General features: G+C 34.8%; 6 protein-coding genes across 13 annotated transcripts; 3 read left to right on the plus strand and 3 right to left on the minus strand.

Annotated features, from left to right (window-relative positions):
• Positions 1–2,703: 2,703 nt before the first annotated feature.
• LOC121263320 lies at positions 2,704–5,394 on the minus strand (the record flags this gene model as incomplete). The annotated part of the gene is made up of 3 exons (XM_041166149.1): positions 2,704–3,124; positions 3,896–4,063; positions 5,008–5,394. Coding segments are annotated over 3 exons (762 nt in total), but the record flags the coding sequence as incomplete, so codon positions are not given.
• A 1,976-nt stretch (positions 5,395–7,370) lies between these two features.
• LOC121263319 (peptidyl-prolyl cis-trans isomerase A1) lies at positions 7,371–10,037 on the plus strand. 2 transcript variants are annotated; one of them, XM_041166148.1, is made up of 7 exons: positions 7,371–7,616; positions 7,997–8,161; positions 8,325–8,466; positions 8,575–8,663; positions 8,752–8,806; positions 8,924–9,009; positions 9,634–10,037. In XM_041166148.1, exons 1-7 carry the CDS (start codon positions 7,554–7,556, stop codon positions 9,787–9,789), a joined length of 756 nt encoding a protein of 251 aa, XP_041022082.1. In that variant the 5' UTR covers positions 7,371–7,553; the 3' UTR covers positions 9,790–10,037. The 2 variants fall into 2 exon arrangements, with proteins under 2 accessions (XP_041022082.1, XP_041022081.1); XM_041166147.1 differs by having other exon boundaries at positions 7,372–7,616; positions 7,946–8,161.
• On the minus strand, positions 10,029–12,679 carry LOC121263318 (uncharacterized protein C24B11.05). 3 transcript variants are annotated; one of them, XM_041166143.1, is made up of 9 exons: positions 12,489–12,679; positions 12,293–12,397; positions 12,100–12,168; positions 11,747–11,812; positions 11,567–11,664; positions 11,300–11,428; positions 10,899–11,204; positions 10,740–10,805; positions 10,029–10,312 (listed from the first exon to the last, which is right to left on the minus strand). In XM_041166143.1, the coding sequence occupies exons 2-9, from the start codon at positions 12,303–12,305 to the stop codon at positions 10,163–10,165; spliced, it is 897 nt and encodes a 298-aa protein (XP_041022077.1). In that variant the 5' UTR covers positions 12,306–12,397; positions 12,489–12,679; the 3' UTR covers positions 10,029–10,162. The 3 variants fall into 3 exon arrangements, with proteins under 3 accessions (XP_041022077.1, XP_041022078.1, XP_041022079.1); XM_041166144.1 differs by lacking the exon at positions 12,293–12,397 and having other exon boundaries at positions 12,489–12,678; XM_041166145.1 differs by lacking the exons at positions 12,293–12,397; positions 12,489–12,679 and having other exon boundaries at positions 12,013–12,100.
• Positions 12,680–17,790: 5,111 nt separating this feature from the next.
• Positions 17,791–24,748, plus strand: LOC121263321 (meiosis-specific protein ASY3). Of its 4 annotated transcripts, none has more exons than XM_041166153.1 (11): positions 17,793–18,052; positions 18,766–18,844; positions 19,309–20,862; positions 20,968–21,115; positions 22,139–22,279; positions 22,387–22,450; positions 22,571–22,720; positions 22,836–22,894; positions 22,965–23,099; positions 23,777–23,868; positions 24,445–24,748. In XM_041166153.1, exons 2-11 carry the CDS (start codon positions 18,812–18,814, stop codon positions 24,514–24,516), a joined length of 2,448 nt encoding a protein of 815 aa, XP_041022087.1. In that variant the 5' UTR covers positions 17,793–18,052; positions 18,766–18,811; the 3' UTR covers positions 24,517–24,748. The 4 variants fall into 4 exon arrangements, with proteins under 4 accessions (XP_041022086.1, XP_041022084.1, XP_041022087.1 ...); XM_041166151.1 differs by having other exon boundaries at positions 17,832–17,901; positions 17,981–18,052; positions 19,309–21,115; XM_041166150.1 differs by having other exon boundaries at positions 17,792–18,052; positions 19,309–21,115.
• A 12,448-nt stretch (positions 24,749–37,196) lies between these two features.
• LOC121263322 (transcription factor PIF3-like) lies at positions 37,197–40,050 on the plus strand. The gene is made up of 7 exons (XM_041166154.1): positions 37,197–37,464; positions 37,701–37,770; positions 37,871–39,119; positions 39,218–39,283; positions 39,375–39,440; positions 39,554–39,564; positions 39,631–40,050. Coding segments are annotated over exons 2-7 (1,683 nt in total). The 5' UTR covers positions 37,197–37,464; positions 37,701–37,768; the 3' UTR covers positions 39,920–40,050.
• Positions 40,051–53,700: 13,650 nt separating this feature from the next.
• LOC121263323 (charged multivesicular body protein 7) lies at positions 53,701–56,623 on the minus strand. 2 transcript variants are annotated; one of them, XM_041166157.1, is made up of 8 exons: positions 56,525–56,623; positions 56,037–56,341; positions 55,734–55,916; positions 55,473–55,655; positions 55,154–55,284; positions 54,560–54,728; positions 54,237–54,366; positions 53,701–54,151 (listed from the first exon to the last, which is right to left on the minus strand). In XM_041166157.1, exons 2-8 carry the CDS (start codon positions 56,289–56,291, stop codon positions 53,874–53,876), a joined length of 1,329 nt encoding a protein of 442 aa, XP_041022091.1. In that variant the 5' UTR covers positions 56,292–56,341; positions 56,525–56,623; the 3' UTR covers positions 53,701–53,873. The 2 variants fall into 2 exon arrangements, with proteins under 2 accessions (XP_041022091.1, XP_041022090.1); XM_041166156.1 differs by lacking the exon at positions 56,525–56,623 and having other exon boundaries at positions 56,037–56,510.
• Positions 56,624–71,602: the final 14,979 nt, after the last annotated feature.

Raw genomic sequence — 71,602 nt, forward strand, 5'->3', positions numbered from 1 at the left:
GATAATTTATTGTATTATTACAACAAGATGACCTGGCAGGTATTCCAAAGAAGGGAATAAGTATTCCACTTCTAAATAAGTGTTGATTACATGCATAAAATCATGATTTCGGATATATATATATATAATATATATATATATAAAGTAACGATAAATACAAGTTCTAAATAGATAAGTCTCGTATAAATTTTTTGTATAAATATAGGTCTCACTATAAATGAAAATATTTTTTTATACCATTTCACGATGGGATCTATTTTTTTAAAAGAAAAAAGCTACGGAGAAGTGATCTATTTAAAACTTATAAGAATCATTTCTTAATGGTCATGGATTACGTCTCGGTTAATAAAGAGAAGAAAAAAAAAGAATATTATAATGATGCTGCCCGAATATGCAAGACAAAACTCCACAGGCACATTGACGTTGTTGACCAAACCCACTTGGATAAAGACGACAAAGAAGCAAAACCCCTTTGGTCCCCCATCTCTACTCTTTTCAACGCTATTTATTTAGAATAGATCTTGCCGATCCCAAATTATTATTATATTTTCATATATTAATGTTTTTAATATAATAATAATAATAATAATAATAGTAATAATAATATCATAAATTTGTGAAGATTGATGAGAGTTAGCTGAAATGGGCATCTCCAACCAAAATTTAAGCCCACAAAATTATTTTAATTTATTTGGGATTTGGAGGGTACAGTTCATATCCATCAAGATTCAAGCCATTTAAATGAAACAAAAACTGCAAGTAAAAAATTGACATTTAGGATAAATAAATACAAATAAGAAAAGATTGAAAAAAAAGGGGTAACTATTAAAATAGAAAAATATTAAACATATTCAAGAAAAATTTACTTCTTCACATGTTAGTTATTAATAAGTTAAAAATCATGAAATTTAAAATTTAAAATTTGAATTTCAAATGAAAGCTAACAAAATAAGTCTTGTAAGTAAAAATATAAGTATATGTAGTATTATTCTTAAAAATAATACTAGATACCGTTTTAGGGTGTGCAAGCACCGCTCACTTTGAAAAAAAATAGGGACCACCATAAAAAAAAAAAATCATCTAGGTTCTAAATTTTTGTACTTTTTTGGAGTGTTCGAGACTTACAAATCCCAAGATTGTAAATATTATCTTTTATTAAAAAAAAAAAGGTGATTAAGCCTCAAAAAATTAAGAGAAAAAAGATAATTATTTTTAAAGGTTTTATTTTCTTTCAGGTTTACATCAACTTTTTATGGGTTGGATTAAATTGATATCAAAGAGGGCCATTTATTTGATTTTCTTTTTAAATAATAATAATAATTTGATTGGAGTCGTTCCAAAATGAGTTATCAAGCCTTCTTCTACAGGGAAGAAAAGGAAAGGAAAAGAGCCGATATCTATCTGGACTGGAGAGAGATGAGTGGTCCAGAATGGAGAAGAGGTAGGGATGAGAAATGCAGATGAGCCCTTTTTGTCACAGATCAATTGGTAGATATTTAGTTGATTTTTAATCGCCAAAAAGTAGATAGGTTATGACTAATATGTGCTACGATATCATGATGATTACCTCCAATTTGGTCTAAAACCATCATCATCATAACAAACAAAGGTTTCTGACCCAAGGCCACAAACCACATCTGCATTTACATGGTAGTGTGAGACCAGGGTCTACTGCTTATAAGTTTGTATGAAAGATACATTCATCACAAAATTCAGAGGGATTAGCTCAAGTGGTGAAGATCTTGATCTTAGGATATTACTCTCTTCAAGATCTAAAATTCAACATCTTATGAGTACAAACAATCCTTTGAAGCCACATCTCCAGTAAAAAGTCAGCGATTTAACCAATTCCGTGTATAGAAACTTTCAAAGGCATGATGCATGGGACCGGGATTTACTCTGTGCATGGATGGGTTCGAAAGAGCCCTTCTTTGGAGAGGTTTTCTAACATAAAAAAAGAAAAAAAATTTCTTCACAAAATCTTTAATAGAAAAGAATTTGATTTACATTTTCTTGTAAATCTTATTGTGTCAGAGGTGTGGACACTGGTAAAAATACGACATTTTTTTAAGAGAAAAAGATTGTCCATATGGATTATCTGGTGAAACTCATGCTCAAGATAGCTGGACATACATCAATTGAAAGACCATAGACCATGACTCAAGCTCATCTCTAATGAGAAAGCGCATGACTTGAGTCTATGTACATGACATGGTGCCTAAAAATATTTGTACAAGTCCAAGACATTCATATAAGCCTTGTGCAACATCTTTAATAGGAGTAAAACTCACATGAAAAAAATTTACTTGTATATAGCATCACTCCTAAACTATATATTATAATCACTTGTCTCAAGCTGCACTTCTTTTATGTTGGTCATGTGAATAATAACTTCACATGAATTTCAATTTTCTTTGCTCTTTTTGCTTCTTAGTTATTTATTTGTTTACTTTTTATTTATCCTATGTTACATATAATGATATGTGCTCAACGATCTTATATGAGGAACCCATATTTTCTAATTCTCAGTTATGTTAGGTCAAACAATTTAATGAAACACTAATGATTATAAACCCCATGACTCATATAAAGACTCACCCAAATTACAATGTAAAGCATTTTAAAAGAGATATTGAACACTTTCTAAATAAGGAAAATCAATGAATTCTATAGACACTAAGAATCATCATTACGTATAACATCGAGCAAAACACTTGCATTCAAGATACACTTATAAAATGTGTATCAAAATGCTTAAAAAAATAAAACATCTCGTAAACTTATTGTACATTGTAATATTCTAACTCTGGTTTTTTTTTTTTTTTTTGAGTAATATTCTAACCATGCTAGCAATTAACATATAACGTACTTGAAGAGGACATACTTACAGGAAACAAATCCAAACAAATTGCTAATGTTAACGAACATGCAGAGTGTTGCGAACTGCCTTCTGTGCTTCTTCACGGATGCTCATAAGGTTCAGTTTAATCTCCTTGCAGAGTCTACCTTCAACGAGCCGAACAGGCAACCATAGCTTTGGCTTTACATCAACTAAGTATGAAAGAGTTGTATAGAATTGTTGGAGTACCAAGGAATCACTATCTTCATCTCTTCCACTATTGGACTACATCACCCATTGTTGTTGAAACTGTAAGTTTTCAATATGCTACACTAATTCTGCTTGATTTAATCAACTGTGAACACATTAAAGAATTGCAATGCAAGTTCGATATCTATGGCTTCATGTTCATTATAATTTTTCCAATTATTATTTGAAAGCCCAGAATCCAGATCAATGATGGGAGTGCTATATGTCAGTCCAATCAACCATGAACTATAAAATATTTTCTAATCTTGAAAAAACCCAGAAAATGGTATAAACACAGTAATACTTCATGAGTAAATAAAAAGATACATGCAGCTTGACCGTGTTTTTTTTTTTTTTTTTCCTGATGATCATAGTTCCTAGACATAGATTATCTTGGTTCGAGTTCTATGCTAGGATGTAACATTCACCTGCTAAAGGCCAGCTATGAGCTCTGATGAACGTTGCCAGAATGTAGAAACAATAAAACAAAATATTTTACTGGACATTGCTGGGATGTAGAAATAAAACATCAACAAAATATGTATGCAGCTTAGCTGGTGAAGTTTGTTGGAGCAAGTTTCCAAGTTAGGATGCAATCTTTGCCTGCTATCAATGCGTGTGTATTTTTAATTTTTTAAGTATATATATTTTTAACTTAAAAGCACTTCTTTCCTAAGCATGTTGTGTGATTGATTCTATATAGCATTGGAAATATATACTAGCTTTAAGAAATAATTGAGAGAATTTAGATAGAGAGTCAACAAAATTTACACAGTAGGTGCCCAAAGACATTATATCAACATGTACCTGTTCAATAGACCATTTTCCTTCAAAGAGTTGGAAGTCTCCTTCGACCATTTTAAACTCAATATCACGCTTTTGACCAGAAGGAAGGCTCTCAAGTTCTTTCTCATAACAATCTACAATTCCTTTCGCATTAAACTTCAGCCCAAATGCCAGGTTTTGCTGTCCAATCTGTTTAAAGGTTGCAACAATTTGACGTAGGATTAAAAAGAAAAGTAGACTTGATGGGAAAACGTATTTGAATATGAGTTCTTCAGTCTAGGTTGCATAACAATATCAGAGTGTGCTAAAGAAAGTATTTGAAGATTGATTCAAGAAAAAAATTAAATTAAATTAACACAATCACGCACATCAAATAACCTATGCAATCAATGAGAGGTGGGGTACACTCAAGTTTCACTTGCAAGGACCTTAGTCGTTCAATTGTCAAATTATCGGAGCTAAAGCAATAACAGTCCTCAAAAAATATCATTCATCATTATCTACATGCGTCCTCACTCAAAAGAATCATCCTGCATAACATTTTTGCATTGATTACATAAACTTGTCAAAAACCAGTATACGGAAGGTACACCTAGACAAGGAAGTCCACTATAAGAGGCAAGAGGGACGCTACTTCAGAATCGATATTTAGAGGTGAAAGCAAGGTCAATCCCGCAAGGACTTTCATACCTGCTGACAGCCTTATGGCTAGATTGCTCCCTCGAACATTTGACAGTTCGTAAAGAACCCAGAACGTTCGTTATTCCATTTCAAACCGGTGCAGATTCTTAATTAACCTAAAAACCTCTGTCTAGGTAATGCAGAGATTCTTGAACGGTGTCGTTAAGACTCCCCTCCCAATTATCGTTTCAATTAAAGTTCATATCGGTATTTATAAGTGAAGATGGAGATTTTTATATTTTTTTGCTTTTGACAATCTTATGACGGGTTTTCTATTATCCACAAAATCATCAACAGCAATTTCAAACTGAGTACTCAGAAGTACAAATTACCAAATAACTCAGCGAATTTTGAAAAATATAACCACGGGTGTACATTTTTTCAAATGAAGTATTAAGATCAAACAAAACAAACAATAAAGAACAGAAGAAATGCGAAGGTGAGATGATGACCTGAAAAAGTCGAGCGTAATTGTGAGTCTTTTGGAGCAACTGGCTGAGGGCGAGACCGGGAATGAAATCAGACAATCTCTCGTAATCAGTGAGAATATTCCAAATGGTGTGAAGGGGTGCGTCAATGGCAATTCTGGATCGAATTCTGCGAGTATTCTTGCCGAGCTTCTCTATCTCAATGCACAAACCATCCCTAGGTTCCGATTTCTCCTCCTCCTCCTCCTCCTCCCCTTCCCCCGCCTCCTTCTCCTCTAGCGAAGAAGAATAGTCGCCAACATCAGAATCATCGCTACCCAAGTCGACGTTTGAACTCGAAGAGCAATATAAATGAAGTACGAACTTTGGGGAGAGAGACTTTTCCTTGGAGCAGCAAGAATAAGGGAGGTTTTACTTAGTGAGGCAGAAGCAGCAGCAGTACAGAAGATGAGCGGCGGGGAAGGCAACGACTCAAACAATGAGACCATCGGAAAGGCCCGCATATTGCTTCCTCCCGGCCACAGCCACCTGCCACACAGCACAGCTACAACCATAGCCAACCCAACCCAAAATCTCTGTATTCTTATCCCTCTCTCTATTTATCGGGTTCGTTTGGAACCGAAACTTATTTCTAACTCATCCTAATTCAACATTTCAATATTTTTAAATTTCAACACAAAATATAATAAATAATTTAATTTTTTTAAATTTTAAAATAATAATAATATTAAAAAATAATATTCTAACAATATTTTATCATCTCAACCCAATCTAACTCAATTCAGTCCAATATCCAAACCTAACCTAACGGATTTTATTTTAAAATTTTCCTTTTCTTAATATTTTTGGAATTGAAAATTTCTATTTACAAGTATGACACGTAATAAAGTGTTTTTATGATTTAATTTGATTTTGAGTTAGTGATGTGCAGTATATTCATAGATGGAGTCACTGTTCGGAACACGTTTTCCACGTTATTTACCGATGCACTCTACCTACAATAGAGAAAGTTGGCGGCCTAGAATACTTGAAATATCTTCGATGCTTAGGTCAATAATACATAAAAAATGTGTCATAAAAGCTCCGAATACCCAATTACCTGAAGTATTACCTTTGTATCAATATATATGGGTAGAGGAAATAGTTGATAAGTACCAACTATAAGCTTGATCCTCTCATTGTTCTTATTGGCTCAACTCGATAATCATAAGAAGAGGGTGGGTTTATCCTAACGTACTTGCCTTATCATCTTGTCTAATCCCGTACGGCGGTTATCTCATGTGTTCGTATTGGTCTCTAAGATTCGAGCAATTAATCCCTTCTCGTTTAGGGCTCACATCCAACGGACTTTCTGATTAGGCCTGTCCTTTTCGGGGGCTATAAGGGTTCCTCTACATTGAATTTTATCTATTTATTCGCGCATGATTAAGGTTTCGTTTGGTTACTCAAGTCATCTCAACTCATTATTACAACTTTTTCAAATTTCAATACAAAATATAATAAACAATTCAATTTTTTCAAATCTCAAAATAATGATAATATTAAAAAATAATATTCTAATAATATTTTATCATCTCAACTTAACTTAACTTAACTCAGTTCAATATCCAAACACAATCTAAAATTAAAAAGTAAACTTCATTGTCTTGAAGTTTGGTGACTAGAAGCCTACCATTTTTATAAACACCAATTACCCTACCTCTATGCTTAACCCTAAATAATAAAAGAGAGATGGTATGTTTACATTTAAAAAAATATAAAGAAAATATAAGATGTCTTTTGATTTTTTGCTTGTGTTTGTGTTTTTAAAACTACCCATTGTTGTAATGTTTGAAAAGATAATTATTTTGATAATTGCGTTTGTTAAAATAATACAGACAACTTGAGTAGAAAAAGATTTTGTAAAAGAAAAATATTTGGTTCAAAAAAAGATTTCATAAAATTGAAGTTCAATGACTTTTAGTATATCATATTCTAAATATATTTTTACTTTCAAATATATCTAAAATATCATATTTAGTCACGTCAGTTTATAAATTTTATTTTTATTAATTTTTTTATTTATAAATCTAGCACTTTAAAATGTTTTTAAAATTAATTTTAACATTTTATAGTTTTATAGAAGTTATTGATCCACCAATAATCAGATCAAAATTAGATGATCAACGAACAAGAAGAATCCTTGCTCGAGGACTATTTACGATTCAAGAACGATATTCCCTAGGCTTATAGTGTGGGCTGGGGGCCTATTGCGAAGAATTTGAAGACCCCGTCTGAAGAATCGATGTGCCGTTGGGCCCCGTGCAAATCCACCCGTGCGCACAACTGCAAAACGTGGATGTTAACGACAAACACGACAAAGGCCTCTAAAACCCCCAATCTCCCACGTCTCAACTCACACATAGGAAGGGGTAGGGTGTCTGTGCCGCTCTTCTTTTCTACCCTCCTTTCTCTTTTATCTATCCTATCCAAAGGTTTACTTCTGCTGTAGCCGAGAGAGCTGAGAGACCATCAGAACTCTATTCTGTTTGAGGCATTTCCTGCTGTAGCTAAACCCAACAGTCAGCCTTATGGCCTCTGCTGTCCCAATGCAAAGGGTGCCTTGCCAGAGCACTCCGCCTTCTCTTTTCCAGGTTCTTTTTATTTCCATTTTCTCCTCAAATCCCAATCCTTTCACCCTTATTTACTAATCAGATCCGGTCGACTCAAACCCGAGTGCGCTTTAGATTTGCAGTCAAAGTTATAGACTTATTTGTGCTACCCTTTGCTTGTTCTTTGCGCTCTCAACCATTTTTCTTTTATTTGAGTGCTTCGTAGGAAGAAATAGATTAATCTCGGCATTATGTTGCAGAGATTGTTTGCTTTGATACACGTACATGAAATGCACTTCTAACTTTGAACTGGGTTGTTTTTTAGCCGTTGTTCTCCCTGTGACTAATCCGAGCATTGTTTGTCTTTTCAGGGTAGTTATAACCAAAGTATGTTTAATGTGCGCATGCCACATGTTATACAGGGTTCTACGCATTTGCAATCAGGCTACTCCCAAGTTCCTACTTTGAGCTGCCCGGCAAGAGCATTGGCATCTAGGTCTTGCTATGCCTCAAGTTTTCCCGTCATTCGACTTTCTAGAGCACTTTCAATTAAGTCCCGAAGAATGGTTTGCAACTCAATGGCAGCTGTAAGAGCTTTATCTAGTCACTGTGCTTTTGGTACTAGTTAATGTTATGATATTCCAGCATTTTATGTTGTCATGTCAAGAAATAGTTCCTGTAATCTTTGTATCTATTCTTGTATAATTGGTAATCTGGTCTTGCTATCTTATATTTGCCATGTTATTTTAGGATCTAGAACTGCAGGCCAAAGTGACAACCAAGTGCTTCTTCGATGTAGAAATAGGGCTTGAACCTGTAGGTAGAATTGTAATTGGCCTCTTTGGAGAAGTTGTTCCCAAAACTGCTGAGAATTTCCGAGCCTTATGCACAGGCAAGCTTTGTTCACATTTGTCCAAGTTTGCGTTATTAATGTTGTTGGTGGTGTTATTATTGCTGTTATGGCGCGCTTTAAGATGAAATTTTAAAAATCTACATACAGGAGAGAAAGGTTATGGTTTCAAAGGATGCTCCTTTCACCGTATTATTAAAGACTTCATGATCCAGGGAGGGGACTTCACCGAAGGAGATGTAGTTTCCTCTCTTTCTCTCTCTCTCTGAAATAGAAAGGTAGGTGCTTTGACACTAAGCCAAAAATTGTGGTGCATACTGGCTGCAGGGAACAGGAGGAATCAGCATCTATGGATCTAAATTTGAAGATGAGAGCTTTGCCTGTATGTGCTTATCATCTTTATCTTTCTTCATAAAAGAAGAGATCGAGTTAGAGATTTTGGGTAGCTCTGTGAATGGACTTCAATTTCTGTACTGATTAGTATCACACTTAATTGCAGTGAAGCATGTCGGGCCTGGTGTTTTGAGCATGGCAAATGCGGGTCCTGATACCAATGGGAGCCAATTTTTCATTTGCACAGTAAAGGTGAGCTGCTGCTGCCCCTCTCAATCTGTTTGATGCATTTGTAATTTCATTATTTTTACTTTTAAGAGCCAGATTGCCATCTTAGTTCACAGCAGTTTTAGACATTACTGCAGTAATGTTTGATCAGAATGTGTTATGGCAACCTGAAAATATGTTTTACCCCCTGATTGACATTCTTATGGCAGTAAGGCTGAACATTAGTATTTTATCCTTGAGAGTTTTGAAGCCTCCCCTCAAGGCAAGGCTGGAGGCATAATCTTTACTCGCTGGTCAAAATACCAAAAGGCAGAGACCTTGAATGGATGGCCTCAACTCAAATAACGTTACACCTGAATAAGACAGGAGAATTATTTCTTGAGTTTTATTTATTATCCTGTAACTGTGTTCTGATCAGGTTGAAAGATATTAGCTTTTAACTGGGCCCCTATCCTTCTTATAAGCAGATGTGTACAGTACTGATTGCGTCTTTCCCATTTACTTGCATGTTTGCTAATCTCATGGCATCATACAATCCCTTTGTTTCACTGGCAATCTAAATGGTTATACTGAATTCTGCGTTGGGTTAAGTTTGTTCCCTATGGCTTTTACTCCTAATAGATGACATTCTGAATTTGCTTAATGTAGACTCCATGGTTGGACAATCGCCATGTTGTGTTTGGGCATGTTATTGATGGAATGGATGTTGTGAGGAAACTGGAATCCCAGGAGACAAGCAGGGCAGATACTCCTCGGGTGCCATGCAGAATTGTCAATTGTGGAGAGCTGCCTAAAGACGGCTAATTCATCTGTTGAGTCATTGTGCCCCTTGGTTTCTTTGTTTCTTTTTTCCTAATTAGTGTTGACCGTGCAAATCAGTAAGCAAGCAATCCTGTACCCCTGATATTATTAGTGTTGGATGAGGAAAATTCAGATGATTTTCGATTAGCAAGCAGTTGAGGAGCATGTATTATTATTATTATTATTATTATTATTATCATCATCATCAGGATGACAGGATGGATCCAAATAAGAAAGAACACTTTGGAGAATATGATCTTTGTATCCTTTACCCTTTTGGTGAGATTGTAAGAAGCTTTTAACATAGGGAATTCTGCAGTCACTTTACTTACAATGTTGTATGGGAAGTTTACATAATTGTGTGGCTAAGGGGAAACTATGCAAGGATAACGGTTGCAACAGCACTGGGCTGAATAACCTGCACAATCTGTCCTCCTCCTTCCCATATTTCAGGTAGTGCTTCTTTGATATTGTGGATACTTCTCAAGGCATGGTCTGCACCGGGCACCAGTGTTGAGCTCCCCACCTGCCATCAATATTCTCGCTTTGATTAAATGGAAACAGCACTTACTCTATTTACTCATATCCAAATGCAGTAGAGATCGAATCCATTAAATCTTATTTCCTCCTAAAGCCCCATCTATTATTGTAGCATAGCAGGTCTAGTTGCTGAACAACACGTAAATCTTCGTTCTAAATCTTGTCATCTTTTGTCACACTTACCAATGGGACATTTTAAGTGGTTTCTTACTGATAACATGCCAACATGTTGCCATATGAGAAATCATATTTTGAGGAAGTCTTCATATTTAATTTCGTTTATACATATAATTCTCCAATTTCAATATATGTATAACGATAAGATGAGAATGGTTGTGAAAACAAACGAAACCTAAGTTCCGTTGTTTTGCAAACTTGCAGGCCTTCACAATATAGAGTAACTCAGGACTTACGATAACAGTATGGAGTCCGGCTGCTTTCCCACTAGCAATATTTCGAACACTGTCATCAAAGAAAATCTGAGAAAGCAAAAGAAATCTTTATTTCTTAATCCGACAATGTTTAAACCAGCCACTAATAGTTTTCAATCTGAGATGTGCTTTGAATATTACTGTTTTATTCGGGTCAATGTTTGCTGTTCGAATGGCAGCTTCAATGGCTTCCACAGATGGTTTGCAGAGGACTCGGGACTTGGAGCTGAAACTTCTACCATCAGTTAAACTTAAACCAGTGGCATTGGCCTCAGAGGCTCCTCCGGTGAGGGCTGCATCACCATGATCTAGTACATTATTGCAATCAGCAACTGGTTCAAGGGGAGGGTTAAGCGTTTCAAAGCAAATGATGCCTTCAAAACAATCTTCCAAACCCAACCTGCTGAGAACTTGAGCTGTATGTGCTTTATCAGCATTAGTGAAGATCTGAAGAACCAGCAGAAACAAGCTTAGAATTTACCCTTTTTTGCAGTCCTTTTTCATGAATTCTTTGTGAAAGAGCAAAAAAGTTTTGGACATACAATTTTACGCTTTTGTGGCAGAGAAAGTAGAAGGTTCCTTAAAGCTGGATCGGGCTTAAGAACCTCGTAGGGTAGTCTTCCATGGACATAAGCATGAAACTCATCGTTGTCAAATTCATAACCAAGAGCCTGGAAGGAAAGACCCAAATTTGTCAGCTTTCGACCATATCAATAAGGAACAAAGTAGCATTAGTTAAAAAAAATCTTAAGATATTGACAGGAAAAAAAAAAAGAGAGTAGTTTTTGGAGAAACCCATCTCTGTTTACCTTCAGGCCGGCCATTGTTGTCCCGTATTCCTTGTACAATTCCAAGCACAACCTTGGTACGTCAGCTTCTTCCATATGCAAATGTTGTAACATGAACCCTACATTTCAAGAAAGCTCCATTTTACTGTCACCTTAATTGTATTATAATTTATCCAACATAAATGTAATTAACAGTCATACCTTCGATGTTCTTGCGGCAAGCCAAGTTGAGACCTGTGCTCATGGGGTACAGAGTATCATCCATATCTGCAGAACATGTTTCGTACCCAAAATATATTAACATATACATAAACAGCTTATCATCTTGAAGAGGATTCGTTTTATCATGAAAAATGCACTTTTATGTTAAAACTTTCAATCTCTTATCTAACAGCTGGTTGATCGAAACACGAAATTTGCTCAGTTTATCCTTTTTTTTTTTTTTTTTTTTTGAGAAAAGGTTGGACCTTTCCTTTCAGTATTTCTGTTTTGAGCTAGTGGGAAACAACCATCAAAGCAATGCAACTTTTTTCTTCGTAGAACAGTACACTAACCAAAGAGCAAGCACTCGTATTTGGCTCCATGAATGGTTTTCCCAACAGAATCCATCTTCAAGAATATATCTGCAAAATAAGACTGTGATTATAATAATCTGTTTACAAAATCCTATTCCTTAAAGCTGCCTTCCCCTATCAAAGCAACGAGGCCGAAAATTTGGGGTTATTTATAGAGAGGAAGAACACATACAGTCCCTTATCATGCAAATATCCAGAAGATCCTGCAGTGATGAACATGTGGCCCCATCTAGAAATTACCCATTGCTTTTCCAATTTTGAGAATCATTAACCACAGCTAGTACAATAAAACTCATTAATTAAAAAGCATACAACTATGGCAAGAAAAGGAGAAGATGGAAGAGTGTGATGAATAAGAAGTAAAAAACCTTTGAGAAAGCACTTCCTAAATTTAATGAGAAGAAAGAGAAATGCCCGATGAACTCATGTCAAGAAGTGCAACGAAAGAGCATAAAAAAGGTTAAAGGCTCAAAGCTTCCAACTTAATACAATTGACAACCGAATCTTCCCACAGTTGGAAGCAGAGCTGGCCCAAAAGGTTGGCTAGGCGGCTTCAGGCAATTGCCTAGTTCCCTCCCATGTAAGGGTCCAAAATTAAATATTGGTTCTCGTTTTTTAATGAAGTGTTAGAAAAAAGGAGGAGGGCTTCCGGTGTAGTGAGAAACGGACTCGTTTGGTTATTTAGGTGAAACGAGATGGGATGAGAGTTGATTAAAATATTATTAGAATATAATTTTTTAATATAATTTTTATTTTAAAATTTGAAAAAGTTGAATTATTTATTATATTTTTTGTGAGAGTTTAGAAAAATTGTAATAATTATATGAGATGAGATGAGATCGAAAAACGAAAAATGAAAAAAAAAAATCATTGCATAGTTCATATACTGGAAGAGAAGTGCTACGGCCACAAGGAGATCTTATAAAAGCAAAGCCACAAACTGACGTGTGTTGATGTGATACATTAGATTTACTTTATAATAAAAGTAATTTTACAATCTAACATATTACATTAAACCATATCAATTTGTTGACTTATTTTTATATGATTTTTTTGTCACTAAAATATTTCTCATGAAGAAAATGTTGGATTAGAAAAATCATAGATGAAGCTCAAGAAAAAAAAAAAAAAACTAACATTGCACTTCTTTAAAATAAAAAAAAAAAAAAAATAGTTTAGTTTGTACAAGTTAATGGTGTGTAAGTTTTGTGTAGATCTTTCAAAAAAGTGGCTAGTTCAAAAAGAAAAAAAAAACATTTTATAGAGTGTCTCACTTTTTTTAAAGAATCTGCATAGTACTTGACCAACCTAAACTTATATCTAATATTTTTTTTTTTTTTTAGTATCTATTTGCCTTCAACTATGTCACAAAAAGAAATTAAATAAATCACCCATTTTATATATTAAAATTGAATCATGTTGACATATCTTGAATACAAAACTTTAGTAATTAATTTTAGATCTGACAAGTTTACAAGAATATTTTTTAAAGAAAATTTAAATATTAATACTTGAGAGAATAATCTATTTCATTATCATATCAAGAAAAATTACGAGATCACAAAGAACAACGTTTCAAAATAATTTTCAGATCACAATCAGAAACGCACTAAAATAATTACAGGAGTTCTAGATCACAGAAGCCACTCATGATCAGAATACAAAATAAGAAGAACATTTTCCCATGAGCCACCGCGTAGTACTCATGAGAAGTTTTCACACAAAATTTGAACAAAAATCAAAGTAAACAGCGCAAACATCACGATCAGATCGAATAAAACCCCAGACAACGAAACCACCAAAAAGACCATAGACAACGTACGAAACCATTAAAAAAAGAGTAATATTTTACATATAATCGTGAAGTGCGTTAGTGTCACACAATCGTTTTTACGTAAATTTCGTATTTATTTATTTTTTTTTTAAAAATATGCAATACTTACATATTTTATAATTATAAATATCATTTTTTTTTTAAAAAAAACCAAAAATAAACAAACTAAAGAAAGGTATAAGGGAATATCACCCGTTGGCCGTACGATTCCAAGTTATAGGATCGATCGATCGGGTGGTAGTACTCATGATGTCATGGTGCATGCTTTCCGAGCCGGTTGAATTTTCAAACGCATTAATCATGCTTGGTGACGATTGATGAACATTAATTTGAATTTGAAGTATGTGAAAAGCACTGTTGAGGAGATAAAATTATATTCCGGTCGAGAGAGGATATAATAATAAAACATTCCGCATAATTCCAATTATTTATATATATATTCAAACTGGCCTCTTGCATGGGGGAGGTTATGCTCTCTTTTGCATTAATCTTAATATTCAAGCAGGCTGCAATATCTATATATAAGAATGCCCTTTTGAGGTGGCCAAGATTAATCAAACCTCTTTAAACAGTCCTCCTTCTACATGAATATTTGACTATAAATATATATATATATATATATATATATATATATACATTATATAGAAACTGCTTATTTGCGACCAGTTAATTCTAACAAAATGACTATTTGTATTTAAAATTAGTTGTAAATAATCTTTTAGTTGTAATAAATTAGTCACAAAAGTTTATTTTTCTTGTAGTGTATATATATAAGGAAAAAAGAGCATTTATAGATTATTTACATTTTATTTTCACAAAAAATAATTAGTTACAAATAATCAATTTCCTTGTAATAATGTTGCATGGGGCAACGTCGTACATGAGTTAGCAGAGATTCGAGTTTGAGATCGAGTACTGTGTTGCATGTCCATATTAATAATATTCTATGTGCATGCATGCATCTACGTTCACTTTCTTGTTATTCGACCATACCCTAAAAATATGCCATATTGGATCAACTTGAATTTGTTCAAAATTAAGTTCTGTGTCGACCCAATTGAATTAATTTATACTGATCTCTAATTAATTGCATATTATATCATAATTACAACGAGATCGATCAGCAGCCTCGCTTAGCCTGCATGCAGTCACGCCAAATATTAGCCTCTTTATACAGCACTCGTCTGCACATTTAGAATATCTCATAATTCAGTGAATGATTGTGAAATTATTTGAGTTAAGATATTTTATTGAGTTTTGAGAAATGAAAGATAAAATGTTAAATCAAAATATTATAAAACTAAAAAAATATTTGAATATTATCTTTGTTTTGAAGTTCAAAAAATTTATAGAGTATTGCTATATAGTATCTACTGTAGTGGTACACACAATATACATACTACAATTCACTAATTTCTTCTCTCTAGATGAATGGCTGGGATGATACCATATAGGGTGTACAAAGTGACTGCTCTCAAACAGTAGCTTCTCTCAAGATTATTTCAAATTTATATTTGTTTTTGTGTTTTGTTTTGCAGTTTGTAACAATTATAATAATTAAGTAATGATTAAATAAAAATATTTGAAAGTTTGTAACAAATATCTCATCTCTTCCGTACTATCAGCAATCTTAAGGCCTTGTTTGTTTTCGAAAAACATCTCATCTCATCTCATCTCATCTCATCTCACCTCATCATTACAACTTTCTCAAATTCCCACAAAAAATAAAATAAAAAATTTAACTTTTTCAAATCCCAAAACAAAAATAATATTAAAAAATATATTCTAACATTATTTTATTCAATTTTTTAACTTTAATCTCATCTCATCTCATCTCATCTCTGAAAACAAACGAGCCCTTACTCTCTTAATTACCTCTTGGAAGCCAACTTTTCATATTCTTTTTGGAAAAATGACTGTATAGTAAGTTCATTTTATATTTTTTTAAGAATAGTACTACTCATCATCCCTACATTATATATTAATATGTGATTTGTTATTTTTATCATTATATTTAAACACACATATTTATCCATCTGCTCAAATCCTGACATAATACATCTTCGCACTGAAACAGAGTGCAAACATGAGTTGGCTTTTACAGTATCTATAGAATTAGCACTATGAACTATTTGCTTCAAAAAGATAGTTGTAAGAGTGAAAGTTCAACCCTAAGATGTGATGAGTCGACAATTAGATGGCAAACAACTCCATTGATAAGAGCTCTTGTTTCCAACCAAAAACAAAATAGAATGTTCCTTCCGCAACGCAAGGCCAATATGTTTTGTAGCAGCCAAAGATTAGTTCGATCTATTTGGTTCTTCAATTTGTTCGGAACCATTACTGGTGGGGTGGGGTAGGCCTGTGCAAAAAGGGCCTTGGCCCGATCTATCCGAGAGACCCGCATTTTTCAACCTGAACAAACACGGGTTCATCGGGTCAAAAGTTAATTATGAGTTTTATACCAACAACCTATCGAATCCATCGAAACCGAAAGAAAAATCCTATCTCAGACTCGAAAATGAAAACATCTTAGACTAGAAAACGAATACTCGTTGTTCGCCATCACCGTCTTCTATCATTACAGAGGTGCGTTCTCTCTCTCTCTCTCTCTCAATAAGATTTTTCTACTCTTGGGTAGGCTCGTGGATCGAAGAGAGAGTGGTGGGGCTGGGGATGTGTTTGGGACTTTGGGTCTGTTGCGGGATGAAGGGAGAGAACGTGGTGGGTGTTTTGGTCGGTCTCTCTAAAAACAATTACTCGGCGTTTTTTGTTTGGGACGAGCCCGTTAGGGTTTACAAAGAATTTATGTATTCCCCCACTGTTTTCGATATGATCTTGAAGGATTTACAGGGTTAGATGTTGCACTTCAAGGCCATTTTAGCTGGAAAGAATTTATTTTCACTACAACCATCAATGCAACAAATTTCTCACCGCCAATGCAACCATTTTCTCGAGCTAGCGGATTGCTTCAGCCTACTCAACGGCAAAGCAAAATAAAGCTAACCAATGTTGGAACAGAATACTCGAGTTGAAACTATGGAGATCGAATGTTGGAACCCTAGATTTGGGAACAGAAACTCAAAGTTGAAGATGATGAAGTGGAAAAGGCAACTGGGCTGAGGTCGTGGGCTTTGTTGGAGTGTCTGTTGGGGGCTGGGTTGGGAACTGTGGGCTTTATTTACTAAATGTCGAGTCATATGGGTTCGACCCAGTTCTATTTTATCCGGGTCGGATCGTATAGGGTTGGTGCCTTAATTAATGTCGGTTGGGTCGAGTCGAGTCTGGCGTAAACCCAGTTATTTCAAGTCAGGTTGCAAGCCTAGGGTGGGGCTCGGCCTCCAAACCATACTTGAGATGAGTTTCTGCTTCATACAACTTGAGCCGAAGACTAGAGGAAGTTTAGGAAAGATTGGGACACTCAGCAGTTGCCGGTCGGGGCAGGGATAAGCTTGCTTCTTGTATTTAAATAAAATGACAAAAATAAAAAATTACACGTTGGTACATGATGTAAAGATGATGAATAAAATTTTTATTTAATAATAAATAAGCTAACGTGTCTTAAGGTGATATATTAAATTGTAACATTATTTTTATTATAAATTTAATTTAATTTATTATATAAAAGAAGAATGTTATACATCAGCCACTATTCACTCCCACATTTGACACTCCATACCTATAATTTTTTCATAAGATGTGAGTGTTTTTTATAAGGTGTGAGGGTATTTTTCATAAGGTGTGGGGTGCTGAATAATGACTAATGAGAAGAATTTTTCTATATAAAATTATATCAATTTGCGAAAGAATATTTTTTTTTTTTTTTTTTTGACGTATCACTTCCCACGTTAAAATAGAACACCGGGGCCGTTGCGACGCACCGTCGTCACATTCTAAATTTCCCGCCTCTTTTTTGTTTTTGCATCGAGGAGAAAGACGTTGGCCAGGTCGTTGTTCGGTTCCTTTAAAATTCACTGTTCTTCTCTCTCTCTCTCTCTCCCCCGAGGTCTTTGCGATTGTTTTTAGTTCTGAAGTTTCATCGAAGTTTCAAGCAACAGAGCTCTTCAATAAGGCATTCGCCCTCTCGCCAAGGAAATAGTAAGCGATTTGCCTCCTCATTTTTTTCACGTCGTCTAAACGAATTTTCTGCTTGAACTTCAGTTCTCTGCAGAAATTTTTGTTTATCCTCTGATCTGATCCCATTTTATTTGTTTTTTCATTTCAAGTGTAAATTTACGATCGATGTAGCTTGGTCTTGGTGAATATTTTGTTCAGTTTCACTTGCTCGCTGAGTTTGGTATCTGTATGTTCTCGATCTGTGAGATTGACAACCTGAAGCAGTATTTGGGCCGACCTTTTGTGTTTTTTTTTTTTTTTTTTCTCTCTTTGAATTTTTGCATCAACGGGGCTCAATTTGGAAACGCTATGGGAAAATTGGGTGCGGAAAAAATAGGTAGTGAAAATTAGGGCTCACTTGTAATCGCTCTGCATATACGTGTTGATTCTCAGCCGATTCTATGAGGAATCCGGTAGTCTCCGGCCAATTAACATTTTATTTTTTCTTGAACACTCTGTTTGGCTGGGGAGAAACCTTAGGGTGAGGAATGAGAAATCAGTTTCGAATCTAATGGTTCGTTTTGGTTCGCTTTTCTATTTGAGAATAAAGTAGTTGTATTGAATTCAGCAGAGAAAATCTTTGATGAAGATTCATAGTTTAAATAGCTGAGTTTGCTGCGTTTTCTCAGTAGACAAGCTGAGCATTTTGGATTTTTCATATTCTCCCACTTACTCCTAAATTTTTCTGGTTACAGCTGCTGCTGGTTTCAATTTGGTGTCTTCTCTGCGAAAATTGTGATAATGGAGGTTGATGCACCGCAAACTCTACTAGATGTAAGTGCTGAAAATGTTGCACTTGGGACAATAGTGCTGATAGAAGGGTGTTTCAACCCAAATATTCCGTCTCCTACAAAGAAATTACCTCTTGAGCTTCAAACTTTGTTCCAGCATTTCCTTTTTCTTACTGATGGATGGGAGTCTGTGTATTCATTACCTTGTGTATTGCCATGATATTAGCTCATATAGAATCAGTTACATCGATTTTTTATAATGGCAACTGCTCATGTAGGTTCTACTTGGATGAACATTTTGGTCGTACTCTCTATTCATCACTGTTGTATCTAGTTGTTCATTAGATGGATTGGAGACTCAATTCAGTGTTGTCTGGAAACCGTGATTCATAAAAGCTTATTTATTTGTTGGCTATTGTGATGGTGTGTGGATGTTGACCAATTGCAATCACAGCGACTTCTTTAATAAAATTGGGTAATTTACATCTTTGTAAAAACATATTTCAGGATTGGATGAGTGATTGCCGGAGTATTGGAAGCAATCGTTATCGGTCCAGTCAATCTAGGAAGATCTCCATTGGAGTAATGGTTGACTCAGTAGGCAATAAAAGGTCTAGATCTACAAAGGAAGATAAGGCTACAGTGGCAAGTGCAGAAAGGATGAATCTTAATGTTGATACTTCCGCAGAAATAAAAAAGAAGGGGCAAGAAGTCACAGCTCCTGTCAAAGGGAAACAAACGGACACTCCGGAGCAGGAGAACTCCCCATGGATTACTCCAAGATCACTTTATCCGCAAGCACCTTTTCCAGAGTCTGTTCTTCATTTAGAGCAACCAGTCACTAGTGGCCAGCAAAACAACCTTAACGGACAAAGTAGTGAACCAGCAACATACTCGGTTCAGTTGTTTGTGAACAAGGCATCAATTTTAGAGTCTGGCGATGGCAACCAGAAGAAGTTTGATGGGTTTACCTACAAAAGGAAGGGAGTAAAGGACAGAACCACAGAGAGGGTGGAGGAATTTGCATTTGCCACTGCACAACAAGTTCACGTGTCCGACCAAGTTGTGATAGAGGATAAAGCAGACAAAACAAGAAACAGGACTGGAATTTTGAGAATGAAGCTTTGGGAAATACTTGGCAATGTTTCTTCGCCTAAAAATGAGAATTCTAACTTTCAGAGACCTGAGGTTGGCACCAATAATATGAAGCTGGGGCAGAATTTTGATCAGAATGCTGTTACAGTTGCCAGGTGTAGACAGAATTCAGATACGATAGAAACTGATTCTGAAGCTTCTGATCATGCTAGCAGGAGACCAGTAACTCGTTCTTTGACGCGTAAAAGAGTGAGACAGAAAGTGCAAGTAAATGGGACTAAATGTGGTCCATCCTCTGGTTACATACACAAGCATCATGAGAAGAACTTCTCCTTGGAAGGAGGGTTGGGGAGAGTAAATGGTGCTATCAATGGTGATTCCTCAAAGCCTATGAGGAAGAAGATAGAGAAAAAGAGTAAAAGAATTGAGCCCCGTAAGATTTTGTTTCCTAAAAAGGATGTTATGGATCAGATTCAGGAAGCAAGTTATAGAAGTGAAGCAAAAGTTCCTGCTGAGAGAAAATTTTCACGTGGCAATCAAATGGAAGATATTTATGGTTGCATATATGAGGATGAGAGAGAGTACCTTGGACTGGAGAATAAAATCCAAGAAATTCTGCATCAATCACCATTGATAGACAAGACTAATCTCCAGGGAGATTTTAACAGTCCAGTAAATCAACAAGACGTTGCTAGTCCATCTTTAAATAATGATGTGCAACTGCAAGATAATTTTCAAAGTCCTATATTTGGATTTAAAACACCCATCTCAAGTTCTAACCCTACCGCAGCTCCTAAAACAGACCGAGCAGTAGATGACTCACATACCTCAACTCCAAAAATGGACCAACTATTACCTGGTGTTCACAATCCTGCTCCAGCAGAGAGAATATTTTCTGTGGGACATATCCGTGGCTTCAGTACTTTGCAGACTTCAAAATCAGATTGTCATGGGTCAATCACACAGGCATATTTTTTTGTACAATTATTTAGAGGTTATAGTATTGCATTTGTGTTGTTTGCTAAGCTGGAGCATTGCTTCTGTATTTTGTATTTCCTTATTGTACTTCAGGGTGACACAGAAGTGCTTACCCCACCCCCGGAACCCGCTGCTGATACTGAAGAGAGGGATACAGAAGATGACTTATCTGAAACATCAGCTGAAGAGAGGGACTATGAGAGTTCAGAAGAGGGTTCACCCATCATTGAAGCATATACTGGTATGTTCACTTTAAATGTGCTATGAATTCATATATAGTTACCATTGTTCACTCCATTTACAAAACTAAATGACTGTATTTGAAAAGGGGTAGCTCTAGTCGGAGTTGATCTTTATCTCCTTGCCTTATGGATTTGCCTGCATAGGAACTTGATATGCATAAGAACCAGAGTACAAGAAGCTAAAAATGAACCAGATTTGATTCTGTATTGTAACTCATTGTCAGTACTGGCATTTTTAAATAGTGAAGCTGCTACCTCCTATCAAGTTTCTCGATGGTACTTTTTGGATGCAGCAGAGAGGGTGCTTGGTGCTTTATGCAATGCTAGATTTTTTAAGACCAGTCACTTTAAGAGAAGAATGAAGAATAAATCCACAATTATATCTTATTCTGGCATTAAACTGAGTCCACTGTTCAATTCTTGGAAACCAGTCATTGGCGATCAAATGACCAAAATCCAAAGATCTCTTAACCTTTGGTAGGTTTACTTTCTAGACTTGAGACTAATCAAATACGCAAGTGGTGCTCAATCTCAATTGAACAGTGGGTAATGGACATGGTATGGATAACTCTGCAGACACCGGTGATTAAAATCCTCCCTCTAGGCTCTAGGTTCCTACAAATCTTGCTTCCTGAAAGGTCTTAAACAGATCATCCTACTCCCGGACTGATATCTAAATGTCTTCAAATGATTAGCATCTTCCACATGGACTTCAGTATTGCAGCTATTGCTATCCGAATCGTGCAGTTCTTGGTTGGTGACATTTGAGATGGCTAGAGTGAAGATGATTTTTATAATCAACTAACTTCTTTGTGACACACTCAAGAGATGTATATTATACTTCCAAGCTCAAATGATTAGTACACGGTATTAATGTACTGTTTATGGTGTTGCGCACTACCATATGTTCTTGTCCATTTCCTTTTCCCTCTTTTATTAAAAAATAAATAATTAACGCCGCCTGCTTTTATGTGTTTTTCTACAAATGGTGATCGTTCTACTTTATCTAATATCATTGGCAGGTTGCAGAGACAGAGACATATTATCTTCAGAACTTGTTGCTGCCAAGCAGAAAAAATTCATGCTCCATTCAACTAAAAGGCTCCAGATACGTGAAAGCATTAGATTTGATAATAGCAGTCCTACCTCACCCTCTCCAAAAGGCACAGCTTCGCTAATATTTCTACTTTGATTCAGCTATCACACATTCTCTGTTATTACATGCTTCCTTTTAGTTTATTTCTTCTCAATCTCTATAAAATATGTCCAGGGACTGGAGAAAGTAATTGGATGCAAGAACCTTCAGATCAGAGCCAAGACGATGGACTGATGAGGTTTTTCTTCTCCCTTCCACTCAAAGCCACGAAAGCTTCCATTCTAGTATGAACTAGTTTATTGTTGTTACAATCTATAAGCGGTTGGTTTCTCCTTTTTTGACTTTTCATATGTTTTAGGGCTATCAAACTGTTTGCCTTGGAAATTCAAAAACTTCAAAGCAAAATAGAGTCAGAGACCACTAAAAAATCATCTGAAATCCTGATGTCCACTTCTGATGGGATATATTTGCAGTTGCAGAACCTTGGGTCTCATATTCAGACAGATGTGTAAGTATTTCAAACCGATAGGTTTCTTCATTTTTTTTTTAAAATAATCAAACTGACAAGCTTTTCAGCTCAAGATAACAGTTTCTATATATATATATATTGAAAATTATTTCAGAGGGAAGTTCACAAGCATGAGTAAATCGAGAAGAAAAGGATTTGAAGTGAAACTTGAAGGTAACAGAATTTGTAACAAGACCTTTACTCCACTTGATGTGGCTAAACAGGTGGTATTTTTGTCATGCAGAGCAGCACAAAGAATTGAAGTTGATTCATGAAAAATTCAAAGAAGACATTAACCGGCATTTCCAGGACTACAGAACCACATTGGAAGGGCTGGAAGCACACCACCTAGAGCTTAAGGGGACCATGGAGAAGCAAAGTATGGGAAATCTTGTAGTTGTGGATGTGCAATTTTAAGGCCTGGTTTTAATAGCAAGAGCCTTCCATCTCATCTCATCTCAATATCCAAACACCACAAATACAAACAGTTTTCAATTTCAAATTTTTAACTTTTTCATCTAATCATTACAACTTTCCCAAACTTAAAAAAAAAAAAAACACAAAAAAAAAAAATTCAACTTTTTCAAATCTCAAAACAAAAATAATATTAAAAAATAATATTCTAGCAATATTTTAACTTTATAATATTTTTATTCAATTTTTTCTTTCTCATTTCCCAAAACTTCATAAAACATCTTAACTCAAACCATTTCACTATTATTTACAAGCCATTTCACTACTATTCACAGATCATCTCATCTCACCTAGTCTTTTCAATTGATTATTTCAAGGTTTTGAGTTGTCATTGTCTGTTAAAGTACAGGTCCATTTTATGAATATAATATTATATATATATATATATATATATATATATATAAGGTGTCTTAAGATATCAATTCATCATATTTGCTAGCATCTTGCCAAGTCATAGCAGTTACCTTGAGTAAAAAAAAAAAAAATTGAAAAATAGATGTATAAGCAGTTATTATATAACAAACTTCTTGTAGAAACCTAAATGCAGAATTCTGGTATATTTGATTAATTCTAATCCAACAGAAGCATCGCACCGGAAGCTTCTCTTGCAAGTTGAAGAAGGGGTTGAAGCACAACTTAACCATGCTCAGAGAAGAATCACAGCCATCCATGAGGCAAGTTTTGCTTAAAAAAAGTACATAATAGTCATGTTATATGCTAACTATATTAGTATCTTGCAAAGAAGCATGATATACATGCTTCCATCAGCATATTGTTGTTGGTATTCTCCTTTCAGTGGGTTTTACCATCAGTTGCTCAGAACATAAAGAATGTCGCTCTTCTTATTGTTGCTTTCTTATGAAGCCAATGAGCTCTGGCTTAAATGGTCCTTCCTCCTCCCATAAAAATAGAGAGAAGATGACATCTTGGGATCGAGACCCACTATATGCATCGTGGTACATACTAATAAAAAACATGCAGTTGCTTATCTTTGAAATATATTTATATTATTATGCAATGATTTTCTGGCAAAGGTAGAGCATCTGAACTTCTTACTTTTAATCTAGCCCACATGAGCTTATTCAATAAATGTAGGGTTCAAAATGTCGGAGTGGGGACTGGCTTTCTAATATTCTTTTCATAAAATGTAATCGCTTTATATAGTCATTAATTGTATTTGGAGCTCATAATAGTAGAAAAGGATTCATTTGTATCTAATATAACCTCTGTTATGTTGTAATTCATTGCAGTTGGCAAGGGGAAAGATGCTCCAATTGAAACACGTTGTCTCTATGTGTTTGAAGGAGGGTATTCTAAGCTGAAATGATTCCTACTGCCATCTAGGAAGACAGGGTTTTGATCCTTTTCCTATAGTTGTGGAGTTCATTGATTTCTAATGTGTTCCTGTAAGCCTTTGCATTTTATAGGTAATCAATATTGTCCTAATAACCATCTCATGCTTACAAACTTATCTTAATTTGATCTCTCTACTGTTTCTCAATTATACTTACAGACAACTACATTTTTCTCTGAAATGCCGGTATCATTTGTCTATTTGTTCTGTTGTCTCTTAATTTCTCCACTAGGAAAGTTCTTCAAAAATCAGACACCAATCGGCATAAAAAATGCAGTGTAAGGGCCTGTTTGGGGTTGCATTAGGAGTCTTAAAAAGTGCTTAAATAACCTTAAAAACTCTTTTTGATGTTACATATTAAAGTATTTTTTAATCTCAAATAAGCTAAAAAGTATCTTCGAGGAAAAAAATCATTTTGATTTTGATACTTTTCCTCAAACGTGTTTTTCCGAATAATCTGGAATATAGTTCATATTTTAAAAATATTGTCAATAGGCGAAAATACGTATTTAACTTTCAACTATTTACAATTTTCGAACTTTTAAAGATATGATCATAATTTATAAAAAATCAAATAATTGTCATTTTTACCTTAAAAAATACTTTTTAAATTTGTTTTTAAATAAATGTAACATGCTTGAAAGTATTTGAAACATAAGGTTACTAGACAGGAAATAACTTTTTAATAGTAAAACTTATTATTTAAGTTTTAAGTTATAAACTCTAAAGCTATAAGTTATATTTTCCGCTGCAATCCCAAAGATGCACTATATCTAAGCCAGTAGTTAATCTTTGTGTAACCATTACAATTTCTCACATCAAAATTCTGAAACGAGCGAAGATTATCTTCGTAATATTTGTCCAGCAACGGTGGAAAAGTTAAAACTTTCTTATCTTTTTTTGACAATATTGCCTTCCTCCTAAATTTTCTCATTTGATATATTTTAAGTGACTCTGTATGTCTACCACTGAAATGAACATATACTACTTAAAATGTGTCGAATCACATTATTAGGTTGATTGACTATAATAATTAAAATAGACGAAAAAGAATCTTTTATACTCAGCTTCTACCTATCATTTTCTCAATTTTTAATTCAACAATAGTATCTCTTATCTTTTATAAATCATACAAAAATATATTTAAATGACGTTTCAAAGAATAGAGAGTCTTGATAGCTAAAAGAAAAATTAATACAAAGTTTCTAATAATAATTGTGAGGGAAGTTGTTCCTCTCTCGGCGGGTTGAGACGTGAGGGCCCGACCCACGGGGCAAAGGCGAGCCTTAGGATGGCTAAGTGATAGGAGACCAAGATAAAGGATAGGATGGGCCAGGCCTAATGGCGGGTACTCCAGCCCAGGAGACATAGGGAGGAACGACAATGTTGCATGAGCAAAGTATGAGCCTTCCAAGCCAGAAGTCCGGATATTTTTAATTGCCCACAAACCGCGCACACAAGGTCAGAGGCGGCCACTGTCACCTCTAGATAATCAACAGCATGACAAATTGAGAGAGAAGGTGTCCCAGGACAGGGGCACATCGCGTTTAATGGCGGGCAAGATTAACACACCACGACAAGCATGGGCTCAGACCCAATGGGGTGGCCACGATCAGGCATGGCTGGCCTATTACTTGGCAGAAGGAAGGAAGACAATACGATCTGGATACAAAGTGGCACGACCCTGAACGACTTGGTAGAAGATTGCCCACCTCTAGCGTCTCACCAATGCGACAACACACTACATCTGATGGGTACTGGAACCACAACAACTAGGTATATATACTCCTCCCCCCAAGGGCAGGAGATCTCTCTGAACATTTTTCACTCTGTTTCTCCTAAAAACTAGTCCTAAAAATTGGCACTAATTTAGGTATCGGGGGTGACCGTCACCATCCCATGCCCCCCATCTCTTCCATTTCCGCAGATGAACAAAGGGAAAGTTGGAGTTGCTCAGACTGCGAAACATGACATCAACAATAATAATAAAAAGTAGATGGAGTAAACTACTTTAGCTAGCTAGTCATGCTCGAGCTTTAGTTTCATTCGGAGTACAATATTTCAGCCCCATGGATGAAAGATTTTACGATACAATTTCTTTTAGGATAATAATCTGTGCTGATTAATTGGTTTTTGATCTGAAATTACATACTTTTTTTTTCAATAAAAAATCGTGGACGATATGAAGGCACGACACACACAAAACAATTGGTTCACAAGTAATATATGATATATCCACATTGGATCTGTCCAGATTGCTGGGAATTCCTTCTTGTCTCAGGAGTGACTTGAGGAAAATCTTTAATCATCTGGTTGATATCTTTTTCAGTATATCTAAACCTATCCCACCATTTTGTGAAATAAGCTCGGTCAATTATATCAGCATTTTTCTCATAAATCCATTTAAAGATCCACGGTAGTTTGTAGTTCTTGCAAAAATGGAGCTCATAAGGAAACATCTGTGAATGCCAGTTCAGTTTTGTACCAGCAACTTGTTGATAAAATGTAAAAGCTCTGACGAGCTGCTCAGGGAGATTCTGCGGAATTAATCCGAATTGGTCCCACCATTGGAGAAACCAGTAAGGGAAAGTTCCTTTGAATCTTGTATCAAAATTGATGAACCATGAATGGCTCATATCTGGTACCTGGAAGAACATGAAACGTTTTCAGGCAGTTATGTAATCAAAATAATTGTAACTCAGTGCAGAGTCTGAGAGTCTTTTGGGAGTCCATGGGTTTGTTCCCCATTCGGCCTCAGTCATGACTCGAAGGATATAAGCACTATGATAGATTAATTTGGTGGAATCATTCTTATCATAAATGGGTTTTATGACAAGAGAGTTGGTGAGAATCAGGATACTGGAATAGTACTGGAGATTTTTGGAAGAATCTTCAGGTATCCAGTGGAAATTAAGGGGAAAATAGGAAGAGGCTATTTTGAACGGATCTGTTAAATTAGAACGGTTGGGTTCTATATGAAACAGATGAGTAATAAATGGCTTCTTCAAGTATTCAGATTTTCCTTTTGGGAGGAAAAACTGGGGGGTAATCAAAGTAGGACCTTTTAATGCAATTGCTTTCGCATATGGATCAAAATGTGTAGAAACCGTAGACGCAAAAGTCGCCGGTTGTACAATTTTACCAAGAGGTGTGAACCTATTGACAATATCCAGTGCTGTTGAGGAGACACTGGGCACAATGGAGGATCCAGACTCATTCTTGATGAGTTTTATACTGGGTATTAGAGGTGGGGGGTTTACTTTCTGTTTCTCTTTTCCTTTCTTCTTGCTTACGCTCATGGTTGGGTGTCTGCAAGAATTCTCTGGTAAGAAAGTCAGGGATAGAATTATCAATGCCTTTGATGTATTCAATATCAAAATAAAAAACACTTAAAATACCTTGACATCGTGCAAAAATATGCTTTGATGCAATGTTTTGAACATCTTGTTCTAAAACAAATTTAGCACTCATGCAGTCAATACGAAGTAAAAACTTCTTGTTTAACAAATCATATTGAAATTTAGAAATGCATAGTACTATATTTTTCTTGTGCAGGATTCCAGGTTCCAGAATGGAAACGAACAATTTGTTCAGAAGAGCCTAGTGAAACAGATTGTTTCAGAATGCCACCATAACCAATGTTTGAGGCATCTGTTTCAACGATTTTAAATGAATCAGAAGTGGGGATACCAAGGCATGGAAGGGTCTTGACATGTGCTTTGATTTTCCTCACTATTTTAGTATGGATTTCTGTCCAAGGAGGAGGATTTGAAAGAAATCGTTTGAACAATGGACGACATTGTTTCCTCATATCCTTGTAGAAATCAGCAACATAATTAAGAAATCCTAAAAATCTCTGTAATTGATTTTTGTCAAGAATGACATCAGGGAATTTGTCGGCAAAATCAATGGCTCTCTGAATAGGCCTGATTTTCCCTTCAGAAATATCATAACCAAGAAATCTGATCTTGGTTTGGAATAGTTTGATCTTCTTTGCAGAGACGACAAGACCATTGAGTCTAATGATGCTTAGAAACGAATTCAAATGTTTCCAATGTTCATCAATAGATTTAGAAAAAACAAGGACATCATCTATATAGACAATGGTAAAAGCAGAGAACGAGTTGAAGACGTCGTTCATGATATGTTGGAACTCACTAGGGGCATTTTTGAGACCGAATGGCATCACGTTCCATTCGAAATGACCGAAGGGGTTACAAAGGTTGTCTTGTACCGATCTGGCTCAGCTATCTGGATTTGCCAAAACCCAGATTTGAGGTCAAATTTTGAAAAGACTACAGCATCAGTTAACCTATGAATTAAGTCATTTTTGTTGGGAATAGGGTACCTAATCCACTGTAAGACTTTATTCAAAGGTTTGTAATTAATGACTAGACGAGGGGTGCCTCTCTCTAGTTCAGTATTTTTTGGGACATAAAAGGCTGGACAAGACCAAGGGACTTGCTTTCTCTAATTATGTATTTTTTCAAAAGATCTGCAATTTCCTTTTTGTAGAATTCTAAAGTCTGACTATTCATCTGAATTGGTCTGACTTTAGTGGGGATCGTGTTTTCATTAAAATTTTTGATATAGGGAAGAGAAACGATGTGTTTCTTCCTATGCCAAAAAGCATTTGGTAAATCAGAACAAACATCGAAAACAAGACGCTTGTTAAAATCATCAATTTTTGAAAGTAAAATTGGCGAAAATAATTGTTCAGAAATCTTTTTGTATCTTATTTTCTGTTGGAGGAAATTCAGATGCTTTTGTTTTGCAAAAAGCAAAGATTTCAAACCTTTATCTTGATCAATCTCTTGTCGAGATGCAAATTTGAATTTGACCTTTTGACTAAAGGGATCGGTAGTAATACCATCTTTTTCAGTTAAAAAAAGATATAAAGCAGAAATAAATGGAATGCCTAAAATCACTTTGTCAGATATGTTTTTGACTAAAACAGAAGGGATTTTGAAGCAAACACTGTTTTGACAAACATGAGCGTTGTTAAGCTCATATGTAATTTTCATTTGAGATCCATTTGCAGAAAATAGTCTCTCAGAAGATTTTTCAAAGTACTTACTAGGAATGAGTCCCTCCTGAATGCAATTCAGGTCTGATCCGGAATCAATCATAGCAACGACAGAAAATTAAAAATCATGGGCTACCACAATGGTGACCCTTGAAAACCATTTTGGAGGAATGGTATAATGGATTAAACAAATCTGGTTATCAGCAGCTAACTCATGTTGGCTTGAACCAGAATCATTTGTTTGCTCATTGTCAGAAGGGATATCCTGATCAAGTTGTTTATCGATTTTAAACACTAAAAATTCTTGTTTTAAAATCTCATTTTCAGACTTAAGGTTGTAAACCTCAGATCTGAGTTCAACGATTTCTTTTTTAACAAAATTTATTTCGTGTTGTAAATCATTTGTAGAAATTTCCTTGGGTTTTTTCTTTTGAAATCTTTCCAATGTTTCTTGAAAACTAATCCTTTGCTTAAAGGGTTCTGGTTCTTGGCGAGCCATAACCTTTCTTAACTTAAGAAGATATTCTTCCTTAAGCTCAGGATTTGTTATTTGAGAAATCAAGGTTAGCAATAGATTTTCTTGTTCTTCAGATTTGGACAAGACATGAATTGTCTTTCCCTTTGTCTGGCAACAAGTATCATTACAATTGCAACCTAGCTTAGGACCAGTAGAATCTGGAGATTCAGTTTCTGAGTGATATTCTGAATCACTAGAACTGAACTCAAGGATATCAGATAATGAAGACGAAGCTATTTCTAGGAGTCGAAATAGTTCTTCTTTATCATTGTTATCAATATTCAACTGATTAAGCTTCTTTTTTAATTTTTTGTCTTTTTTGGCTTTCTGGGGACATTTATCAGCGAAATGTCCTGGATTGCCACAAATAAAACATTTTCCTTGAGAAAAATCCTTAGATTTCTTTTTCTTAGAAAATGGCTTAGAAATTGGTTTTTTTGTAAGTTTTCTTATAAAATTTATCACGGGGTTTTCTCCTGATACCACCATGAGGTTTGGAAAACTTGTGCTTCCCTTTTTAGGGAGCTATAGCAGGAAGTCCAAATTGTTCACAAAATGTTCCCATTTCGTATTTGGCTTTCTTGCTATTTCTCATCTGCTCTCGAAGCATTCTTTGATCATTACACATACTAATACCAAGTTTCTTGATTACTGCATAAATATCACCATAGGTGTATGCATCGTAATTAAGAGACCCAGCAATAGTAAGTTCATCCTTAACTTTGTAGGCAAACAAGCGAGGTAAACCATCAATAAATTTCTCCTTCCAGTAAGGCTTCTGGCTATCATCTCGAAGCATTACTTTGGAAATAAAAACATCTTGGTACCATCTGTAATCAGACATCTGATGACATCTAAGATTATTTAACTGGTCGCTGATGCGACTGGTTATATCAGATAGTGTGCCGATAAAATGCTTTAAAATTGTGTAAATCAAAGTATTAACTCCATCAGATTGGGCAGATCCAATGGATTCATAAAAAATAGGAAACCCTTCATCATTACACTTAACAGCGTTCTGAATGGTTTCCTTGGCATCTCTGGTTAGGTGTTTGTCCCACCAGTTTCTTAAAACACCGGAAAATCCTTGTGTTAAAATCTTGACAATATCAGGTTGTCTGATACTGTTGTTCACATAAACATTTGCTACAAGAGACATTTTACTCATAGTATTCATGATCTTTTGTTCAGAGAAACCATCAATATTCCATTCGTAAACCTTGTCGGCAGACTAAGAAGATTGGCTTTGAAAAACTTTCTCTTCAAACTGTAAATCAGGAGGAGGAGGCCTGGAATCCTGCACAAGAAAAATATAGTACTATTAAACAAGAGATTTTATCTATAGTACTATGCATTTCTAAATTTCAATCTGATTTGTTAAACAAGAAGTTTTTACTTCGTATTGACTGCATGACTGCTAAATTTGTTTTAGAATAAGATGTTCAAAACATTGCATCAAAGCATATTTTTGCACGATGGCAAGGTATTTTAAGTGTTTTTGATTTTGATATTGAATACATCAAAGGCACTGATAATTCTATCCCTGACTTTCTTACCAAAGAATTATTGCAGACACCCAACCATGAGCGTAAGCAAAAAGAAAGGAAAAAGATAAACAGAGAGTAAATCCCCCACCTCCAATACCCAGTATAAAGCTCATCAAGAATGAGTCTGGATCCTCCATTGTGCCTAGTGTCTCCTCAACAGCACTGGATATTGCCAATAGGTTCACACCTCTTGGTAAAATTGTGCAACCGGTGACTTTTGCGTCTACGGTTTCTACACCTTTTGATCCATATGCGAAAGCAATTGCATCAAAAGGTCCTACTTTGATTACCCCCCAGTTTTTCCTCCCAAAAGGAAAATCTGAATACTTGAAGAAGCCATTTATTACTCATCTGTTTCATATAGAACCCAACCGTTCTAATTTAACAGATCCGTTCAAAATAGTCTCTTCCTATTTTCCCCCTAATTTCCACTGGATACCTGAAGATTCTTCCAAAAATCTCCAGTACTATTTCAGTATCCTGATTCTCACCAACTCTCTTGTCATAAAACCCATTTATGATAAGAATGATTCCACCAAATTAATCTATCATAGTGCTTATATCCTTCGAGTCATGACTGAGGCCGAATGGGGAACAAACCCATGGACTCCCAAAAGACTCTCAGACTCTGCACTGAGTTACAATTATTTTGATTACATAACTGCCTGGAAACGTTTCATGTTCTTCCAGGTACCAGATATGAGCCATTCATAGTTCATCAATTTTGATACAAGATTTAAAGGAACTTTCCCTTACTGGTTTCTCCAATGGTGGAACCAATTTGGATTAATTCCGCAGAATCTCCCTTAGCAGCTCGTCAGAGCTTTTACATTTTATCAACAACTTGCTGGTACAAAACTGACTACTACTTGAGTTCAAAGAAGACTAACCATAGTCCTCTTTGAGATAAATTGTCACTTTGTGCTTAAAGCAGCCGCCCACAGAGACAGTTGGAAGACACAGAGACGACCGAATGCTAATTCGTCATCTTGCACCCAAAGCAGCCACCCACGAGGACAGCTGGAGAGACACAATGATGATACCATGAGCCCCGTGACTAAACAGTTCTCACTGTTCACTCACGGATTGATTTACTGTTTTAATTGTAAACATGAACTCCTTATCCTATAAAAGGAGGGCCTTGTTCTTTTTTCAGATCATTAAACATTTGATCAATCTTATCTAAAGTCTTTGCCTGGGGATTTTTAAAATCAATTTTGGCTCGACTTTCAGGTAAGATAATCAAAGGTTTTTCAATCATTTTCTTTGGTTGATCTGTATTCAAAACCAAAGGAATAGGATCAGGTTTTTCAACCTTTTCTTCAATCCGATCTAACCGTTGTCCGATCGTATGAAGAGGGAGATTCACATAGTTATTTTGAGAAATAACATTTTTTGTTTCTTTGAGAATCTTGTCCTTCTCAGGATCTTTAGAAACAGTTTCTGAGATTTTGAAAAGTGAAGCAGATATCTCAACCCCTTTGTAGGTGATGAGAACAGTCTCCAAAGGCGGGTGGCTAGATTGGACTACCATTTTGCCTTCTTCCTTGACAAAATCAGTTTTAACAACATTCAAAGTATTGTTAGAAACATAAATTTTCAACAAAATCAAAGAAAAGAATATGTTTTTGCTGCTTATTCATCTCTTCTTTCTATTTCCGTTTAATACGTTGTTTTTCTTTTTCAGAATACTTTGCATGATAGGTTTTTCGCCTAGCACTGTTTTTTGAAAGCTTGTATTCTTCAAAAAGATAAACCAGATCAAACGCAAATGGCTTATTCAACACAGTTAAACTGTGATGAACTTGTGGTGCAACAGGAGCTACCATATCTGAAGCTGTAGGTGATAAAGATGAGTCATCTTCTTTATCAGCTTCATTATGAATAGGCTGGTCTTTAGAGGATCCAGCATCCTGAGCAGAGTAAAAAGCAGAAGTAACTTGAGAGGACGTAGAGAGTCCTTTCAATTTTAAAACAGGATTAATAGGTTGGGCTGTTTTAACAGAATCTTCTAGAAATTACTTGAGATTTTGGTCTCTTCTTACTGGAATTTCTGACCCTTTAAAAGAAGAACTAGATCCAGCAAAAGAATTTCTTCTTAGCACTGGAGATCTAGTCTGATCAAAACTAATTTTAATGGTTCCATCCAAATACTGTTGAATGTTACTTGGGTAACTATCAACAGGGTTTCGAGGGATTGGAGGAGCCTCTTCTTCCAAAATCTATTCTTTGGGAAGAATTATGTCTTTCCAAAAAATCATTTTTGGAGTTGAAACATCCGCGTCTGGGGTCGAACTCTGGATCAGAAGAGTTTTTCCCTGGATGGGTTTTGCAATAGCTTTTGGATTTAAACTCGTTTTTAAAAGACGATAATAAATCCTGTAAATCAAAGTAAGGGGTTTGCTTTCCTTAAGCATATCGTATCCAGAAGTTAAAATGTTTAAAGTTAAACATTTTGAAATATGTTTATCGTCAATAGCAAGAGTTAAATCTGGATAACAATCAAAATGGACTGGTCCATCCGTTAAAGAGGATTGGATCATTCCGAGAATACTTGTTTCAAAATTATTGAATCTAGCATCCCTTAAACAAAATAATACGGATGCGTTGATGCCTCTCCTTGTTAAAGGTTTGGCAGCAATCTGGACAGATCCAATGTGGATATATCTAAAACGTTGCTGCAAGAATTTTGTCTTCTGTTCTTTTGGGAAGAGATAACATTTTTCTTGAGTTTTGGAAATAGCATAAGTTTGTTCAACAGTACGCACGCAAAATTGTGTGTGTAAGGATCTTTCAAACCAATTGGTTCGATAGATCGTGCTCACATCAAGTTTTGGAATCTTCCATGATCTCAGCACATGCGACTCTGTTGCTTCAAAAGCACATTCTTCCTCATTAACTATGTCAGGCGGCATAGCCGACCTGGAACTAATTGTTGAATTGGATCTATTCATCCAACTCATTTTGTCCTATGACAACACCGACCGTCGCATCTCCGGGGTCTACGAACTTACCACTCTCGGCCCTCGGGTTTGAACCTATAGTTGCCCTATACTCGCCTCCCTGGCTTCAAAACGGGATTTACACCTCCGAGTTCCTGACCTACTTGTCGAAAGATGATCCTGAACCAACCAAAGTAGAAACTCCGGGTGGGGGTTGTCAGAAAACAAAATAAGTTCAACAAATAAGAAACAATTCACAACAATTAGATACCAGAAGACAGTCTCTGATACCAAAACAGCGGAACAAGGAAAAGCCGAATCTGACTGAAGAAGAAGAGAAAGAAGGAAATGGAAGAAACAAGATATATTGCACAAAGATTAAATTATGCAAGCACAAAATAAACAGGCGGTTAAACCGGCCATATGCATGTATGAGTATGCAAAATTATTTGTAATAAACATATAAGCTTTATTAAAATTAACAAGCTTAAAGTAATTACAGGTGCAAGGTAGTGCAGATTTGCACTTACAGGAATCAGGGTAAATAAGTACAAAACTGAACCGGCATTCACAGATGTTTCCTTATGAGCTCCATTTTTGCAAGAACTACAAACTACCGTGGATCTTTAAATGGACTTATGAGAAAAATGCTGATATAATTGACCGAGCTTATTTCACAAAATGGTGGGATAGGTTTGGATATACTGAAAAAGTAATCAACCAGATGATTAAAGATTTTCCTTAAGTCACTCCTTCTGAATCGTGACCAAATATATTACTGTACGAAGCCTCTGAGAATGCTTCTGAATTCTCATCGTTTTTAGAATTATCACTCGTAGATTTAGACAGTTGCTGCTCCAATAATTTTATTAGATCTTTTTTGTCAAGTCTGTTGAGTATATTATCTTTAGCAGATTTAGAAGATTTATTTGAGGATGAGCTGGTGGTTTTTCTTCTTGATGAAGCAGTTGGTGAATTAGGGATCCGAACTTATATATATATATATATATATATATAATATATATATATATATATATAACAAATTAGGAAAGCATGAATGAGTACTTGGGGACGTTCTTATAATATCCCTTTCCATTTTCATTATTTTGGTGGTGGTTTATCCACATTATAGGTAGGAGTCGTGCACAAACTCACGTGGACAATATGCACACACGACACGACACGACCCACCCATACCCAAATTAAGACCCTTTTGTTTTTGTGTGGCTGGCCGTGGAAGTATCAATCATGTTCTCTTTAATGCTTTTTATTATAATTGCGTACTCTATATAGTATATATATATATATATATATATGAAACGAAAACAACTACATCTCACACTAGACGGGGGGGACAAAAGAAACAGAGGGACACGTGAATCCTACGAGGAGGATCACGTGAAAGACATGCCTTTCATCCCCAAATGTAGGCCCCTCTTCCGAAGATAGATTGACATCATTTTCCTTCCTATATATGATGTTTGAGGGAAGCAGGTGTTGGGGGCCGGCAGCTGAGAAAATATCCAAGTACTCTTGGTCCACCTGGGTATTCGATCACATGTATGTGTGTGTGTGATATATATATATATATATATATATATATATCTGTATGTATGATGTTTGAGGAAGCAGATGTTGGGGGCGGAGGAGAGAGAAAAAAACTTAATATTTATAATGTAATATTAGAGGATAGATTTACAAGTAAAATATAATAAATAGTCTCTAATCATCTAATAATGTCTCATTATGAGATGATGAGAATTAAGATGATAAGTAGAATTATTTCAATGTCCATGGACCATGATCCACGTGGGTAATGGGACTTTTTTTTTTTCTTTTTCTTGTTTGTCACCTAGATTAGGTATATCCCTAGAACTAGAAGTGGGTAAGGGGACAGTCCTTATAGTCGTGTCCTAATCAAAAGGGTACCCTACTGGCAGTGCTGTTGAAGTATCATATACTAAAGTTGCACAATGAGATCATATACTCTTGCCCATAAAAGAGCTGAAAAATAACTCCATAATATAAATAAATATTTACGTAAACGATTAAATTATAAAATTATTTTTATTATAATATACGAAGTCATCAGTTTATAAATTTATTTTTATAAAATTTCTTTATAACGCACTTATCTTACGTACATAATAGTTGTGGTTGATGTTTTATAGGTTTTGGTCGACTTTCTAAACGGCACCCCCTTTACATATTTTAAAGCCACTACCATTATATATTTATCTTTATACAATTAGCATAATCACAGGTGGGATCAGCATTTTCCTTATTTAAGTAATTTTATGTATTTTATCCCTTTCATGATCTTTTGCAATATTCACAAGCCTTAATTAGTAAATGATTTTTCAAATTTTCTTGCAATTAATAAATTAAGAACAAGCAGTAGGAGTACTTTCTTGTATTTTACCAGTATCAATTTCGTGGACCCATGCAGGCGGCCATGATATCGTGATCTCAAACATTATCTTGAATTTGGAGGAAGGAATCTTCTTCGACTGCATGTCTTTATTAATCAATGCTTCCATAGGCGTCTCGTCTGTTAATAACCTTATAATACTAAACTTTTATTGGTTACTACACTTCGAGTGGGCGTGGCAGAGATTCATGTGACGTGGCCTTCGTTTAGCCGCACACAGAGAGAGAGAGAGAGAGAGAGTGGTGGCCTATAAAAGAGCCCATGTCGAAATGTCCTTCTGGTTTACTAGCTTTAAGTTTTAACGAACTGATGATCATCAAGCTAGCTCCCTGATCCGCCATTGTTATTTTTGGCTTCTTAATCCTAGGCGCTTCTCCAACAAAGAAAATATATATCGAGGCCGGTAACAAAGGATTTGCAGCGAGGGAGATCAGATACATAACGTATTTTCAGGTATGCAAATATATAACATGATGAATATCTGAGCTAGCAAGCTATACTAGACGTTGTTTAAGATGATGATCTTAGCTAGTCATGTGATGTTGTGGAGTGTGTTGTTCTTTGGTACATTATATATATATATATATGTATATATATATAGCTTCAAATAACCATGGAAATAGGTTATATATATTTAGGACAACATTCTCGTGTACTACGTAATTTGCTTCAACTTCTTTCAATGGCAGAGAGGAGGCTTGAATCAACACCAACATTTAGGACGAAAAGCCGTTTGTCAAGTACTACTCAAGCTCCAATGTAATTATTTCATGATCTCTTCACATATATTTATATGCTTTTTCCGGCTTCTATGTGAAATGTGAAATCATCTAACAACAGGTGTTCTGCAATGCTGCAGGTCTGGGGATGAATTAGTGGAGCTGGTATGGGAAAATGGTCAGATTCTTATGCGAGATCGTTCGGGTAGAACGTTCAAGGTTAGAGAATGGCGGTCTCGTTACGCTTTATATCATTCCAATGCTCAGGCAGACGATGGGGGAAACATGCACAGAAAGAGAGCAAGGCTAGAAACCACGTATTCGACTTTGAAAGACTCCACTTCCTTAGATTGCAGGGATTCTCATGATCTGAACTACTTTACCGATTATGATTATTCACAAACTGGTTATCATTCTGAATCATCTCCCGATCTGTATCAACAACTAAATTTGGAAGCTAATAGAAGTAAGACTAGCGATGATAAGAATTCCGCCACATATCCCCAGATTAATGTTCGAGGACCAGACAATGCAAATTTCAAGCCTAGTAATGCATCTATGTTTGTAGGCCGATCGATTCATGAGCTTGCTACCTCAAGGAATTGTCATCTTGAACCATCTTCCTTCCATTGCCAAGAATTGGACACACTCTTGGGCCCAAGAGAAAAGAACCCAAGCAAGACCCCAGAGTCAATGGCCGGACTGCACACATCAAACTCTCTGGAGCATGATTTAAACCCTAATACGAAAACTGGGACGGTGATGAACTTCTCCTACTTAAGACCTGAAGCTCTTCTTAAAGCTAGTACTCCAGTTTTTACACGAGTTGATCAGGAGATGAAAAGTAGCAACGATGAGAGGCCTCCTCTAGGTAGTAGAAACCCTCGTGAGTCAACAATGATTGGGCAGGCTAGTGATTCAAAAAGATCAGCCACAGGTCCTGATCAGAATCAACCTGAAAAAGAGCTAATTCCACCTGTTGCCGAGACACAAGATCAGTCACTCCCTCATGATCAGCACTCTGAAGCTTTTTGCCGTATAAGGATTAACTTACATAATTCCCACGAACTTCCAGATCAAACGGCCTCAAGCGCCTTAGCAGCAAATACACCAAAAGAAAAGCCAGCCGTTATATCTTCTTCAGTATGCTCACTTCAAGCTTCGAATGATCCAACGTATTCTTTGAGGACATATGAGGATCACACTGATCAGGAGTCGGAATATCATTTATCCCCGCCTATCTCCATTGCTTTAAGAAGCTGTCCAACTTTACTGCAGAAGGTTGGAGAACCGGCCGAGTGTTTTAAAAAACAGGCGCCTGCCCGTAGCTGTGGCGGTGGTGGCAAGAGATCAAGCCGAACTACCGAAGTTAATAGTTTATCTGAAAAGGTGAGTGATGAAAACGACACCCCCCCCCCCGCCCCCCCCCCCCCCCCCCCCCAAAAAAAAGTCATATCTAACTCCAACTTCAAGGTGAAATATTGCAGAGGCGAAGAGAAAAGGTTAAAGAAAAGATGCGTGTATTAAAGGAACTCATACCCAATTGCGATAAGGTTGGAATCTGCATTACAATTCAAATAGGTTCTAAGTTTGTTTGTTTCTTCTTTTTGTTTGCTTATAATCTGTCGTCTGTGTCTCCAAAAGGTGGATAAAGTTTCCATGCTTGATGAGGCCATCGAGTATCTGAAAACCCTACAGCTTCAACTACAGGTTTATTAACTTTCTTCTGCATGCATGCATGCATGCATGGCTTCTGTGTCGAATTAATATTGCATGAGTATTGTAATATATTACAGCCTGATTTTGTGTCTTGATGCATGCAGATCATGTCAATGGGAAATAATGGTGCTTATAGTATGCCTTCAATCATGTTACCTGCTGGGATGCAACATTTCATGACGAATGCAGTACCGCATTTGACATATTTCTCTCCCATGGGTGCCGGGATGTACATGGGAATGGGTTGCAGCCCATTATATTCCCCTACGTCACAAGTAGGAGCCATTCTTCTTCCTGGGATCACAGGAAACAGCAATATTCAATTAATGCAATATGGATTTCATGGTCAACCATTTCCTATGCCAGTTTCAGATGCATCCTTCCTTCCTTTGCTTGGAAGGCTGTCTGCCCAATCAGTTCGATCTGGCACGGCCTGGCCTCTCTCGAGCCTCCCCCCTTACAAGTATTGATCAGCAAGACATGCTGTCTGTACACCGTTACGGCGTTACCCTAATTAGCAAGCTCTGTTAGAAGACTCAGTCCAAGCTACAAGTCGTATTGTATCTACAAGTCACTGTATATAGTTGTCGTAATTCATTTTCTATCCTTTTGTTTCTATTCATTTTTATTCTACAGCTGGCACTAGCTAGGCCGAATGATCATTCTTATTCTCTAAGAGGACTCTCGTTAGACTAGTCAAAGTTAAATGATATTTTTTATAAATGTAAAAGAAATCTGACTTTTCGTTATTCCATTCATATAAATCTTCACATTGGAATAGATATTTTTTCATTATATAACAATAAAATAATATAAAATGAATTTAGTTTTGATTATTCAAATCAAATCTCCACATTAGATTATACTTTTATTCATTCTATAGTAATAAATAACTAATAATTTAAAAAATATTTAATTTTTTTAATTATTAATTTATTTATTTTATCATATTTTACTATTCTACCTATTATATATTAATTAATAATCATATTCTTATTAAATTAATATATCACTAACTCAAACTAATATACTAATTGTGATAAAATATGTGATAGAAATAAAGAGAGAGATAAATAATTAATAAAATATGTATTTGATGTATGTACAGTAACCTTCAAATTTGAAAAAACTTTTAGAATTTAGCTAATCCAATGTGAGCATATTTTACTCTCTAATTGCTAAATACTCAATGGATTTAGCTTTTAGCTAATCCAATGAAAGTGCTCTAATTAGTTAGTTAGGAATCTTTCTATATATATCACTATAGGTACACTGTACATAATTAATTCCAGTAGATTGAAATCACAGAATCTTTTCACCTTCATCGACTCTGCTCTTTGTTTTTATTCTTCTGCAAACTTCTTCCTGTTATCTTACATGGTATCAAGAGCCTCAGAGAGCTACTCTTCGTGGAGACCCCATACAATTCTGACAAAAAGGGAAAACAACAATTTGCCTTGAATTGTTTTTTATTGAATCAAAAGATACAGCTTTATACAAATATTTTTCTATAATTGTGCTAATCTATTCTAGGTAGTCTAAATATAATAGGAAAATAATATCTCATAGCTCACACTATACAATTTTATCTTTTGACTCTCTCAACACTCCTCTCAAGTTGGAAAGTGAATGTCAAGAACTCCCAACTTGCGTATCATAGTTGAGAAAGCTTCCTTTCCCAATGGCTTGGTGAATACATCAACAAGTTGATTTGCCGAAGTAACATACTTGGTCACAATTGAACCATCTTGTATCTTGTCACGAATAAAATGACAATCCATTTCTATATGCCTGGCTATTTCATGAAAAAAAGGATTGGCTGTTATGTAAAGAGTTGTTTTGTTGTCGCAATACAACAATGTCTGCTTTGGATGTAATATTCGCAAATCCTTCAATACTGAGCGTAGCCAAGATAACTCACAGCATGCACATGTCATGGTTCTATATTTGGCTTTTGCTGAGGAGAGGGATACGGTTCTTTATCTCTGTCTGCCAGGAAATAAGAGAAGATCCCAAAAAGACACAATAACCTATGGTGGATTTACAAGATGTTGGGCAACTTGCCCAATCAGAATCACAAAAGGCTCTCAAAGATAAATCATTCTGAGAAGGAAAAATAAACATTGTCCTGGATTATTTTTCAAATACTGCAACACACGCAAGGAAGCTTCCATGTGTGGTTTGCGCGGCACATGCATGAATCTGCTCAACACATGTACCGAATAACTAATATCCGGTTGGGTAATGGTCAAATAAATTAGGCGTCCAATGACCCTCCTATATTGATATGGATCTCTAAGCAATTCACCTTTATCTGAAATTTTCATGTTTTGCTCCATGGGAAAGTTCACTAGTTTAGCACCCAAAAAACCACCATCTTTTAGAATTTCCAGAGTGTATTTCCATTGTGAGATAGAGATACCTTTCTTTGATCGAGAGACTTCAATGCCCATAAAGTACTTCAAATCGTCCAAATCTTTAATCCGGAAATGACTATGTAGAAATTCTTTAAGAGTAGATATGGCAATGAGATCATTACTCGTAATAAGGATGTCATCAACATATATAAACAAAAATGTAAATGAGTTGCCTTTCCGACACGTGAACAACGAGTAGTCTACTTTGGATTGAACAAAACCAACTGCTTAGATAGCTGTAGAGAATTTGGCAAACCATTGACGAGAGGCTTGTTTTAAGCCATACAATGACTTGTTGAGGTGACACACCAGGTTCTCCCCCTGTTGCTGAAGACTAGGAGGTGGAGACATAAATTTCTTCATGGAGATCACCATAAAGAAAAGCATTATGGATGTCAAGTTGGTAAAGAGACCAATTATGGGCAGCAGCCAAGGCTAATAAACAACAAACAATAATCATTTTAGCAGTAGGGGAAAATGTGTCATGATAGTCGATACCTTCCAGTTGTATGTAGCCTTTGGCAACCAAACGAGCTTTGTAACGCTCAATAGTACCATCCGAGTGGCCCTTGATTTTGTAAACCCAACAACAACCAATAGCCTTCTTGTCGGGAGGAAGAGAAGTGAAAGACCAAGTATGGTTGGCCTCCAAAACAGCCAATTCAGATTGCATGCTGCTTGCCAGTGGGATTGAGAAGCTGCATCAGCATAAGAGGTAGGCTCAATATCCTAACTGACAATAGTAATAAAGAAGTAATGTTGTGGTGAGTAATGATGGTAAGAGAGAAAATTTCAAAGAGGATATCGGATACCTTTCTGTGGACCAGATGACAAAGGCAACAATGGGTCAGGAGATGTTACTTGATTGCAAATATAATCACGCAAAGTCGTGGGAGGAGCATGAGGTCGTTGAGAACGACGTAAGGCTGGGGTGGGAGAAGAAAGAGGTGGAATAGGATGTGGATCCGAAGGTAAAATGGACGTGATCGGTTCTAGAGATGGTGTTTGTTGGACTGTGGAAAGAGGCTCTGAAGGGGAAGGATCAGACACAACAATGGGAAGGACAGGTGCTGAATTTGGAAGGGAGATGGGTCGGATGGAGTGGAATCATAGGGAAAAATATTTTCATGAAAAATGACATCACGGCTAGTGAACACTTGGTGAGTTGCAAGGTCATAAAGTTTGTAAGTTTTTTGGCCAACTGGATAACCAAGAAAAACACAACGTTTGGCTTGAGGTGCGAATTTGTGAGAAACATGCACATTAGTAGCATAGACAAGACACCCAAAAACCTTAAAATGAGAATAAGAAGAAATCTTGCCATAGAGCCGTTCAAAAGGAGTTTATTGAGAAAGAAGTGGCGTGGGCAAACGATTAATAATATGCAAAGCAGTGAAGACACATTTAGCCCAAAAATGCAAAGGTAGATAGGCTTGAAAACAAAGGGCTCGTGCGAACTCAAGAATATGTCGATGTTTGTTGTGGCGCCCCCGACCCCTATTTATGGAAACTCGGGAATCGAGACGCCTGGATGATGACAACACGGTCATGCATCCCAACGATAGTGCCAAGTGTGTGTACATGCAACAGTATACAATGAACAACGCAGCAGATTGTTTAAGTAAATCAACTAAGTACCATAATTGTTTAATACAAATTTACATAAGTAAAATATTTAAAAAAGAGTTATACCGTTATCCCGGAAAATATAATACAAAGCCCAAATATATAAATGAGTGATCCTATATCACTCCTCTGGCAGAGCCGAATCCTTAGGCTCACTCTCAGCATCATCTGCATTAAAATCTGTGTTATCATAAAACGGTCCCGCAGGTAAATAATAATCCAAACAACCCTCGAGAATAAAAATGAATTAATGCAACCAACAATTATGCAGGCACATGATGAAATATGCATTAGACCCAAATCAACATTTTTCCTGAAAATGAATATTTTCCAACGTATGCCAAAATCCCATTTGGCCCAAAATATTTCCATAAAAACATTTTTCTGCCATTTTTTCAAAAAATGGCTCAAATCAATAATCCACTATTTTTTCAGAAAATGGCCCAAACAAATCATCCATTTTAACCGTATGCACCATGATCTCCCCTAGGGATCATCCACACACCCTGGCTCCCTTCGTCACACCACGGGTAACGACCGTGCGAGTGACTTTGTAACGAGCAATGCCCAGTTCCACACCCAGCACGTTCGTGGCAAAGCATCCTCTAACCCCCGCCAACAGAGGGGCCACGGAGTCGACACGAGAGCGTTACCATCCCGTTGTCGCCCTACGACAACCCAGGGGACGTCACTCAGAATATTCCGCTCCCGAGTGACCAGAGGAGCTCCACTAAGATAATGCTACATCTCGGCTTGGGGTCGTGATACACACGCAGCCGAAAACCATTTCTCACATGAACATCCAGTTTTCAAATATACACATGAACGTGTATGCAATTATGCGAAAACTCAGTTTTTATTTACAAACATGAACATGCGTGTAAATATGCAATGTACATGAAACGACACAATATCCAACAACCAACAAATCACAACATAATCCAGTCACACAAACAACTTTATCCTTCAATCCAACCGACCCCCTTACTCCTCGGACTCAGTTCGGCACAACCAACCAATTCATAGTAAAAATGAGTTAGTGCAACAATACATCTAAATCTCAAAAGTTCTTTGAAAAAATACTTATAGTGATATAGTATAATTTTTGAAGGATCACGGAGGTACTAGAAGTGGCGGCACATCAACGTAACAGTGCAAAATGCACTATGACCGTGGGTCTCAAAATGCTAAATTTTGAACGAAGACAAACGAAGACTTGAAATTATAAAGGAATGGCTTAGGGATATTGGTGAAGCTAATTGTGGTGGTGGTTGGCCTTGGGTGGCGGCGTAGAGGGTGGTTGAAGTCCAAAAATTTCAAAACGGAAATAGAGTTGGATGGACTTCACCGGTGGCGGATCGGAGCTGAGGATGGGTGGGTTAGGTAGTTGGAGGGTAACCTGTGATGTGGTGAAAATGTGGTAGCCAATGGCGGCGCGACGGCGGCGCGTGAGTTCAAAGAGTGTCGCGGCTTGATGCTGTGCGTGGGGGCTCACGGCGGCGCGAGAGGAGCTGGAAACTGGAGGGTATGGTCGCCAGCCGAAGGGGAAGAAAATGAGAGGGGCGGTGACGGCAAAGGATGGCGCACGGCGACGCTGTGGTGGACGAGGCACGGACAGGAAGAGAGTGAGGGAATTCGCGTGCAGGAGAAGAGAGAGAGGAGAAAAAGAAATGAGGAGAAAAAGAATAAGAATAAGAAAAGAAAAAGAGGAAAAAGAAAAAATGAGGGAAAGAAATAAGATCCAATCCTCACATCTTAGGTCATAAAAATAATCCAACGAAAAAAATTTCAAAACAACAAGTCAAATAATAAAATGTAGTGATTAAATGTGAGGATTATTTCAAAACATAGTGATTAAATGAAAATAAAATAATTAAATCTAACAATAAACTAATTTAAAATAAAGAACAATTTAAATGCATAACAATAATTAATATTAAGAAACATATCAATTTTAATTTTCACAAATTAAAAATTAAAAAAATAAACCAACAAAAAATCCGTTAAACTTAAAACAAGAGAATCAATATTTAAATTAATAAAAAAACCCTTCAATTAAAAATACACTAAAATAGGGGTGTTATATTTGTGCTCTACAACCCCATTTTGTTGAGGGGTATAGACACAAGAATGTTGATAATTTGTGTCCTTTTGTTTAAAAAAATCTCGCATGAAAGAGAATTCCCTTCCATTGTTAACCTGAATATTAGCTATAGAAGTATTGAACTGTGTTTGGGCAAAAGAGAAAAAATTGGCAAGTAAATATTGGGTGTCACTTTTGTGATGCATAAAGAAAACCCATGTGAATCTAGAATAGTCATCCACAATAGTCAAAAAATATTTAGCACCAGAAAGAGAGGAAATTTTGTAAGGACCCTAAATGTCACAATGAATTAATTCAAAAGGCCTAACAAACGAAATGGAACTAGCAAAAAATGGAAGCCGACTCTATTTTGCAAGTGCACAAACATCACAAGCATCATTGGACTTGAATGGAAAATTTAACAAATTCTTGGCCATAAAATCTAGTCTAGAAGAAGATAAATGCTCCAATCGGCGATGCCACAAATCAGTGGAAGAGGTGACCTGAGAACAGGAGGAACGACCAGCAATGGCTACTGCAGATTGGGTTTTGATGCTTTCTCCCATCAGTGCAACCAAGTAATAAAGACAATCTTGTTGTTTACCCAAATCAATCGTCGTCTTCGTCATCAAGTCCTGCAAAACACACCACCGAAGAGTCCCAGCAAATGTAATCAAAGTCTGTTCTTCACTCGCCATAATAATTGGTGGCAAAATAGTGTTCTCACTACTGTTGACAAGTAAATTTGGAAAAGAGATAATATGGTTTGTTGCACCACTATCGATGATTAACTAAGGGAAGCGAGACAAACCTGAGGAAGCACTAGCAGCATTAGCTTTAGGATTAGTGGATTGTGATATCCCTTTACCATTCATGATGGACAATATCTACTGTATTTGCAAATCAGAGAGCCATTTTTCATTGATTGCATTTCCTGCACTGCTGGACCATCCTTGACATTATTGACCGAAGACTAATGGCCATGGTTGTGCTTAGAATGAGTGCCTCCTTGTTTCGATTTGTTTGAAGCGTGTTTTGGGTGTCCTGGTGGATATCCATTTAACTTCCAGCATATCTCTCGCACATGGTGATCTCGATCACAGTAAGAGCAATGTAAAGGTTTCCGATTAAAGTTAGAGCAAGAAGAAAAACCATGTCCATGTTGAACAGCCAAAGCTACTGATTCATCCCGTCGAACTGTCATAGCTGAAGTCTCCATTGTCTCACGTGCAGCGCCTAGACTCCGTTGTATTTCTTCCTATATAATGGAAGAGTAAGCCTGTACAATATCAGAGCGTGGGTTCATTAAAAGGATCTGCCCTCGGATTGCACTGTACGATTCATTGAGTCCCATGAGAAACTGTATCAATCGACGTCTCTTACTGCCCGCCCCACAAGTGCAAGCGGCTTCATTGCAGGATTCCAATTCATCCCATAATTGTTAAACTTCGTGTAGTAAGCCGCAACAGTCATCTGATCTTTAGCAAGACAAGTAATGTCCCTTTCAAGTTGGAAAATGCGAGGAGCATTACTTTGAGAGAAACAACACTAAAGGTCTTCCCATACCTCCTGGGCAGTAGTTGAAAATATTACATTGTCCTCTATATCTCGAGTAAGTGAATTGAGTATCCAAGAAAGCACCATATCGTTGCATTTTTTCCATGATGCATACTAGTCTGGTTTGGTGAAGACAGGAGGCATTGTGGTGGTTCCATCTATGAAACTTTACTTGGATTTGGCACTCAAAGAGATGACCATGGCTTTGCACCAGGTCGAGTAATTATCCCCAATGAGGGGGCTTCGAGATGGTCGAAATGATGAAGTAAATAAGGATTGGTGACATTGTGCTTGTCTCCAATCGAAGAGTTCTCAGTTGACATGATTATGAGCAACAGAAAGGCAAAAGAAAGAAAAAAATAGAGAGCTAGGGGAATGTTCCCTGCTCTGATACCATGATAAAAAGAGAAAAGAACAATTTGCCTTGAATTGATTTTTATTGAATTAGAAGATCGGCTTTATACATGTATTTTCCTATAATTACGCTAGTCTATTCTAGGTAGTTTAAATATAATAGGAAACTAATATCTCACAGCTCACACTATACAATTTTATCTTTTGACTCTTAATTACGCCCAAACTAGAACACAGTGTTATAGTATAGTTCAGGGTGTCGATCCACAGGGAGTTGGAAGAAATACAACAAGACGCGAACTTAAAAGAAAAGATTAAATTATAATATGACAAGAATTTGAAAATTTACTTAAAACACGTAATTAAAATGAGATTAGGACACGTATAAGAAGACAAGTAAAGCTTTGGGTGTCTATTAACTGGATCCAATACTCTGACTTTTTCAATTCAAACGATATACACAATTAAGAATTATAGCACCAAATTCCTAATTGAAAGATATGACATTATATTCATCTACTTTCTCAAATTTAATTCTAAAATCTATTCTCTCTTTACAAACTACGGTTTTCATATATAAAAATGAATATCAGATATAGAGACGATACTATATTCACAAACAATAATGCAACAAAAGATCACATCAATGGTATGAAAAGCCTGTTTAAGTCACAATTATATATTCATAATCCTATAGGTCAACAAAATCAAACCATAGCAAGATTTAATATAATTGTCTGAAACTTATAATAACCAAAACAAATAGAAAATTGAATCCTAAAATTTTAAACAATAAAGTTTGATCTATGAATTGAAATATAGTCAAAGTATTTTCACCAATCAATTTCCGCCCAAGGCTTTACCCAAGATTTAGTTCTCTATAGAAGAATTAAAAAATAAAAATGGTATTTTTTTTCTCTAGATTTGTGCCTCCTCCCTTCAAAAACTCTTCATTTCCTGCTAATGATATGCTTATATTATTATTATATAGGGTAATAAAGAAATCCTAATATCTTCATAATTCTCGCATAAAAAATCGTCTAAATTTTAGGATTTAGCTTGGTAGCCACATGCATTTCAGGAGTTCAAATTTAGAAATCCTTATTAGAGATAAAGTATTAGCCCTTTAATATATCTTTCCAACACATCAAAAATTGTATCAATCGGATGTGTGAGTGGAACATTATGAGCAAAATAATAAGGTATGTTCAGGCTGTCTCTTAGTGCGTTTTGGACTGTGACTTTTTCTCTTGATCCGAATTACTTTCAAATCTCATCATTATCCTTATTTGAAAAATCCTACACTCATTGAAAGTTTTTAGGTTCTTCCAACATCTTGCCTACTTGAAAGTCCTTTGAATTTGAGTAGGTTTTGACTTGCTCTTTTATAAACCTTGAAATTAAATATAAAAATTTCCTTAGGAGTATCCCAAAGTAAATAGAAACTCAATTTAAGAATACACATTAATTCTTATGATTTCTATTCATATTTTAACACTTTAATACAATAATAGAGTATTTAGAGTGCACTTTTGTACACTCATCAACTCTCTCAACAAATTCTCATTAAGACCATAATACAAACACCTTGTTCTGATACTTGAATCTCACTGATCCAACCAACCTTTAGAATATTGGAATGAATCTGTTTTGACAGCCACATACATTATAAACAGACTCCCCACAACACTCTTAAACAATACAACTCCTTATGAGTCCTTTTCTAAAAAAAAAAAAAACTGCTTATGCTCATATGAAGTTTTTGGTACTTTGTGTTTTGCTACAACCATTTTCAATAGTAGAAAGAAGTTTGATCCTAGAGGTCATAGGTGTGTCTTCCTTGGCTACCATTTTGGCACCAAAGGGTACAAACTTTTAAACCTTGATACTAAACTGTTTTCATTTCCAGGGATGTTGTTTTTCACGAATCTATATTTCCATTCCAAACACCCACTCCCACTTCCTCTTCATTCTCTCCTTCCCAAGATTCACCTTTACCTGTTTTTTCAACTTCTTTACCTCCTCCATGCCATTTTCCATCCATTTCCACTGCCACTCATACTTCTTCATCTCCTTCTAGTGATATTCACTCCCCTTCTGGCAGCACCTTATTTTCTTCCTTTCCCACTACCCATTCCCCTGCTCCTGCTACTTAGAACCTCATTGTTCCAATATCAACAACACCTCAACTTCGACAGTCCACTAGGGTTAGAACAGCTCCACAATACCTCAAATATTTCCATTGTCAATAGGCCTTGCTTACACCTCCTACCCAATCAGTTTCTGAGACTGCTCCTACTTCAAATGGTAGGTTGTTTTCTTTAACTAGTTGCTTGTCTTACAATAACTTCACTCCTTCTTTTCAAGCTTTTTCTTCTTCAATTTTTGTCCAGTCTGAGCCCACCTCTTATAAGCAAGTTATAAAGTATCCTAGTTGGTGCAAAACTATGGAGGAAGAACTTGAAGCATTGGAAAATAATCACACCTGGACACTCACTGATTTACCTACAGGGAATGAAGCAATTGATTGTAAGTATGTCTATAAGGTTAAATTCAAGTCTAATGGTACTATAGAAAGACTAAAGGCTCGGATAGTGGCTAAGGGCTACACACAAAAAGAGGGAATAAATTATACTAACACTTTTCCTCCAGTTGCAAAACTTGTAACTGTGAGATGCTTGCTTAGTGTTGCTACAATTAAAAGATGACATTTACATCAATTTGATGTAAATAATACCTTCCTTAATGGTGATTTAAAAGAAGAGATTTACATGAAAAATCCTCCAGGGTATAAAAAGGGTCAACCTCATCAAGTTTGTAAGTTGCTTAAGAGCCTTTATGGCCTTAAACAAGCATTAAGGCTGGAACTCAAAACTGACATCATCCCTTCTTGAATTTGGTTTCTTTCGATCTAAATCTAATTATAGTTTATTTACTAAGCAAGAAGGGGAATCATGCACTGCCATATTAGTTTATGTGGATGACATTTTAGTGGCTAGTAATTGTCATGATTTTATTGCTTATCTTCGAATTTTCCTCAATAACAAGTTCAAGATAAAAGATCTTGATTGTCTACGTTATTTTTTGGGTTTAGAAGTTGCTAGATCTTCTAAAAGCCTTCATATTTGTCAAAAGAAGTATGCATTAGACATTTTGGCATATTCAAGCATGCTTGGATGCAAGCCAATTAAACTCCCCATGGATCAAAATCTCAAACTCAGCAAAGATGAAGGCACCCTTCTATCTGATCCAACAACATTTAGAAGGTTGATTGGTAGGTTATTGTACCTTACACTCACTCGTCCAGATATTTGTTTTGTTGTCCAATTATTAAGTCAATTCATGTATAAGCCTACTTCAAGTCATTTGGCAGTTGTGTACAAAGTCTTGAGATATATTGAAACAGCTCCTGGTCAAGGCATTTTACTGTCTTCTTCGTGGGTTACTCTAACTCAAAGCATATTGTGATTCAGATTGGGCTTCTTACCCCCAACTCTTGTCGATCTACTATAGGCTATTGTGTGTTCCTAGGCCACTCCTTGATTTCTTGGAAATCCAAGAAGCAAATTGTTGTCTCACGTTCCTCAGCTGAAGTTGAGTATAGGTCCATGACTGCCACTTGCTCAGAATTAACTTGGCTTCGATATCTACTCACAGATCTTGGTGTTTCTCATCCACAATCAGGCCGCTCTTCATATTGCTGCCAACCCGGTATTCTATGAGAAAACTAAGCACATTGAACTTTATTGCCACTTGATTCAAGATAAAATTCAAGAAGGAAGCATCACCACAACTCATGTTTCTTCTCAAACACAATTGGCGGACTCATTTACTAAAGCTCTACCATCTTATCTTCTGCAATCACACTTGTCCAAGATGGAAATAGTTAATCTCTATTCTCCATCTTACAAGGAGATGTTAAAAGACTCAGTCCAAGCTACAAGTTGCATTGTAACTACAAGTCACTGTATATAGTTGTCGTCAATGTTGTTAATACCATACCATACTGGCCGGTATGGTCGATATTTTCTGTACCAGCTACTGACCTGGTACAGGTACTATATGTATTTCGTACCGGTCGAAATGCCGATCGTACCGGCCGATATTTTGGCCTCTATTTTTTTTTTTTTTCAAACTACAAGTTCATATTTTGACCTCCAATTCAAACTAGGCTATTTATAATTTATATATTTATATATTTGTATATAATTTATTCATATATAGACTATTATTTTGAAATATAATTTATATATATTTATATATATAATTTATTCATATATTAACTATCTCGAAACGGTATACGAAACAGTACCAGTACCGAAATATTTCGTTCCAGTGACTTGATCAGTACGGCATCCGTTACGGTATTCAAAACATTGGTTATCGTAGTTCATTTTCTATTCTTTTGTTTTTATTCATTTTTATTCTACAGCTGGCACTAGGGTGAATGATCATTCTATTAGTTAGTAAGGAATCTTTCTATATATATCACTGGAGTTTTGCTATATACAAGTAAATTTGCGTACCAATCTACGTACTAATGTTGTTACTTTCATATTCTAAATTCAAATTAGCACTGTTTTCAATAAAATCTACTTTCTGACCAATCATATTGAATAGGTGAGCATATTAATGCGCAGAATCGCTAATAATTAGATTTTTTCATATCACTGTAGGTACACTATACAAAATTAATTTCAGTAGAGTGAAATCACATAATCTTAATTTTCACGTCCATCGACTCTGCTCTCTGTTTGTATTCTTATGCAAACTTCTTCTTGTTATCTTACAAGTTCAGAAGATTCAATTCATGATCAGAACATTATAAATATACACACAGAAGATCAATATTTATTACGCAGATGTAGAATCTGGCCTCAAAGATCAATTAGCATCAGGTTGAAGGAAGACGGATAGAGGGATCGACCTAATTGCAAAATTAGTTAGAAACCTAGGATTTTTATTACTGATTTTACAGTCATTAATGAATGGAGCGGTACGTACGTAGTGATCAACAGTACCTCGGCGCTATACCCAGGCAAGCAACCCAAGCAATGCATGCATGCATGGTCATAAGCAATGCATGCATGCATGGTCTCATGACCCAGGCATCCATGCCTGCCTAGCAGCTAGGTGTGACCAGGAAACCCAATTTGTCGGTGGATCACGCTTAGACGCGCGTACGTTAATTTTGAGTGGGGCAAACCAATTAAGGCGTTTAAATTTTTAATTTTTAACATAATTTTTAACATGTGAGACTTCTCATTTATTTTTATAAATGAAATGATATGAATTAAGTTAAAATTAAAGTTAAAAGTTAAATAAAATATTATTAAAATATATTTTTTAAATATTATTTTTGTTTTAAAATTTAAAAAATTTGAATTGTTTATTTTATTTTATGTAGAGAATTTAAAAAAATTATAATAATTAGATGAAATGAGTTAAGAAGAGTTGTGAAAACAAACGATTAATTAATTATTGGCGCTGATAAATTATTAACAATTTGCTGACAGATGAATATCACAGTTGAAAGCAAAAAGAATAAAAAGTTAGATATTAAGCTCATTTGGATAGTGAGATGAGATTACATAGTTTTAGACTAGTTAAATAAAATATTATTAAAATATTATTAATTTTTTAAGAATTAAAAAAATTAAATTATTTATTATATTTTGTATAAAAATTTAATAAAATTGTAATAATAAGATAAGATAAATTGAAAGCATTTTTATATCCAAACGAGACCTAATATACAAATAGGAAAATGCTTCTCCCGCTGGAGAAGTACGAGTGAAGCTAACGATTCTATGTTTTTTTTCTTCAACTTAAGTTAAGGAATTGTTTTGTAATGAATTTTTTATTTTTATTTTTATTTTTAAAAATTTTTAAAGGAATTTAAAAAATAAACAAAAAAAAATTGCAATTTAAAAATCTCCGATGGTGGCCCTACAAGCTTCCATACAAGTATTAGTCCATCTAAAACGGTAAGACACGTAGATTTTTATAGAAAAAATAATTTGTACAAGCCCCAATAGATTCCGCACAATTCCTATGTAAGAAAGTGAATTTCACATTAAAAGCGTAAAGAAAAACAAATAGTGGAATCCACATTTTTTACAAAATATTTGCACGAGACTTATCTATTTGAGACTTGTACCTAATGTTACTTATTTAAGAATAAAAAATGCATTAAAAAAGAAATGCTCCATCATCCATGAAAGTAGAAATTATATACCGAAGTACAACTTCATTGGTATATAATTGCATCTTTAACTATACAAAAGAATGTTTAAGGCTTATATACAGAACCACATATAAAGGCAGACTTCCAAGACTGGCCACTTGGACAAAAGCATTGAACAAATGGAAGGGGGGGAAAAGGGACTAAGCAGCTTCAAACTCAAGGTCTTTCGATTTATTCTCTCTCATTGATACCATACGATTCCCAATTGCCGATTCCCTGGTTGTATTATCTGTAAGCTTGACATTTGACAAAGCATCACTCAAAGATTCAACAGAAACTTCTACTTGTGCTGTTGGACTATCAACCCTAGTTTTGGGGTTCAAAACTTGAAGTTTTCCACCTCCAACTTCCAACTCCAATTTCTTGAATTCCTCTTCAATATCTTCATCTTCAATATCATTGGATGATGGAATTGACTCTGCAGCAGCCACAACATCGATTACAACTTACAAAGACTTAAACCTATAGAGAGAGAGAGAGAGAGAGAGAGAGAGAGAGAATACCTAAAGCTTTGTCAACTTGCTTTTGTGACTCTATGCTCTCCTCGAGCTCTAGTAAACAAAATTCAACTTCGTCCAAATTGACCCTGTTCTCCTTTATCGCTTGAGCTCCAATTTGGATGGCTTCAGAGACCTGCCAACAGGAGACAACTCAAGATTTTCAGCGACTCAAACCAGGCTCCAAAACCCCACTTGACAAGTTCACAAAAAAAGCAAACTTTGTGAGGTTTCTCAGCTCTTGCATGAACTTTAATTATTTACGCTATCAACACAATTTAAAGAAGTAACTGGAGGGAAAGAAAAACAGTTTTTCTTCAATGAACTACCTTTTTCGTTGATTCAGCATTCGCAATAACATTAAGGACTTCTTCCACTCTATTCAAAAGCGATGTACATTTTTCTCTACTCTGTGTGGCAAGTTTTAACTCCCTTACATGCCGCAGTGCGACTTTCTTGTTCCCTGAACTCAAAGAAGCTATTGCTGATTTTCTGGACCTGCACAGAAAATTTATCAAGCCATTACACAGTTAGTTACACACTCGAAGAGACACTCCTGTCTCAAGTCCCCAATTACAACCGACAGACACTCATATAGACGGAAGTATATGGGATGAAGATGTGGCAATCTCTAATCAAACCCTATTCTACTATGCATATGGCCAACCAACCCTCTTCAATCAAACAATTGGCACAATGAAAGGAATCCAGGATGCAAAAACCAATGATTACCAACAGTGATCACATGAGTATTTTTCTATACAAGTAACACAAGCTTCATGTTGGCCGGATTTACAAGGCTGCTACACCCATCTTCAATGTTTTCACCAATTACAGATGTGATTTGGTACATCAATTTATGAGCAACTACAATTGTGATGGCTTGAACCTCAAGCAATAAAGTTAAGTTCAGAGGTGGTTACATTTCACATCGTCGGTCAATCACGTCAAGTTGTTGCTGAAGCCTTTCTGTCGTCGTAACCAGGTGCAGAACATCATAATCTAAATTGGAGGTGATAGAAACCGGTGCTGGTGATAGTGAAAATTTTATGCCCTGCAAAAACAGACTCACATCTCCGGAGATTGGAAAAAAAAATTGAAAGGCCATCTGCTTAACTCCAGATAACATATTTGCACGACAATGAAAAAAAATGTAAAAAAAGAGCTTATATTCCAAAAAAAAAAAAACTTTCACCATGATATTCAATAAACTCAACAAAACTAACACGAAAATGCTAGTACCTCTAGGAATCCCTTCTTATGGATGGAGAGGTAGCGTGCTTTCCCAGTTTCTGACAGGTGAGACAAGACCGCAGATGCTTCATTCGGGCCTCCGCAAATGTCCTGGAACTTCTTCATGGTTACAATGCATGAACAAGTCCAGTGACTTTCACACAACTGTTTCACAACTTCAACAGCTCTTTCCTTAACAGGCAAAAAAAGTTAGCGTCCGATACATATACATCGTACTCTTAAATTAAGACAAGATGCAGTGATATACACCTTCAAGAGAGTGTTAAGTACAAGGTGATCTTGTAACAGAGACGGTAAGGATGGAATGGGGGAGGCTCTGATAAGCGCCAAGTTTTTTCTAACTTTTCTCAAGAGAAGTGACAGTGTGCCACTGGTTGTTGGGTCCTCAAGATCACCCATCCGTACAAGTTCACCTTCTCTGTACATTTCTAGCTGCAACAACCAACCACCAAAAGTAGCACTTTAACATCACAAAAAACTGAAGTGAAATCGATAGTATTGGTAAGTGAAGAAAAAGATATATACTAAGAGCCAAGAGGTAAATAATCTCACCAAAACTTCATCGAGGCACAAAGGGGTCAAGCCGCCGCGATTGAACCAAATGTTCCTGATGTCGTGAGGCTGGACGATCACAAGGCGAAGATGGCGAGCGACGTTCAGAATCAGATTCTTCCAGAACTGATATTTCGGCTCCCAATCTGATCTCTGACCACTAAATGCCTTGAACCGAGCAGTAGCCACAGCTTCGTCATCATCCCAATCGCTTACTTCCTTTTTTATGAATTCCCTCACTCTCTCCCTTTCCATAATCTATATTCGATCCCACCCGCTCGCACTTCGAATTTCGCTTGTGTTTTCTGCAAGCAATACACACAAAAAAAGACCCAAAATTCGAAAAAAAATAATGGCAACACGAGATATCAATCACAACCATTAAAATCGAAAAGAAAGAACTCCCAATGTCCAACTTTCAGCTTCATTAATTTACGAACAAGCAGTCGCAAGATTACAAAGACTAACGCAAAAGTAACAGCACATACCTACGAATGGAGGTGTTTGTGGGAGAACGGGGGAAGAAGGAAAGGGATGATGGGAGCCTAGGCTGTGGTGACAGGCATCGTTTCAAATTTCAATTTGGGGCTTCTCTCTTCTTTAAACGAATGGGCTGGGCTGCTTCTGTTCTTTTGGGCTAGGCTAGGCTGTGGTGGACTTGGGTATTCTTGCAGATCGAAATTAAAGAAATCAGAGTATCAAATCAGGCTTATACACAAAGGGCCCAGACTATAATTTTAAGGCCCATGATACATAGAATGGGCCATGTATTGTTAACAACAGACTTGTCACCATCATCCTTCTTTTATAATATCGCTTTCTCGTGTTACGCAAAAAACTTGTTTCCAAAATTTACAGTGTTTTCAATAGCCTTATCATGTATATATGTTCTACCTTGTGGCTTGAAGGCTTGAATACCATTTGTACGTGGTAGGACTCATCATATATAGTTCTTTATTAAAATACTAATACCTTTTTACCATTGTGAAACCCATTTTTTCTTTTATATACAGTCTTATTTCTATATATATCTTTTACCCATCCATGTGACCTGTACAAATTGATCTACAAACATAAGTAGTGCTACAGTCATAAAGGATTACTCAAAAGTAATTTCACAAATTAACGTGTTTTCATGTGATCTCTCTTACAATAAAAGTAATTTTACAATCTGACAAATCATATCAAACCATATCAATTTGTATGATTGTTTTTATGTAATTATTTTGTAATTAAAGTATTTTATTATTATTATTATTATTACGTGAAAAACGTGAGTTGACGTTACTAAGAAATGGGAACTAGCCGATCCTTGAAGTTATCCTATATTCTTTCTTGTTTTGGTCCAATATTTTGATGAAATTATTGGACCGACCTGGCTAGCTAGCTAGCTCGCTGTTCGATCCCGACGGGACAGTACTACTAGCTTCTGATGATCGAGATCATCAGTTTAGCAAGCTCCAATTGGACATTGAAACGTACATGAATATGTGGCAGATCAATCATGAATTGGCTGATAAGACAATTAGTACATAATAACAGAGAACATAACCTAGCTAGCTAGCTAGCTAATGATCTGGAGAATATTATGATTATGGGTGATGAAGATCATCGGCTAGGGCAGGGTCCAGTCTAGCTACTAATTAATTTTACTTTTGGATTAATTCGATCGATCCAATTAATTAAGTCAATGATGTAATCTGCACGTATGAAAGTTGACAAATATCATTTCTCACTATAAACCCTAATTTGATCATTAATTATTAATGGGGTTTGGGGATAATATTATATGATAATCGAAAGCTGAAACGTCCCTTCTTATAATTCTATTTTATCTTGCTTTTTTGAGATTTACACTTTGTTAATTACGACCCTTGATCTAGATGGTACTAACTAACTAACTAATTAGAAGAAGATCATCATGTGATCAAGGCTAGCTTCATGTGTTATGATATAAAGCATGAAATGATGCAAGTTGTTCGTTCGTCATCATGATTATAACTATATATGGGGTTAATTAAATGGATCAGTGCAGAAAAATATATATCGACACATGAACATGTTGCATGGGGTTTACGTACACTGTATTATGAAAATGATCTTATACCTAGAATTAGCTACAGACTACGTATTGGCCAGTTGGATCAAACAATTGAAAATCATCTTCATTCAATTAATTTAATTAAGAGGCTTATGCTATGTGACAACTTCGAATTAAAGTCCCTTCAAGTTCTTGCTTGAATCAAGTGGGAGAGAGATGACATATATATAAAGTGGACCCTACATACATTAACATTTTTTATTGTCCATATAAATGTTTCGAACAACATTAAAACTAGATCAATAAATAGCGTAAAACCTATTTCCTACTTGATGAAATCTTTTTCCATTGACCCCATTCAATGACAGGAAGAGGAAGATAATATTTAACATATTTTATTTACTATAAGAAAACTGCTTATTTGTAGTCAGTTATTTTCTGTTAAAATGATTTTTTTTATTAAAATGTGTGATTGTACTTTTATTATTATTATTATTAAGTTAAGATAAAATAAGAGGTCATCTCGAATAGACTTAGAGTACGTTTGGAATTTAAACTCCTCTCAACTCTTCTCAACTAATCATTACAATCTTTTTAAATCTTAACACAAAATATAATAAACAATTTAACTTTTTTAAATTTTAAAATAATAATAATATTAAAAAATAATATTCTAATAATATTTTATCATCTCAACTCAATTCAATTCAATTCAACATTTAAATACAACTTTGATACTAATAAGTAGTCTTATTAATTAGTACTATATGAAGTAGAACGTGGTGTGTTTCCTAAAAACACAAGGTGGGGTCACAGGTAATTGCCATGATCATCTGTTGAACTTGGATGATCAGCCGTTAACATCAAACTCAATCAACCTCGATCGGAGATAGAAATTATTATTTGCAAGTTTTAATGATAGCTTAGCACAATGTCTAATCCCATTATCCCAAAAGTGATGGCAGGTTCATCTTTCTTGTCAGCTGGTTGTCATCCTTTTTAGAAAAAGATGGATTAAAGATAATATGAGATATTGAGGTGAGAGTACGTAGAAGTGAGGTTGTCATCCTTCACTAAAATCGTTATCTCCTACATCAATTTTGGTTCACTAATATCCCATCACCTATGATGTTATCTCCATGGTTTATATGAGATATTTTTTTAATTTTTTTTTTTTATAGGAAGAAGTACACTTTTAGTTTTGCAAGTTCGCGTGGATGGTATACTTTTCATACTATTTACGTGATATAATTTGATTTATAAATTAATCTACTTTTAAACTTATCTTATAAGCTGTCAAATAATATTATATTAGTCATGTGTAGATAGTATGTTCTCTACACTGACTTGCAAGAAAAAGAACTGATCTTTTTTTTTTTTTTTTTTTTTTATATTTATCCATGAGTCTTTCTACTTGTAATTAATTAAGTAGGTGTGCATCAGGGCATACTTCTATTCTACTGACATAACAATATTTGATTTACAAGAGAATTAAATTTTAGAATTTTATTAGAAACCAAACCATATATACCATCTCATCAGTTATATAACTAGGTCAACTTATAAATATAAATTTTTTTAACCTTCTTAGGTTCACTTCAGTCTAAAATGGTGTGTATTGAAAGAGCAATCAACGTTAATCTAGATTTATTTAAAGACGTGAGAGAAACGTACAATAAATATAGAACCCAAAAAGATAAGAGCAACTATATGTATTTATGACCGCATGCACCATATATCACCGAAAAGTCTATATATTTTACATTACAACTTTTTCATCTCAACTCATTTCAATTCATCATTATAATTTTTTCAAATTTCAATACAAAATATAATAAACAATTCAACTTTTTCAAATCACAAAATAATAATAATATTAAAAAATAATATTCTAATAATATTTTATCATCTCAACTCAACTCAACTCAACTCAGTTCAACATCTAAATGCAACCGTGTACGTTGTTGCGGGTTAGAGTAATATTGGCATTGATTTATCTATATATATGAGTGGCAATATGTGACATAATCCGTGAACCTAACACAAATACAACACGAAATTAGCAAGTCAGAATTGATGTTAACGGGTTCGGATCAAAATGGCATGACCCGATAAGACACGATTTATTAACGGGTTAACCCGCTTAACACAAAATCAACCCACTTTGACATGTTTAAATTTTATTTCAAAATTAAAATTTTATTATTGTTATGTTGTAATATTGATATTTCTCAGTATGCGTATAATATTTTTATTGCTTTTATTGTAATTTTATACATATTCTCATATTTGTTATTATATGATTTATAATATTGATCTTATTATATGTTAAAATTTTAAAAATATTGATATATATTATTTAAGATATTGTTGCCACTAATAAATATAGATTTTAACTTTTATGTGAAATTATGTTAATCTGGTCAAATTAGTTATGTGTGTTAATTTAATCCATTTGCATGAAACAAGTTTAAATAGGTCATGTTATATTAATTTATTTCTAATTAATTATTAAATGGGTCAAACCGGATAACACGATACGACCCGTTATCTAAATGGATTGGATCAGGGTTTGAAAGTTTGACATATTTAATTTAACGGATCAGGTTCGAGTTGACCTATATAGTCGAATATTCAAGATTTGACACAATACGATCCAAAAACACAATTTACCACCTCTATCTATATGCAAATGCAAATACATATTTGCATAACTAAACAATTAAATTGACTACATTAGATTATGCATATGTAAATATTTTCATAACTATGAACAATGCCAATACATCTTTGCAGGTGCATTGTTCACTCTACAAATGCTATTGTATTAATTTGTTCACTCTCCTAGACTACAAGAAAAATAGACTTTTTTGGCTATTTAATTACGGCGAAAATACTATTTGTGACTAAAATAAACTCATTTTGACTGTAAATAGTTATTTCGTTGGAATTAACTCGCCACAAATAAGCAGTTTTCTTGTAGTACGTAGCTCCCACTCTCTCTCTTTGATATGTGTATTTTATTAATTTTTTTTCTCTCCTTCCACTCTAACTTCAACATCTTTATAGTTGGTGCTAATTGTAAAATATAAAATAATAATAATAATTTTAGAAAAAAAGTTAATAATAATATAATATTTTATTATTATTTTGGCTCAAAGATATTCATAATCCAATGTGGGAGATTTTCTTGAATCGTAAAGACAATTTTCAAAACATGTAATTTTATATTTGTATATAGATAAACCACAAACTGCTTAAAATGGCTAATTAAGGTATCAAATCAATCAGCTTGATCATATAAATATATATATATATATATATATATATATATATATATATATATATATATACACACACATATATACATACATACTAGAGAACAGTCCCTAGGTGCACTTGACATATTGATTTAAATAAAATAAAAAATAAAAAAGTTAATAGCTTTTTTGTCTAGGAAAAGAAAATACAAGATTAAAAAAAGACAAAAAATTAAGATTAAAAAAAATCTAAATTTTAGCAAAATATGAACATTGGTCTGCATCCATATTGGATTATCTATTTACTCTCTATATAATAATAAAATATCATTAATTTTTCATTTAAAAAAATTAAAACAAAAAGAAAGGAAAATGAGAACACTGTCAGAACAAAAAGGACATGAAACAGAGAAGTCAATTCATGTGCGTCCCGGGGCTATTAAGGATCTTTTAGTAAAACATGATCCTTCATTAAATTCTACAAGGAAGCTACACGTCAAATGGTCAAAGGTATTAAAGATCTTTTAGTAAAATATAATCCTTCATTAAATTCTATAAAGAAGCTACAAGTCAAATGATTAAGGATTTTAAGGATGTTTTGATAAATCAAAATTTAACGGACTTAACGGAAAAATAAGAAAAGTTAACAAAAAAATAACAAAAAATATTATTTATAATTAGATAATCACTTATTATAATATAGTAGATATATATGATCGAACTCGCTCTCAAAAGACATGAAAGCAAGCTATATATAGATATAGGTAGGTGGGCCAGTATATTATATCTTTTCAAATAAATAAATGAATTGGGTATAATACGACGAGAACACGAATTTCTAAGCAAAGAGTACTACCATTTGCATCAGACACGATTGAAGGATGCTTTATTTATATACGGTCTCTTTAAAAATAAATTCATAAATGAGTTGAATTATTATGCGTTAATTCTATTATACTGAATAAATAAGTTTATAAATTTATTTGAATAAAAATTATTTATGAATCTAACACTTTTCGACAATTAATCGATCATGCACGTACGCTATCAAGTGAGTCGTTTTTCTCGTGCTCTAGTTACTTTTTTATAGAAACAGATTTCATTTCATTTAATGAAATTAAAATTATAATTGTGACTTATTAATATAGAAAAAATTTAGATTATAAACTAAATTATGCATCTGGTCTGGGGCACCCCCACACACTAATTTTTTTTGTGACGAACGTTGTTTTAATTTCTATAAAATATTCTGTAAAAACAGAATTAAATGACCCCATCTTTCAAAGAACAGAAGCATTAGCACCTTTCGTCCTCCCAGGAGGAGGAGGAGTATTATTGCACCGCTGGCCTCCCGAAAGAGGAATGAAACTCTGCTACTATGGACACCGAATCTAATAACCTATTTCTTTTTATTATTTACTAAAAACAAACTAAAACTACAAAAACATAAAATACACATAAACACATAAAAAACTGCAAGTGGGAGTTTAGGGCTTCATCACTTCTTTGTCTGCTCTCCCTTCTTCTTTCTTTTATTTTTTATTCTTTTTTCTCGTTCTTTCTTCTTCTTCTGCGTTCCTTCTATGCCTTTGTTACCGCTCCCCCTGCTACTTTTTCCTTTGCCTGTGCCCCCTCTTTGCAACTGCCGCCTACCACGAGCACCGCCATGAGCATTGGCTTCACGAGCCCAGACTGTATAAGCACCCAGCTATCGAATAGGCACACCAATCTCCACTACGCAGGCAAGCACCCGTTCCCCTTCACCTACACATGACCGCCGGCCATAGCCATTGCCATCGCCATCGCCATTGCCATCACCATCGTCCCTCTCACCCCTCTCGCCCAGCTCTTGCCCCCAATTGCATCCATTCCATGCATCTCATCACCTCACATTTCATATCAAAGAAAGGACGAAAGGAGAGGCCATTTGGAAAGTGTAGAAGAGAATATACTAAAACACAGATCTCACAAAAGTAGAAGATGAACAGAGATTATGCTAAGGCTGGGATCACCGGAATCACTTTTTTATTAGACCTGAAAATAAAGACACACAAAAGCAAAACAAAACAAAACATAGACTGAAAATATGGGGTAGGAGAGAAGTTGGCTCACACCAAAGCATTTCCTGACAGCGATATTTCTAAGGGTAGTGATAGGGTTGTCCACTAGCTACTTTGTTTCATTACTCTATGCCAATAAAAAGGTAAAGAAGAAATAGACGGAGTACTGGTCGTGCCAGTACCACTCCATCTTTTTTTTCTTTTTCTTTTTAATATATAAATATATATTGTTTATTTTAATTTCTTGTTTTTATAATTTATTTACTTTTTTCGTTTTTTTATTTTTTTCTTGATTTTTAAAGTTTTTCAAATATCTTAACTGGTTCCGAGAGGGGCAAAAAAGTTATTTTATTTTATTTTTTTATTCATTTTTATATCCTTAAATAATTAAAAAAAATTATAATATTATTAAAAAATACTTCTCTAATTATTAAATAAACAAATTTTATCAAAATCCAATTAGATCCAACCGTGGGTGAGAGTAACATTTTTCTTATACGATTGACTCAAGAGTCTAGCTAGAGTGTCCGGCCCATAGAAGCAACCAGCTTCCTTTTCACATAATTTTTTTTTTTATAATGCTATTTACACTGCATAATAGTTTGAAATTAGAGATGTGTTTAGATGATTTGTAAATAATAGAATAAAAATTAAATTATTTATTATATTTTATAAAAAAATTTGATAAAATTATTTTAAGATTTGAAAAAGTTAAATTATTTATTATATTTTATATAAAAATTTAAAAAAATTATAATAATGAGATGAATTGAAACGAAATTTAAATGTCAACAAGGCCGTATGTATTCCTTCACCTAACCAATATTTAAATAAATAGATATTTAAAAATTAAATATTAAAAAAATATAAAAATGACAAATTATATAAAAGACGACTTTCACGAATCACATACACATAGAATTTTCTTTTTACTGCTTTTACTATTTTAGCCACATCAGCTCTTGTCCCCCCTGTTGGCTGAATGCGACATGATGATTATCATGTCATCATAGCATCATCATCGCTATCATCCAAGATTCAAGGACTGGATTATGACCCACGACCTCATGAATTGATGGTGCATGGAGAGCTGGCTTCTGGATTTGATTGCCCTTTGCTCATCATTTCACTCGTATTATTCAGATATACCATATATTATAGAAAAATGTTAGTTTATTCTATTATTTTATTCTTTTATTTTGACTGTTTATATATTTAATTTTTTTACTTAATAATTAAAAAAAATAAATTTTTAAATATTGATATATTTTTTTTATTTTTTAAAAATATTTAAATATGTTAAAAAATATGAAACAAAAAAGAAAAAAAAATAAGTTTATACTAATCGGCACGCCCAATAGTCATTGATGGCAAGTAGCCCAGTATGACTCTATATTATATACTACTCGAGGCCTATTGTAAGGGTCTATATATATATATATATATTCACTGGATTTGAAACATTAACGTGTGTTTAAAGATGGTAATTTTTTACCTTTTCAAAATTAAGACATATATGTGATTAAAAAAAGTTTATAAATAATAGGTAACATTTTAAGTTGGTCCATCCGTTAACTACGCTGGCGTGGCTGTTGACCACCATGTCAACACCAATCAGAAGAAAATACGTCAGAAATAAATAATAAAAAAATAAAAATAAAAATAAAAGACCCGTCTCATGCTAACATTGCTCATCATATAAATGTAAAATGATAAATATACAATTATTTTTATAATTTTTTATACAATTATATTTTAAATGATGAAATTGTCATAAAGTGATTTATTATAAAAATAATATCACCATCATAAATATGACTGACTGACTGACAAAGTACAAAATATCGCCTAAGAAAGAAAAACAATATCTACAACCAAAAGAAAGCCCTTTTTGCAACGAGATTGGTTCCTTGCAAAAAGGCTTCCATGTTGCAACCTCAATTTTCTTTTTCTTTTTTTTTTTTTTTTTTTTTTTTTTTTTTGCTATTTTGCTTTTAGGAGATTTTAGATTATAATTATAAATTAAAGTGATGTAGACAAAATTGTCGTCGACTTCTTAATAAATCGTAAATTATAGTATGATGACATGATGTTTTATTTATTAGACTATGAATACTTGTTCAATTCGGGCTGTTGCTTAATGCTTATAAACAAATACACACACACATAAGAGTAATATTATGAACAACTTTAAAGTGTGCAAATTACATGTGCATGCCCTTTATAAAAATGTAGTTTCCACTTTTATACTTTTTCATAATGAAGTCCATTTTTTTATAAAAAGAATGTAAATTATGTGTGTATGTATAAATTATACACATTTCATGAATTGTGTGAAATTTAACCTTGTAATTGATGCTGAAAAAATTGCACAACAAGTCGAAATGAGAGAAAGAATCATTCGTTGTCCACTGAGTCGACTGGGCCTTGAGCGGTATTGTTTGGAGCCTTCGACAGTATTCTAGTGTGACTGTATGGTGGCGATGCGTACATCCATGACAATGGATAGAATATAAGTGCAGAGAAAGTAAAGAGAGATTAATACAAAGATTTACATAGTTTGACACTAGACCTACGTCTATGGGAGTTAGGGATGGGAGTTTCCACTATAATTATTTGTTTACAATCTCTCATGATCTATCATTTATCATTGTACAAAGAAAGTATGAGTTCTTCCTGTTGGAGATGCTGTCTTCCTCAAGAGGTTGCTGAATAAGAAGATGATCTAATCAAGCGCGAGAGAGTGTGCCTTTTTTTAATCTTGCTGAAGGCTTTTTGTATATCTCTTTGTTGCGTGTGCCAATCTACAGTGATAGAAGCTGACTCCTTTGCGTGTGTCAACTTTTCTTCTTTTCCTATTTTCTCTCTAACTCATCTGACACTTGTATGCTCTCATATCCCTTCTTGTCTCTTTCTTATTTCCCCTCTTGTCTCTAATGGTGGCCTGATGCGCTCGGCCCAACTATGGGCTATCGTATTTTATCCCTTCACACTTGTCAAAATTAACCAAGTTTTAGTATACTGGAAAACAAAATCTTAACTAATGATTAGTACTGAAATTACAATATATTTTTTCAACTCCAGTTGGAAAGATAATTTATTCTTTTATTATTTATTTTGCGGGTAAGGAGCTAGGCAATTGACAAGCTGATCTAACGGCTGCCTGCCTATCCAACAGCTGACACACTTTATTTACCAACCCAATATAAAAATAAAAAAAGAAAAGATCACACTTTTCATACAAATTTAAAAGGCTAAAAACTAAAGATTACACTTTTCATACAAATTAAATAAATAAAAAAAAAAAAAAAAAAAAAAAAAAAAAAAAAAAAACCTATCGGTAGTTGATCAAGATCAGGCAGTATATTATACTAGTGCCAGTACTCCTTGGAGAATTTTGCATAGTCATTATTACAATAAAGACAGGCAAAGTACTGCATAATTTCATCACCGAGGAATATATTATATATATATATATATATATATATATTAATAGATCAGGATATTTTTTATATATATATATAGAGAGAGAGAGAGAGAGAGAGAGAGAGAGAGTAATTAACTCGGTGTCTAACATTGTTTAAATTAGGGCTTGCCGACAATCACTGTTCAAACGATATGTCTGGTTAAAAATTAAGTTAAAATATTGACTCATGTCACCCTCATCTATACCTTACTTTTTGGAAACCAACGCACGTACTCGATGATGTTGGCTGATCGAGGAGGTCAGGTGGACTCAGATCATATATATTTTCCAACAAGCAGCTGGATGGTTTGGGAATGTTGAAGGCCGGGCGAGGGAAAAAAAAAAAGTGACATTAATAACTGGAATCCGGATGATCACGATTATCAAGATCTTGTCGATCCATAATGGTGGGTTTCATCTTGACAATATTAATGCATTGAATGGAGTTAAGAATTAGTAATAACTGTTGTAAAGTATTCAATGTGCAATGCATGCATCACGTCACCACCTACTCATTGAGGGCTCCATGCCTGGACTGATCGATTGAGCATATAATAGATATAAGGTCCCAGTAATATTGGAGCTTTTTCTTTTTTGAAATCGATTGTATTTGAGTTTTGGTGCATGCATGGGTCCAACGTACATGAGCTGTGCATAAGATATATGCAACTAAAGTGAATCATGAATAGTACTACTGCATGCTTAAGATGCACTACTTCTTTTGTGGCTTTCCTGTATTTTCAACTTGCCGTGGTGTATGAGAATGAGGAGTACGCCTTTAGAATGTGACATCTCCTGAGGATGGGGGAATAAGCTGAAAGAAGTCTTGTTTTCACATTACGACCTAGCTAGCTAGCTTTTGACCACATGCAGGGGGATCTCACAATTTCGGTCCCAAATTTCATTCATCTCCGAAAGAATCCCCTTGTTGTATTTTCGGTATACAGATATCGAGAACAAAAGTAGTTATTTTTTAAGCTTAAAGTACATCATGATCAGTTAATTCGTTTGCTGCAAGCACATCTGTCCTTTCATGCCGGAGATCAGCTAGTTTACTCGTAATTACTCAGACTATTTCAAGATGCATGTAGTCGTCTAGCTGATCTATATACTATCCCTTACACAGATTCCATATATATGCAGTTTGATCCGGTACTACTACTCTCTACGTACGGTTTGGAGTACTATATACATGTATATAGATGCAAACAAACTCGAAAGAAAGAGTTTAGTTGGAAGTAAGAAGATGCATGGAAAAGAGGGAATAATTAGTGTGAAGAATGGATATTGGCCTGTTTGGGTCGAGTAATATCATTGGTATCGGCAGCTAGCTAGCTAGCTAGCCCTAGCCAGTTTGGGACGCTCAAAAAGTGGTACTACTTCCCTTTTTGGCATTACACCGGATCCTTCCTTCGTAGGGGCACAATGATTAGAGGATCAATTGCCCTTTGGTGGGGTCTAATTGGAGTAGCAAGTTAGCAACACACAAAATTCGTAGAGCCGACCCCAAAAAAGTATATATGGATGTAACATCTGACACTCATTATTTGTATGTAAATTATTGTTCAAATTACTTTCTTTCTGATCCCTTTGTGACGATAAGCATGAAAGTGCATGCATGCAGGGTCGACAGAATCGATCATGATCCTGATCTGACATGTGGTCTGATATTCATTAATTCAAGAGGATCAAATCCTCTCACTGCGCCCAGCTCAGCCACCTGAGTGCATGAGACGGCACAAAACATATATGGAAAATAGCAATCACCTTAAATTGAAAAGAGTAGGTCCGAATCCAATATATATTCGTACGTGCAGATCAGTGAACGGAGACAACTGAGGGTAATTCAGAGCCTTAATTCATGTGGCCATGAAGTCCTGATGTGTCAAATCTTGAGACCCACGGGCTGATCAGTCAACACTGACCCCCCTGTCCAAGTTGCCACTTGACCTTTACGAAACTGTGGAACTGGCAGTCGATCTTATAAGGACCTCGATCGGGCTAGCTCTTTTTCCTTTTCCTTTTGTTTCATTTCGGGAAATCTCATAAAGTGCATGCCCTATATTAATCTGTATGTTCTATGATAGAAGCTGGTAAATATTCTTGGAACAAGACAAAGTACCCTCACCCAGAAAATAAAGGAGATCTTTTTGCATGATTGCCTGTTTGATCATTTATTTATTTGTGAAATTCTAGACTGTTTGAAGAGATGAAAAACGTCTAAATGAGCTGCAACAAATTAAAAACATATAGAATTCAATGCCAACCGGCAGTAGTACTACAAGCTGCTTTAGGGTAGCAATATTAGCCATAATTATATATTGTTTGAATCAAATTAAGTAGCATGCATGCATGCATGCAGACAAAAGTTGACTAAAGGAAACAGCTCATGATGATCATGTGCTTGCATATATATGATAAGCTCACGGGAGAATAAATTGCATGATCACGATCGAGGTGTGTGTATGTATATATATATATATGGAGATTAAGCATCCCTTTAATTTGGACGTTCTTATAAATTTATAGTTGTTCTTATTTGAGATGTGTGAACGTACGTACCCATCAGACATTGCTAAGGTCAAGAACGCCTCATCATGATTTTACTAGGAGACAAAGCATAATATGAAAACGATTGAATTTCCTAATTAATTCTGATCTCTTTCTCGTTGGGCTTTTCTGAGAAAGTGTTCGGGAAAATATCCCTTTTTCATTTTGTTTTTTAATATTTTCCCATTAGAAACTTCGAAGATGGAGGAATGAAAGAGTTGAAGTCTGAAGATGCATGCTCACCTTGGTGGCTCTTGTTGTCTGTATCTTGTGGCATATTCTTTTCTTTCTTAATTTTATAAATATTTATTTATTTATTTATCTTCAGACACATATAATGAATATATGCATATAATTAAGGAAGTCAAGTACTTTTGTTACGTTATTATTATTTAAAGAAAAAAACAAAAGAGAGAACAAAAAATTTCGAAATTTTTTTTTAACTCAAGATCATCAGTGATATGATATATATACATATATATATATATATATATATATTAATATCCCATGTTATTAATTCTAATCATATGTCGCAAATTATGAATTAAATTGATAAGAAAAAGTACTAAATAATTATAAATATAGTCATGTAATTAATTACCAAGAAGATAGATTAATTAATCACATGATTATAAATTACTAAATATTTCATGATCAATAGCTAGATGTTGATTTAATCATTCACGTGTTGAATAAGGTTCAAATAATTAATTAAGTTGTATTCAATGTGATTGAGGAACTAGCTAGCTAGCCACCAATATATAATATATATATATATATATATATATATATATATATATATATATATATTAGCAATAAACTCTGGAGAAGAAAGAGCCCCAGCCAGCCACCCAGCCAACACAATTAATTATCATGCAACCAGGATCATGTCATGTAGTTTTCAGAGTGATTTTCCACTCTCCAAATATCTGTCGGTGGTGATCAAATATTACGTACGTAGCAGTCCAGTAAATTAAACCTGCACTTTCATTTTTACGTTAAAACATGGCCAAGAAAAAAAAAAAAGAAAAAGGATATATATATATATATATATATATATATATATATATATATATATGTTGCAAAGTCAAATGCGATGATGCTTTTCAATCATCAACATAAATTTAGATAGTTCCGGGCCCAGAAAGATGTCGCATAGATATGTTATCTGCACTGGTATATATATATATATATATGACTTAATTGGCCTGCTTCCTATGTTATAAATAATGCAATTAATTAAATATAATTTTGATGTCAATTATATATAAATATTATAAAATAAGTCATAATATAAATATTTTTATGCTAAATAATAAGATAAATTATTACAATATTTTGTTTGTCAAATTATGATCAGTAATTCTTTAATGCATACACATAAAAATAAATTTATAAACTAATGTGATTTAATATGCTACTTTAAATTATAAAATTATTTTTTAATATAAATTCATGTCAATTTATAAATTTACTTTTATGAATTAATAATCGGCCGCTCAGTATTTTCAATTGGGCTTGCCCTCTAACTAGTGCAATTGTACTTTTTTTTCTTTCAAATATTTTTTAAATATTTAAAAAATATATACAAATATACTAGTAGTAATAACTTCCTTAACTATTAAAAAAATTAAAATACATGATCGATCAGGAAGTTGTGAGGTGATTTTTCCTATCTTATTGACTGTTTTATTTTTCTGCTTTATATTATATTACTTGGGTAGAAAAGAATCATGTAATATATTTATCTTCATTAAATTTGAAAATAATTTGATACTTTAATCTTAATTAATTAGCTTCAAAAACTTTATTTGCAGTTAGTACTTTTGCGTTTTCTTTATACACTTTATTAATATGATTGATCGCATCATTTTTTTAATATAAAATAATTTATTTTAATTAATTACATCAATAAAATGTAAAATATATATATATATAATTAAAAATGACAGCACGTAACAAAATTGTAGACGGTACGTACTTCTGATATTTTCGAATCTTCTATTCAGATGCCAAAAGGTGTCACGACTCAATGCGGACCCAGGCTCGACCGACAGCTAATTATGATTAGCAATAATTCAATGTGCATTATTTTTTTCTGTTCATTTTTTAAAAGCTAAATCACTAATTTGTATCACTTTTTAGTTAAAAATTCGTCATATTCTTAGCTTATTACGATAAGATGGTAT

The sequence above is a fragment of the Juglans microcarpa x Juglans regia genome, chromosome 4S (genome assembly GCF_004785595.1).
Source record: "Juglans microcarpa x Juglans regia isolate MS1-56 chromosome 4S, Jm3101_v1.0, whole genome shotgun sequence".
NCBI classification, from domain to species: domain Eukaryota; kingdom Viridiplantae; phylum Streptophyta; class Magnoliopsida; order Fagales; family Juglandaceae; genus Juglans; species Juglans microcarpa x Juglans regia.

Bases quoted from the DNA above. Each gene is read 5' to 3' on its own strand.
- LOC121263322 (XM_041166154.1), top strand. The intron at 39,120-39,217 runs GTGAGTGATGAA...GAAATATTGCAG, and splicing joins TTAATAGTTTATCTGAAAAG to AGGCGAAGAGAAAAGGTTAA. The intron at 39,284-39,374 runs GTTGGAATCTGC...TGTCTCCAAAAG, and splicing joins TCATACCCAATTGCGATAAG to GTGGATAAAGTTTCCATGCT.
- LOC121263319 (XM_041166147.1), top strand. From the start codon at position 7,554: ATGGCCTCTGCTGTCCCAATGCAAAGGGTGCCTTGCCAGAGCACTCCG. The intron at 7,617-7,945 runs GTTCTTTTTATT...TTGTCTTTTCAG, and splicing joins CTCCGCCTTCTCTTTTCCAG to GGTAGTTATAACCAAAGTAT. The intron at 8,664-8,751 runs GTAGTTTCCTCT...TACTGGCTGCAG, and splicing joins GGGACTTCACCGAAGGAGAT to GGAACAGGAGGAATCAGCAT.
- LOC121263318 (XM_041166143.1), bottom strand. The intron at 11,813-12,099 runs GTTAGTGTACTG...CATGTTCTGCAG, and splicing joins ATACGAGTGCTTGCTCTTTG to ATATGGATGATACTCTGTAC. The intron at 11,205-11,299 runs GTATGTCCAAAA...CTGGTTCTTCAG, and splicing joins TGCCACAAAAGCGTAAAATT to ATCTTCACTAATGCTGATAA.
- LOC121263323 (XM_041166157.1), bottom strand. From the start codon at position 56,291: ATGGAAAGGGAGAGAGTGAGGGAATTCATAAAAAAGGAAGTAAGCGAT. The intron at 54,729-55,153 runs GTAACCACCTCT...TTTTCTGTGCAG, and splicing joins ATTGACCGACGATGTGAAAT to GTCCAGAAAATCAGCAATAG. The intron at 54,367-54,559 runs GTAGTTCATTGA...TCCTGTTGGCAG, and splicing joins ATGCTGAATCAACGAAAAAG to GTCTCTGAAGCCATCCAAAT.
- LOC121263321 (XM_041166150.1), top strand. From the start codon at position 18,812: ATGGAGGTTGATGCACCGCAAACTCTACTAGAT. The intron at 21,116-22,138 runs GTATGTTCACTT...TATCATTGGCAG, and splicing joins CATCATTGAAGCATATACTG to GTTGCAGAGACAGAGACATA. The intron at 23,869-24,444 runs GCAAGTTTTGCT...AATTCATTGCAG, and splicing joins GAATCACAGCCATCCATGAG to TTGGCAAGGGGAAAGATGCT.